The 70426-nt window shown below is 47.1% G+C and overlaps 5 protein-coding genes and 1 long non-coding RNA gene across 10 annotated transcripts; 4 read left to right on the top strand and 2 right to left on the bottom strand.

Annotated features, from left to right (window-relative positions):
• The first annotated feature begins 10748 nt into the window (after nucleotides 1-10748).
• Nucleotides 10749-12269, top strand: LOC136516043 (mitogen-activated protein kinase kinase kinase 18-like). Its single transcript, XM_066509456.1, has one exon. The coding sequence runs from the start codon at nucleotides 10887-10889 to the stop codon at nucleotides 12267-12269; it is 1383 nt and encodes a 460-aa protein (XP_066365553.1). The 5' UTR covers nucleotides 10749-10886.
• A 7430-nt stretch (nucleotides 12270-19699) lies between these two features.
• On the top strand, nucleotides 19700-21274 carry LOC136516042 (mitogen-activated protein kinase kinase kinase 17-like). The gene has a single exon (XM_066509455.1). It carries the CDS (start codon nucleotides 19787-19789, stop codon nucleotides 21272-21274), a length of 1488 nt encoding a protein of 495 aa, XP_066365552.1. The 5' UTR covers nucleotides 19700-19786.
• Nucleotides 21275-25577: 4303 nt separating this feature from the next.
• LOC136517570 (PH, RCC1 and FYVE domains-containing protein 1-like) lies at nucleotides 25578-31288 on the top strand. 5 transcript variants are annotated; one of them, XM_066511172.1, is made up of 11 exons: nucleotides 25580-25818; nucleotides 26038-26065; nucleotides 26261-26334; nucleotides 26432-26518; nucleotides 26595-26684; nucleotides 26847-26933; nucleotides 27056-27172; nucleotides 27618-29660; nucleotides 29746-29892; nucleotides 30237-30619; nucleotides 30800-31288. In XM_066511172.1, the coding sequence occupies exons 3-11, from the start codon at nucleotides 26317-26319 to the stop codon at nucleotides 30888-30890; spliced, it is 3063 nt and encodes a 1020-aa protein (XP_066367269.1). In that variant the 5' UTR covers nucleotides 25580-25818; nucleotides 26038-26065; nucleotides 26261-26316; the 3' UTR covers nucleotides 30891-31288. The 5 variants fall into 5 exon arrangements, with proteins under 5 accessions (XP_066367270.1, XP_066367269.1, XP_066367268.1 ...); XM_066511171.1 differs by having other exon boundaries at nucleotides 26038-26089; XM_066511170.1 differs by having other exon boundaries at nucleotides 26038-26089; nucleotides 26187-26334; nucleotides 30800-31287.
• A 520-nt stretch (nucleotides 31289-31808) lies between these two features.
• LOC136518107 (anaphase-promoting complex subunit 10-like) lies at nucleotides 31809-34331 on the top strand. The gene is made up of 6 exons (XM_066511769.1): nucleotides 31809-32113; nucleotides 32223-32283; nucleotides 32370-32462; nucleotides 32850-32920; nucleotides 33346-33450; nucleotides 33639-34331. Exons 1-6 carry the CDS (start codon nucleotides 31908-31910, stop codon nucleotides 33706-33708), a joined length of 606 nt encoding a protein of 201 aa, XP_066367866.1. The 5' UTR covers nucleotides 31809-31907; the 3' UTR covers nucleotides 33709-34331.
• Nucleotides 34332-44327: 9996 nt separating this feature from the next.
• LOC136514937 (uncharacterized) lies at nucleotides 44328-48931 on the bottom strand. The gene is made up of 3 exons (XR_010773897.1): nucleotides 48574-48931; nucleotides 45069-45233; nucleotides 44328-44951 (listed from the first exon to the last, which is right to left on the bottom strand). It is a non-coding gene; the product is annotated as an uncharacterized lncRNA (long non-coding RNA).
• Nucleotides 48932-55026: 6095 nt separating this feature from the next.
• Nucleotides 55027-60581, bottom strand: LOC136514936 (phosphatidylinositol/phosphatidylcholine transfer protein SFH8-like). The gene is made up of 15 exons (XM_066508639.1): nucleotides 60460-60581; nucleotides 60218-60306; nucleotides 59247-59538; nucleotides 58907-59003; nucleotides 58542-58808; nucleotides 58366-58443; nucleotides 57950-58051; nucleotides 57797-57846; nucleotides 57627-57720; nucleotides 57375-57473; nucleotides 57177-57290; nucleotides 56742-56868; nucleotides 55914-56317; nucleotides 55594-55668; nucleotides 55027-55417 (listed from the first exon to the last, which is right to left on the bottom strand). Exons 2-15 carry the CDS (start codon nucleotides 60249-60251, stop codon nucleotides 55397-55399), a joined length of 1854 nt encoding a protein of 617 aa, XP_066364736.1. The 5' UTR covers nucleotides 60252-60306; nucleotides 60460-60581; the 3' UTR covers nucleotides 55027-55396.
• Nucleotides 60582-70426: the final 9845 nt, after the last annotated feature.

The following is a 70426-nucleotide window of genomic DNA, read 5'->3' as shown; positions in this document are numbered from 1 at the left end:
TCACTCAATCCGAGCTGAACATGAGACAACAGAGGTGACTTGAGTTAATCAAAGATTATAACTTAGAAGTTCATTATCACCCTAGAAAAGCTAATGTGATAGTTGATGCCTTAAGTCAGAAGTTGCATCAAGTTGATGAAGAATCTTTGTCCCTCACCCATTCTGAAGTGTTAGCCCATATTGCTCTAGTCTTGGATTTACTTGAACAAATTATTATAGAGCAAAGGTAAAATGCTTTGGGAATTTTGCATATCAAGAAGTTAATTGCCGAAGGGCTTGGTCCTCATTTCAATATTGATGATTAAGGTGTGGTGAAGTTCAAGAACCGATTGGTAGTTCCCTCAAGTGATGAGCTTAGGAGAAAAATTTTGGATGAAGCCTATGACTCCAAATTATCCATTCATCTGGGAAGTAACAAGATGTATCATGATTTGCGTCACTTGTATTGGTGGCCAAATATGAAACATGATATTACCAAATACATCTCAGAATGTGACATTTGTGGAAGGGTTAAGGCGGACCATATGCATATACCTGGATTTTTATAGCCCTTGCCTATCCCTGTTTGGAAATGGGAGGATATTTCCATGGACTTTGTTGTGGGATTGCCCCACACAGCAAAGGGGTATGACTCTATTTGGGTCATTGTGGATCGCCTCACCAAGTTCGCTCATTTTCTCCCGGTGGATACAAGGTATTCAGCCAAGAAGTATGTCATGTTGTATTTTGATTGGGTTGTGACCCTACATGGAGTTCCTCTTACCATCGTTTCTGATAGAGGGTCAGTCTTTGTCTCTCGTTTCTGGGAGCAACTCCATAAATCTCTTGGTACTCGTCTCCTCAGAAGTTCAGCTTATCATCCGCAAACTAACGGTCAGACAGAAAGGGTCAATCAAGTACTTGAAGACATGTTGAGAGCTTGTGTCATTTCTTATCCAAAAAAATGGGGCGAATGCTTGACTTTAGCTGAGTTTTCCTATAACAATAGCTATCAAGAGAGCATTCGAATGGCACCTTTTGAGGCTTTGTATGGCAAGAAATGTAGGACACATCTTAACTGGGTTGAAGTGGGTGACCGTGGTTACTTTGGACCCGATTTCATAAAGAAAGCAAGAGAGCAGGTCAGTGTTATTCAGAGTCATTTGAAAGTGGCTCAAAATCGGCAGAAAGCTTATGCGGACAAGAAGAGAAGGCCCTTCCAGTTTGAAGTTGGTGACCATGTGTACCTAAAGGTATCCCCGATAAGAGGTGTGCATCGGTTTGGAGTCCGTTGGAAGTTAGCTCCTCGTTATGTTTGACCTTATAAAATTTTGGAGCGGTGTGGTTTTGTTGCTTACCGTCTCCAACTCCCGAATATTTTGTCAGCAGCCCATAATGTATTCCATGTTTCCCAGTTAAAGAAGTATCTAAGGGTTCCCGACAAAGTGGTTGAAATTGAAGGACTCCCTCTCCAACCTGATCTTTCTTATATTGAGCACCATGTCAAAATCTTGGATGAAAAAGAGAGAGTCACTAGGAACAAAGTGGTAAAATTCTATAAAGTCCAATGGCAAAATCATTCGAAGGACGAAGCAACTTAGGAACATGAGAGTTATATTCTAGAGCATTATCCCCATCTCCTTTCTAGTTCACCAAAGTAATTATGTAAATTGAAATTTATCTTTTATCTCTTTCCCACACTAGGCACACACATGAAATCTCAGGATGAGATTTTATTTAAGGGGGTAGAGCTGTAACACCCTTGGTGTTACGCCTGAAACAAACTACTAAATCATGTCATGAACATCATGTTTATGTGATAATGTATGTGATGGAATGTGTATATAATATTTTTGTAACTTTAGATGATCAATAAAAATATTAAATGATAAGCTATTCCATAACTCATATGTATCAAGTAGGGTTTAAAACTAATTTTTATTGAACAAAAATGCTATAGAACATATATGTGGCGCTAAATAAAGTTTGGAATATGAACTTTGTAGATGACAATGAAATACTTGCTGTGAAAAAATAATAGTGCTAGCCAATATTTCTAATAGCCTAGAAATGCAATTTGGAATCAAGGTCAGCTAAAAAATTTAGAATATTTTCAAGTATGTTGACAGCTAGATAATGCAATGTTTGGCGATTTATTTTGTTAAATTAAGTTAGGAGGTGGTGTCGTGTTTTAGCTCGGGTTGGTAGCCTCATTTCCCCTCTGGAGTATGGTGAAGATGGTTTAGGTTCTAAAGCAACCGCTTAGTTTTTATAGGCGCATTAAAATTCCTGCAAGACGTGATTTTGGGCTAGTTCACCGGGTGAGCGCGGTCACCACGTCTCGGGGGCGCGACGTCGCCACGCCTACTCGCTCGGCGCGCGCACGCGCTTTCTCGTCCGACCATGGATGAGGGTAGCCCTCCTACCGTCCCTCCCAAGCTAATTCACCTGCACCACTAGCTTCGCCTTGCCTCCCTCTCCACCTTGCGCGCGCCAGTGGAACCGCTACCGCCTCCCCGTCACCGCTGACGCGACCGTACCATCACGGTACGCTGCCGCACGACTCGGCAGCACGTGGCCACACCTCCTCCACCATCCTCCATCCCAACCATCAACTCGGCTAGCTCCACGGTAGTCTACTAATGCTTCCTTACTAGCCAGTTAGGTTCTTAGGTGCTCTAGTTTGCCGGGGCAGCCGCGCCACCATCGTGGATGGTCACGCATCACTGTAGGTCTCCCTAGTGCGCCTCGCCGCCTCGCGTTGCTGCTTGGTGTAGGCAGTTGGATCGTAGTCGAAGGTCGGCCCGATTGACGGGCCAGTGCGAGCCTCTGGTGGCCAGCACTGTCATGCTGAGTCGTCGTTCGCTGCGCCACCATGAACTGAGGCACCAGGGGTGCGCGCGGGTGAATTAGGGAAAGTAGGGGGGTTAAGTGAGAAGGTCTGAGAGAGGGAGAAAATAGTGTTAGCGCTTAGTTGTGATTTGGGAGAAGTGCGAGGCCTCTTTTGCAAAACCACCAATGCGTGCGGGACTCTCTCGCCGTGGGCCGGCCTCGCGTGGGACGCGGCAGCGGGTCGATACGCATGCTAGGTCACGCGGGCCGCGCGTGTGGGCCACGCGGGAGATTTGCTTTTCGTTTTCCTAAGGAATTAGAAATAATTTTCTAATTTAATTTCTAAGCTGATATTTGATAATTAATATAAAATTATGTAAAAATTATGAAACAAATTTTGTTAGGTTCCTAAAATTATGCTCTATCTGTTGGTGTATTTAGTTCATGTTTATATGTGTTGACATTAAGAGCTATTAAATCATTTGAGAATGCTTAATAATATTAAGTTAATTATTGTAGAATTTTTGTGGTGAATTGATGATAGTTTTGATCTTAAAATTTTTACAACAGTTTCATTATATTATTATGTGCTCACTGTAATTTTTGTAGCTTTAGAATACACTAAACATTAGGGTAGTTAAATGTTTTTTGTTTCAATATACATTAAATCTCTAGTAGAAATAAAGATACATCCTTAAATTGCTAAGCTAAGAGTTTGTTAGTTGAACCCAACACTTTGCTTGATGAAAATGATAGTTAGCTTAGTATCTTAGTCATTAGAGCTATCTTAGTAGCTTAGTATATGTATTCTTATTTTAAGAGTTGTTGTTGCCTAAATGCTAAGTGTTGCATCATCATCGCATGCATGTAGAGAATAAGTTGGTAGAGATTGTGACCACCGGCGATCACAAGTTCGAGGAGATCGTCGAGGAGTACGAGGAAAAGATTCTTGTGCAGGAGGTGGTCCTGAAGCCGCCACTGACTGACTCAGCTGACACCGCATCTACCCAAGGCAAGCCTCGGTGCATAACCTCTATTTTATAATTCACCGTATATATATGTGTTGTGCATTTATGTTATAGAAATTTTATGAAAAGTCCTAAGAGTCTTACTAGTGCAGGTTCGAGTAGATGCTATGCTTAGGTCATCGATAGCGTGAGTAACCTGCCGTTGCTCACAATAGGGGATTATTATTACTCTTATAATAAAATAATGAAAGGAAAAATGGAGATATGGTAGATATTTGGTATGTGTATTGGTGGGTGTAACAGATTGTGTCCCACGGCCAACGGGGCTTAGTTTGGTAACATTATTTTTCTTGTCGTGTCGATTAAGGACCGTTCGTTGCTATGGATGGTAGTTAGGTCACAGACTTATTATCCTGAGCACATATTTGCTTATTGGAGCGAGAAGGCTCGTTATGCTCTTGTCGTGGGTCTCAAGTGTGGGGCTTGGAGTATAAGTTTGGACGGAGACCTAGACCCCATGACAAGAGTGGAATGGGTTTGTCTTGTTTGTGCCTGGAGTACAAACGGGGCATGTGTTTCAGGGTACCCAGCTATGATACATTGGTTCATGAATCATTGTTTCCTTGAGATGGTACGGCTTGGCTATGGTCTAGCACCATAGTAAGAACTGGAAGATGAAAGATGGTGAAATGGTTCTGATTGCTTTACCCTTGCTTGAAAGTAGAATAGGTGCTTACCTAGAATGGTTAGCTAAGGAAGTAATCATGACTGCTAATAAAACTTGATTGTAAGGATGAACTATTAGTAATTCTTTCCGCAAATAAAAATAAAACAACAAACCCATATTGCCTATCATATCCTTGAGAGTCGGAAAATTATTCCCACTAGTCGGGTAAGCCTTGCGAGTACATTGTGTACTTAGGGTTTATTTTACCCCTATTACAGGTGCAGCTTGAGAAGTAGCTCTTGTGTGGAGCATTCTTCTGGTGGGCACAGACGGATCCTTATATCGTTGTCGCTACATATTTATTTTTTATTCCGTTGTTTAATTATCGCACTCTGAACTTTGGTATTGTAATAAATAATTTTCAAGAACTCTTGTTGTATGAAATGTACTAAGTATTGTAAGCTCGTACTCATTATTGAATTTTGGATATAATACGTGGATTGTTTCGAGTTCTTTCTTGGGGCGTGCTCGATGAAACTGTCTGATGTAACTCACTTTCGAGGTGCTTAGTGCCTAGTGAAAAATGAGCGCCTCCGAAAGCGTGTTATTTCGAGCGGTTCTACCACACAGATGTCTGTGTGAATTATTTCTAAAATTTCTACACTTCATTTGACATCTTTCTTTATTTTTTAATATACTTTCCTTTTATGCAATCGATGCATTGTTCTAAATCTGAAAATTCTAATGATAGAAGAATTGATTTCTTAATCAATTGCTCTATTTTCCTCCTTGAAATATGGCCTAAACGATAGTGCCATCATTCTATGATATATCATGAACTCTCTTCCACTTATTTCTTGCATTCATAGACAAGGAGGCATTCTCATTCTCAGTGCTTACAACATTCACATTCTCAGAAAGTAATAACAAATAAAGCTTGTCTTGTCGGAAGACAAGACCAACACACTTATTATTAAACACAATCTAACATTTGCCATTACCAAAATGGCAATCATATCTATCATCGTCTAGACGCGAAACACTTATCAAATTTCTACGTAAAGAGGGTACATAAAGGACATCTGAAAGCTAATTCTAGAGAGAGATCTCCAATTGCTTCAACTTCAGCTTCAGCTGCATTTGCTACTTTAATTCTTTTTCTCCTCTTTGTAGGGTCCTCCTCGTATGGAATCCCTGTAACAAATTTGCAACATAAATAGTTGCAGCTGAGTCAATCTACTAAGTAGATTTTAAATAACTTAAATACAAGGACTCATCTATGAATGTAATAATGTTCTCACCTCTCTTCAAAAGGCTTTTCAGGAAATTTGGACAGTCTTTCTGGTAATGTCCATGCTTCTTGCACCATTTACATTGATCCTTATTAACTTAGACATTGTTGTTCTTCTGATGATGATCATTCTAAGGGGCTTTCCCTTGAGGTTTGGTATTTTTGTTAAAGTTCTTTTTTATAGTCCTTCATATGGTTAGCAGAGTCACCATGTGAGCTTTTAAGTCTCTCATCTTCTTGCACACACATGACAATGATCTTCTCAATGTCTCATTTATCGGGCTGCATGTTGTAATTAACAACAAAAGTTTCATACTCTTTAGGCAAAGAAGCAAAAACCAAATGAATCAGAAACTCATCTTTTAGCCCCAAATCCATTGGCTTGAGCTTGGATGCCGTGTTGTTCATCTTCAATATGTGCTCTCTTATCCCCCACCAGGGTATTTCTTATTGAATAACTACTTGATCAGGGTGCTTGCATAAGCCTTTGAAGAGCCAGTAAATTAACTCTTTACTTTTTTGAGATACTTGGTGGCGGTGTCACAATCTGGGATTGGTACCCTTATTGCATCTGAAATAGTGGACTTAGCCACCATCAAGCACTTACGGTTCAAAATGTCTCACTTCTTACGATCAAGATTGTATTTCATTCTCACGTCTACATGATCTCGCTGTCGAGCAGTAAAATCAACATCAGTTTCATTCTCTGTCCTCATCGGGTCCACTAGCTTAGTAGGACACGGAAAGGTAAGTTCTAGGTCATTCTCGGACAGCGCAAGTGCCAATTCATACTTCTCTCGCCATACGCGATAGTTGCCCCCTCAAGAGGCGGAATGTGCGACATGAACGCCATAGGGTTGAGTCCTGAAAACAGCGTTAGAGATAGTGAGAAAACATGACATAATAATTACATGCCTTAATTTAACGTTGATCAAAATTAAAACATACAATATTCTTCTACATTAATTCTACATCACCATTGGACAGAAATAGAATTAATGCATCAAATCTCATGAACAAAATTATAATTTTGCTATTATCAACGTTAGTCAGAAAAATAGTAATATCATAAATTACCTTAAATAAATATAACTACTCCTCCAATTTAAATTTTCTCGTTGGTTCCAATTAAAATTAGAGGATAAATATAATAATAATTTACTGAACAAAAAAATAATTGTTCTTCAAATTAAATCCTCCCGTTTGTTCGAAATTAATTAGAAGATAATAAGCATTAACTTCGCAGCGAAAACATGAAAGATAATCTTAAAATTAATATTATCAAAAGCATTTCTTTGTGCTTGACTACTCTCCGAATAAATTCTTGTGAGGGTTCAAATTTAAACAGAGATATTAACTCAAAACTTAATAAAATTTATCAAAAGAATGCTTCTGAAAAGGATAAAACTTAAAATCAATGTTTACTGTTCATTTGGCCCGGCCTGGGGAACACAGTCCGTGGCCCATTCCGTAATAGTGGTGCATGGCCCAGCGAAAACACGGTGGCCCAGCGACAAAACTCGGCCCAACAGCCTGCTTCGCGCGGCGCGCGCGTCCGGTTCCCCCGCGCCCAGGCCGCAACCTGGGCCTGGGCTGGGAATCTCTTCGCCCGCCTGGGCCTAAAGCCGGGCCGAGTGCTGTCAGCCGTCGGATCCGATCCGACGGTTCTCCGTGCGCTTCGGCGGAACAAATACCCCTCCCCGGTTGCTCCTCCCTAACCCTAGAGCATTTGCTTTCTCCCTCCCCTTGCTTCCTTCTCAGTGCTGCACCGAGTGAGGAGAGCATCAGGGGCGGCCGTCCATGGCGGCCGGAGGAGAGATAGCGCCGCCGCCGCAGGCCCCCTCGCCAGCACGCGCATTCGCCCGAGGGTGGGTGCGCCGCCGTCGAGCGGCCTTGCGTCGGTGCCCTGAGCCCGAGCTACTGCGGCTTCACTCTTTGCCCGATGGCGCGTGGCTCGCCTCGTTCTCCCGCGCGGCGGCGGGGCTTTCTTCCCTCGCGACGGCGGTGCGACGGCGGTGGAGGAGCCCTGGTGAGTCCCTCACTAGATCGGATTGGGTTTTGTCATTGGGTGTGGCGGTTCACGGTGAACCTCGTACTGAGAGCCACCGGCCCCTCACCTCTCTTTATAGCGTAGTGCGACAGGGCCCACCAACCGTATAGGGTTGGACGTCCCCAATCAGAACACCAGGTCAAGAGTTGGGCCGAGCACACTAACACAAGCAACTCAGCCATCACCTCCGTACGCGCGCTTTTGGCCGGCTTCGTGGGCGTCACTCTCTTATCTGCACGGAGATCTCCTCGGTTCGGCGAGATCAGACCGGACGCACGACCTCCGATCCCGTATCACCTTCACAACCGGCGAGATCAACAACCTTCATGCTCGCACATCCGCGGCGTTTCGGTCAACCGGCAGATCGAAGATTTGCATGTACATCGGCACTTTTCTTTTCCTGGGACATAGACCACTCGAGAGGCGTCCAAACGGTTGACCTGCTGCGTACAGCCTTCACAAATCACAACTGAGCTGGTCCAGCGAAAAGGATGCATCCGTTCGCCTTGTAGTCTGATACCCTGGCTGCCATTGGCGCGGGAAAAGGATCAATCCACGGAAACGGAATGTGTAGTGGAACAACGGCACCGAGCTCAATCATGGAAGATTCGTTTTCGGTGCAATCATTAGACGATTTGGCATTTTTTTTAAAGTGTTAGAAACCCTCAATAAAGAACGTGATCATGGTTGACATTGTATATATGCGTCTCGGCTGTGTGACTTATTAGAGGAGTGGACCTTCGAACTCAAGACTTCGGCGTCGCAAAAAGGTAGGCGCGTCTCCGGATCGCCACAAAGTCGAAGTTCATGTGCACAAGCCGTACGAAACCCGTCGGTTTTTCTCCATCTTCGCGTCGCCAGATCTGACGCGTTTCCAGTGTTTCAGAGGCTGGCACGGCCGGGGGCGCCGCCGTCACGGGCAGCGGACACTGGACAGCCCACGCACGACGCAGCTCGTGGTGAAAGTGAAATCGAAGCATAACCGGTGTGCGCGCGGCCACAATCCGTGTGCCGTGCCACCTTGGTCCTTGGGTCACTGGATTCTAAGTAGAGTATCATTCACCGTGCACGTACGAACGTCCTGATCCCAAGCACCGCCGACACGCCGCCGTCCACTCCGGAACGGTCGTTGGATTCCTGAATCGGACGGCCAGGCCGGTAGAAACGGCGCGGCCGGCCATACGCCCATACCGTCTGCTGCGGGTGGTGATCTGGAAGTAGATGGACGACGGCAAAAGCTGGGATTCTTACTTGGCTCGGGTGGGTGGAAATGGAGGTGAAGTGGCGTAGAATCAAGAGAGCTGGCCGGCGGAGGGGAAGAGCCAGGCGGGCCCGGGGCGGGCCGACGGCGCACTCTGGCAATGGCAGCCGCTGGAGAGGACTAGTGGAGCTGAGCTCACGCTGGCCAAGGAAGCAAAGCAACGCAACGCATCCGACGCGACCACACCGCACGCCACGAGCCGGCCATCCACACATCCCCCCCACCCCCACCGTTCTGTGGCCCGCCCGCGCCGCAAAGCGCACGCCGCACGCATCCACCGCGCCGCTTTCGGTCGGCGCAGGGCATGGGCCCTGACGCCCTGTGGCCCCAGAGCGCGGGAGTCCCCACCACCACCACCTGGCCGCGCCCTCACGCGACGCCGGTCGCTGCGCCCGGCGTGGCCTGCGCCGGCCGCACGTCGCTCGCGTGCCAGTGTCATCTGCGCCGTCCGCCCGCCCGCACGTCGCTCCGCGGCGCTGAGACGCGGCCGCCGGCGCGCGCAGCAGCAGCATATGCAGCCGCGCCTGACGCCGGCTGTGTGTTTGCGCCTGCGTGAACGTGCCGCTGCGCCGCGGGGTGCATATGCACGGGAATATGCCTCCGCGGGACGGTGCGTATGCGTGTCGTTCGTTCCCTCGACGCTGCTGAGCTGAGGTGACAGATACTCGGCGGGATGTTCTGTCAAACCCCGTCGGAACGGATTCCTTTCCCTTTTCTGTCTGGGGGGGGGGGGGGGGGTAGGCGCTGCCGTTTCGGCCGCCCGCGTTGCGGCGTGGTTCAGGCGGAGCAACGACGACCGGCATGATTCACGGCCACGGACGAACACATGCATCAGTCAGTGCATGCACGGGACGAGTTTCGGCTAGTGTTCGTGAACGACACCGTACATCAGTACACGCATTTGAGTATTTGACCGCGACAGCAGCTTGGAATGGGAGCAATCGCGCGCCATCGCCCGCAGTCTGGGGGGGGGGGGGGGGGGGGGGGGGGGGGGGCTGACGCAGCCGCTGCGTCTGAGCTTGCGTTACAAAGAATGTTTTTTTCCTAACAGCCTGTTCGGGAGGCCGTATCGTATCGTGGATTATTTACTGCTGGCTGGTTTGGTGTGAGAGAAAAACACTGTTCCCGGCTAAAAATTTACGATCGTTTACGAGCAAACGAACAGGCTGATTATGTGTAACGGAGGATTTGGTGGCATGCTTTTTTTTCGTAAATGTTTAACGGAGGTTTTCGTGGCTACACACCACAACTTTGCTGTGGACTTGTACAACGATACAGACAAGGGAGTGTGGAACGACCAACCGTGGCCCCCCCGGCGGAGCAAAGCGCGCGTACAGGGTGCCTGCATGAACAGCGCCTTTCAGGTGCGCACGCGCTGACTTGGACCATGGATCGAAAATTCGACACGACGGCTTTCTGTTGTCACTCCAAACAACACAACAGTGCACACCCGAGCGCCCAGACCACACCACGCCTTTTGGTGGCCTCCGACCCTCCGTATCCATCGATTTCCTCCTAATCTCCCCCAGCGCGCCGCGCTTTTGCCACACGCCAAACACCTTCCATGTTCTAAACTTGCAATCCTTACTAATCCCGGCCCCCAAGCACAAGCATCCTCCTCTATCTATCCCCTATATATATACATAAACGCACCTGGCACCAGCCACAAAAAGACTCAGCACGAGAGCAAAAAGGCCAGCTCCAGCTCGAGACAAGTCAAGGCCAACAGAAACAACAACCACCACAAACAACAGCAGGCACCGAACACCGAAGCAATAGCAAAGACGCACGCGAGAAACAAGAACAAGGCGGATCGCAATTCACAACAACTGCTGCGCATGGCGATGGCCGTGAGCGGGGGGAGGTGGACGCGGGTGCGGACGCTGGGCCGCGGCGCGTCGGGGGCGGAGGTGTTCCTGGCCGCCGACCACGATTCCGGGGAGCTGTTCGCGGTCAAGTCCGCGCCGGCGGCGTCGGCGGGCGCGGAGCTGCTGCGGCGGGAGCGGGGGCTCATGGCGGGACTCCGCTCGCCGCACGTCGTCCCCTGCATCGGCGGCCGCGGCGGGCGCGACGGCTCGTACCAGCTCTTCCTCGAGTTCGCGCCGGGGGGCTCGCTGGCCGACGCCGTGGCCAGGAATGGCGGGCGCGGGCTCGACGAGCGCGCCGTCGCGGCGTACGCGGCCGACGTCGCCGCGGGCCTCGCGTACGTCCACGGGGCGGGGCTCGTGCACGGCGACGTCAAGCCGCGGAACGTCGTCATCGGCGGCGATGGCCGCGCCAAGCTCGCCGACTTCGGGTGCGCGAGGATGGCGGCCGACGGCGACGGGCCGATCGGCGGCACGCCTGCGTTCATGGCGCCGGAGGTGGCGCGCGGGGAGGCGCAGGGCCCGCCCGCCGACGTCTGGGCGCTTGGGTGCACCGTCATCGAGATGGCCACGGGACGCGCGCCCTGGGCCGGCGTGGACGACGTGCTCGCCGCGGTGCGCCTCATCGGGTACACGGACGCCGTTCCCGAGGTGCCCCGGTGGCTGTCCGCCGAGGCCAAGGACTTCCTGGGCAGGTGCCTGGCGCGGCGCCCCAGCGACCGGGCCACGGCGGTGCAGCTGCTGGAGCACCCGTTCATCGCCTCCGCCAGCGGCACCTCCGACTGCCGGGCGGCGCTGGACCTGGACGCCGCCAAGGGCAGGTGGGTGTCGCCCAAGAGCACGCTGGACGCGGCATTCTGGGAGTCCGACAGCGACGACGACCACCACGACGTGGTGTCGGCACAGAGCACCGCCGAGAGGATCGGGGCGCTGGCCTGCCCCTCTTCGGCGCTGCCGGACTGGGACTCCGACGAGGGCTGGATCGACGTGCTCTCTGCTCCCGCCGAAACATCGTCGTCCGACGCGACGAACGCGACAGCGGACGAGGACGTCCCTTGCATCGACGATGGCGGTGCCGGAAGCGAGGAAGAAGCGAGGGCAGAGGCCGCCGAGCCCCTCGACATTGACGTTGACGGCGCCCACAATGTAGGAGAAACCGACGCTTCACCTGATCACGAGCGGCATCTCCGTGTGAATTCACCCTGTGATGGTGAAGTTCCATGTAAATTACTGTGTGACACAAACAATGCAATGGATTTCGTTCTTGCCCCAATTTTGCTCTGTTCATCCCCACTCTGGATTTGCAGAAACTTTCTTCTTTTCTTTTTTCAAAATCCTCTCTTTCTGTGGTTTTAAAAAAAAATCCTCACTTTCTGGCATAGAATCATTCCTGTTCGCTGCATCGAATTCACACGTAAAATTCACCGCTGCGCTCCGCGTACAGGTGTATAACCGTGAGGGAAATACCAGTCGCTTTGCGCCGACCGCGTAGCCGTGACTGCGCGTGACTCAGTGACCCGGACGATGACGGGGAAGGGCACAAGAGCCTGCTACTAGAGGTCAATCTGCAATCACCGTGCTCGGCTCCGGTCGAGCTTCCCCAGCACGGCACGCACCGAAGGTTCCAAGGCGAAAGAGCCGCGTCGACACGGAAAAGCGCAGCGTCAGCGCGGACGCAGAAAGGGTCTCTGCCCGCACTGTCAAAAACCTTGAGAGTTCGGGCTCCGTAACCCGGGGGTCCAGGAACGGACCACGTGCGAGCCGCCGGCTGGCGACATTAAAAAATGGGGGCTATCATACTAGCAGTACCAGCAGGGGTGCCCTTTTAGCCTTTGTTTACTTCATCGTCAAAACTTTACATCAATCATATTGAATATTTAATACATACATAAATTATTAAATATAGACTTAAAAATAACTAATTGCACAGACTACCCTGCGAGGCGAATCTTTTAAACCTAATTAGTTCATGATTTGATAATAAAGTGCTACAGTATATACATGTGCTAATGACAGATTAATTAAGCTTAATAAATTCGTCTCGCGATTTACTAACAGATTCTATAATCTATTTTTTTATTAGTATCAAACAAACCATATAACATTCCATGCGACACCTCCCAACTTTACGCACCGGATCTAGACACCACCCTACGAGTAAGCGTCGCGTTCGCGTCCTCCGGACTCCGGTTGCTTCTCCCGGTGGGGATCCGTCAGGCTGGGGCGACGAGGAGTGGAGGCAGGGGATATGCTGCCGTGTGCCGTAGGTGCCGATCCACCCCGCTCGGCGGCCAGCGCTTCCCCTGCTTGCCTGCCAATGCACTGCGGACTCCTCCAGCGCTTCTGGTTCAGGATAGCGTGTCGGTGCGGGATCAGGGAGGTGGCTCCCCTGGCCGCGCTGTAGTTTCTCACCCTTCACCGCTGTCCGCCTGTGCTTTCCAACGTTTCCAGACTGAGAAAGAGAGGGCGTTGGGCGTAGCTCACTAGGGCCCAGTAGTTGCCGAAAATTTTGGCAAAACGACACCGTAGCATTTTCGTTGTTATTTGACAATTAGTGTCCAATCATAGTCTAATTAGGCTTAAAAGATTCGTCTCTTGGATTTCGTCTAAACTGTGTAATTAGTTTTATTTTTTATTTATATTTAATGCTTCGTGTATGCGTCTAAAGATTCGATGTGACGAAGAATCTTGAAAAATTTAATGTTTTGGAGGGGAACTAAACATGCCCTAGCTCAGCTCAGTTGGTCCACACGGCACGTACAGCCGGTTGCCAGCCGTCTGATCACGCACGCAAGCGAAGCCAGCGATATGCTCGATGCGCTGCCTGCCTCAGCAATCCCCTCCCTCGCGGAGTAATCTTACCCAGCACAAGTGTGATGTTCGACGCGGACGCAGCGTTGGTTCGGATTTCTCAGGTCACTCGCCGGACGGATCCAACACCACGTGGCTCAAGATGGTTGGACGTCACGTCACATCACTGAAAAGGCGAAGAAACGCTGGGTCGAGTTCTGGATATCATGGTCGCCGCCGCGCCGCAGCAGGCTCGCCGCACTAGCACCGATTCGGGGACGGCGGTATGGGTAGTATCTTCCCAGGCGGCAACCGCGTCAGACTGAGCAGGCCCGGCATGGACGCACCGCGCGCGAGTACAAGTGGACGGCACCGCACCGAGCACACTGCACACCGCCGCACGTCTCTGAGTCGGACGGCGTCAGGCCGGGTGGGCCACGGTGCGAGGCCACGGTCCACGCACCGCCGTCCACGAGTGCCCGGCGGGCCTTACGCGGATATATACGGGATATATGGGATATGCATGTGCCGCCGCCGCCGCTGCCTCGCCCGTCCGTTGCCATCATCTGATTGTCGTCAGCTCACCCGAGCAGAGCAGTAGAGGTAGAGCGACTGAGCGAGCCCGCGGCTTTTCTTCCGGTCCCCCGCCGGCCCCGGGTGCTCGTGCTGACTCGCCGGCTGCTGAGTGCCTTTTCCCCGGGTGCTTTTCTGTTGCTTTCGCCGCCTTTCCCCTCCCTTCCAAGCAACGGACCGAGTGAAGGAATAATCTTCAAGGGCCGGAGAGAGATCCGGACGGTTAATTACTTGGGAGTCCATCCGATCGCTGTCACGGGCGCGTCCTGATGCAATGCAGCGTCTAAATCGCCGTCTCGGCGATCACGCATCAAGAGTGCTGGATGGATTACGCGGCGGCGGAGTCATGCGTCTCAGGATCCCGTGAAACGACATGATTTTCATTAATTTAGGAGTAGGAGTAGGAGTAGTCACAGATATTTTAGTTCTATATACATGAGTGCGGCTAAACTGAAATGCTTCTTGCGAGCCAAGCAAGGCCAAGTGCACCTGGTAGTACCTGATAGGCAGACAGACTACAGACTATTACAGCAGTGGTGTAATGTAACTTAAGACGTAATCTTAGTAGTAGTACTCGTGTCAACTTCTAATTAGTAGCCAGTCAGGCACTTAATACTAGTAATCTACAGTAATGGACTTTCTGTGTAGAGTCACAGTAAGAAACTTCCATCATCGTGACACCATAATTTGCGACGGATCTTGGTACCCAGTCAAGTAAATGTTACTGCTGTTTGTTCTTGAAGAACAGGGGGGCTGAATTTTGCTACTTACAGCAACAGTTGGCCCTGACAAATATATCCGGAGCCAATATAAAAACAAGCGTCCCACCCAAAACAATCATTAGGCCCTATGGTCCCCCAAAACCGATAGCTAATGATGAGCTCAAATAAACAAAGCCGTAGCTAATCGTTGCGTGCTACTCCTAATACTGTAGAGTACTACTAGTACGTACCGACGGACGGAGGCTTTGGATCCTGTGCGAGATTGACCAGCTCAGCAGCCCCCCATCAGCGGTTGGCGTCAACACAGGGCTGCGGCTGCGGCTGCGGCTGCGGCTGCGGCTGAGGCTGCAAGCCTGCAACGGCGCCCGACGGGGGCGGCCAATCATGAGGCGGCGATGGAGATCGAGCCGGCACGCAGCAGCATGTGTGGTGGTGGCGTGCAGCCCACCGAACTCGCACTTGTGTTTTTTTTTGGGTTTGGCTGGCGACTGGCGTTGTGCCGTGCCGTATCTCCTGGATCGATCGCCTGCCCGATATCCTCCGTCACGCCAGCGCCGCGCCAAACTGCCAACTGGATAGCTCGATCGTTCTGCGTGTCCTCCCGCACCACCACGGCACCACCACCCCTCGCTCTTCTTCTCCTCGCTTCGGCTAGCGGCCCCGTGAGCCACATGGCTGCGCCTCGCGCTGCCCACATGTGCTGTTTTTTTTTGGGCTACTAGTGTTGGCGCTGTCCGGGCTGGACCGGCTCTGCCGTACGGGGATAAACAACGACCGACACAGGCTGAAGCTGGACACATGAACGAAGGGGTCAGATCTGTCCTGCCGCGTAGCTGCCGCCACACGTTAACGTTCAATCACGGATCCTGCGAAGGACAAGTGTGTTCTTTCCAGTCTCTGCACTGAGAAAAGGAGGAGATCAGCGAGCGGCACCAGACACCGGCTCCGCGCCACACTTGTCAAAGCGCCGGGTGTGCGTGCAGCAGACCGCTGTTCGGCTGAACCTACCAACCTGTGCTCCGCCAACTCCCGGGCACCAGGCGTGCCGGAAACAGATGGCAATGTGGCATGGCATGGCACTCTGGCAGCACACCCGGCTGCAGCTGGGGGAAAGAAGCTGAAGGAGCTAATTAAGCGGTAGCGAGGTTGGGTCAACCACGGGGTTGTATGGCTTGCATCAGCTGATAAACGTGGCGAGAGTTGCGATGACAAATGAGCGTGGCCTGATGAGAGCAAATCGTTACGTGGCTACCTAACAACTAACAAGGCATCCAAATTAGCTCATCTAATTCTCAGAGGCTTCTGCGTGTTATTGCAATGGATTACTTCGATCTGTTTTGATGCGTGATTGGTGATGGTGGGAAAACCTAGACGAAATCTTTAATTTCCAATAATAGACAATGTTAATATATATAACGATTTGGATCTTATTATGATCTAAAGTTTCGTTGCTTAAAGTTAAGACATCACTTAGCCAAATGGTCTTTTTACGAGGTTGACTGAACTTTAGATAGCACTTTAGACTATTTGTTTAGCGCCTCAAAAGCTAAAATGGTCTAAACTTTAGACAATGAGATCCAAATAAAACCTTTATATTGTATATATGCTTGGCGGCAACTATCTATGACCCATCTCTACGTATTCACGTTATTGTATTCCCTTAATTGCCTATTTACTTTGGGTGTGGTAAATAATGAGACTTTAGTTTGTGGCGGTTTTGATGTTTGATGGATAACTTTAATACCGTACATTGTATTATGGTTCCATGTTCTTAATATATATGTTCGACGGATATCTTGGCAACTATTTTTGTAAAATGAAAAGACTTTGCGGATGATGATGATTGTTCTTGTGTCTAAGCCATTAGATGATGAGCAGTACTATGTATGAGCGATGGAATTAACAATATGGCATAATCTACTTATTCGTTATTTTGGCATTTCATTCCTCCATGTAATTAAGAAGAATACAAGCATGGCATCAATGTCTTTCGTATGGATATTTTGCTCTTCAAACAACCCTAATACTATCAAATGGACCACACGTCTTCTTCTCCGCCACTACAAATCTTTATGTCCCTCAACACTTACTTTACATGTTCACATTCTTGCAATAAATTTATCTAGATTCATATCTACAACCACCCTTCTCAGTGAATTTTACGGTGTCTAGTTAACTGCTATTTCAACCACCCTTCCCAGTGAAATTTATGATTTCGTGTTAGTTGTAGCTTTAATACCAACGAACTCTATGTAACTTTACCATGCACATTCATTGAACTAGTTAAATATCACAGTGTCCTCTTTGACTGCACCATGCATGTTTTTTCTCAAATGCTTCGTCTTGGGACTCCATGCTAGACAAACAAGATATTTTCCTTAAGAGCTCTTTAGATAGATATAAAAACACCGAAAAAGATTTTGATGCTGATACTATCATGTTTTATTACAAGCTTGGCAGATCTCTTGCTAGCTATTTTGAAGATGGATAAGGATTCTAATGCTTATCATTGCTATCCAAACATGTCCTTAACATAAGCCATTAGATAACGAGCGGCGTTTTCTATAAGCGGTGGGATTGACTATGTAGTGTTACCTACTTATCGGTCCTTTGGCATTTTATGCTCCATATAAGCAAAATACAACGAGGACATTGTTTTTCTTATGGATATTTTGGACGTCACCAAAACCCCTTTCTGTGCAACAAAACAACAATCCTGAATATCTTCTGCTCTTCCACTGCCATAGATCTAAACAACATATATTCTCCCATCTAAAGAAACACATTCAGTGCACTTTTATGGTGTCTTTGTTAGCTGTGACTCCGATGCCAAAAACACTCTAGATAACATTTTTACGCACATTTATTGAAGTAGCAAATGTCATACTATTCTCTATAGCTTCATCTTGCATGATTTTTTTTCTTGAACACCTCATGTTGGGACTCAGTGTTGCTTTACGAGTTCTTCAAATCTTGCCAACAACACCCAAAAAGGATTTTGATGCTGATACTCTCCTCTCTCTCTATTAATAAAAGCTTGGCGGAACCATTTTGAATAAAAGAAAAGGAATTTGATGCCCATAAGGATATCACTGCTACCCAAACACGTCTCTAACATGAGCTATTAGATAATGAACTATATTTTTGTATAAGTAGTGAAATTGACTACATAGCGTTATCTTCTTAGGCATTTCATGCTCCATGTATAAGCAAAATACAGCTAGGACATTTTTTCCTATGGATATTTTGGGCGTCGCCAAAATCCCTTTCCATTAAACAATCCGACAATCCTAAATACTATCAAGTGGACAAAAGGTCTTGTGCTCTTCCTCCTCCACACATGTTATGCGTTGACAACAACACTTATTTTACATATTTCTATTCTTTCTATCGATGCATCCACACTCAGATCTACAGCCAACACCTTTGATGCACTTCTATGGTGTCTTGTTATCTGTGGCTTCGATGCCGACAAACTCTAGATAACTTTTTTCATGCATATTCATTGAACTAGATAAATGTCGTAGTATCCTGTTCGGTTGCACCTTGCATGATTTTTTTTTTGTTCAATGCCTGATGTTGGGTCTCACTCGCGCTGTTGAAAAGACAAGATATTTCTTTAAGACTCTCTTGATAGATTCCCAACAACACCCAAAAGGATTTTAGTACCAATATTCTCCTCTATTCAAACAAGCTTGCTAGATCTCCTGCTAGCCATCATGAAAAAAGAAGAGGTTTTTGTTGTCTATCACCGCTATCCAAACACGCTATCAACTTCAGCTATTAGATGATATGATGAGCAGACATTTGTTTATGAGCAATGGATTGACCTTGTAGCTAGAGCTATCTATTTACTCATCGTTAGTAGCTAGAGCTATCTACTTATTCATCGTTATGGCAAGAATGCTCCTTATAAGCAAAATAAAACTAAGATATTGTTTTTCCTCTATATGGATATTTTGCATGTTATACAACATCTTTTATTTAGTTAAAAAAATCCAATAACTCTATACACTATCAAGTCTTCCGCTCTTCCACCGTCATAAATCTTATGTAGTGGCCATTATATAATCATATCTACAACCAACAACCAGCATGTTCGTTTGTTGGTTTCAATCAGGACTTATCAGTCAGCCAACAATATTTTTCTCTCACAACAAACCAACACCGACCGGGCTTATCAGCCCAGAAACCAACCAGCGAACAGACGGAACGTTGATGTACTTTAGGCGCCATATTATCTCTGGCTTTGATACCTCTAGATAACTTTGCTTCCTGATATCCATGGGAGTATGCAAATGTCGCGGTTCACCGCACCACAAATAAAACCCAAGAAGCTTCCTCTCGGAACCGACACGCGTAGTGTGCCCTGCATCCAGCAGCCTGCAGCCCCAAATAACCATTTCGCCCTCGTTTTCCACTTGTGCTTTGCCCGCAAAAACCCACGTTCGGTGCATCCCACGTGGCCAAATATCTCGACCGATCAGGACCCGCCCTGCGCGGCCCACAAGTCAGTCACCGCACGCGGCGAGCGGAGCGCGCCACCGAACTCGGCTCGGCCTCTCCCGCCCCCGCCCCCGCGTCACCGCATTCCTCACGTGCTCTCGCGACCGCGCCACCGAACTCGGCTCGGCCTCGGCCTCCCCCAACCCACGATTATAAATACGCGGTCGCAGCCAAATCGGCGGCATCGCGGCCACGCAGACTCCAATTGCATTGCCCGAGACCTAGCCCCAAGAAACCGAAAGAACCCCAGTGGGATCACGAATCCACACCCACAGGCCACAGATGATGACGGACGCCGGGATCAGCGGCCGCCGTCTGACGCGGCTCCGAACGCTTGGCCGCGGCGCGTCGGGCGCCGTCGTGTCGCTCTTCGCGGCGGGCGAGGGCGAGCTCGTGGCCGTCAAGTCGGCGCCGGGCGGCGCGACGGCGGCGGCGGCGCAGCTGCGGCGCGAGGGCGGGATCATGGCCTCGCTCCGCTCGCCGCACGTGCTCCCCTGCCTGGGCTTCCGCGCCGCCGCGGGAGGGGAGGAGGAGTTCCAGCTGCTCCTCGAGTTCGCGCCCGGCGGCTCGCTGGCCGACGCGGTGGCCCGGAACGGGGGCTGCCTGGAGGAGCCCGCCGTGCGGGCGTACGCGGCGGACGTGGCCCGCGGGATCGCGTACCTCCACGGGGAGGAGGCGGCCGTGGTGCACGGCGACGTCAAGGCGAGGAACGTGGTGATCGGGGCCGACGGCCGCGCCATGCTCGCGGACTTTGGGTGCGCGAGGAGAGCGGGCTCCAGCAGGGGCCCCATCGGCGGCACCCCGGCGTTCATGGCGCCCGAGGTGGCGCGCGGGGAGGACCAGGCCCCCGCCGCCGACGTCTGGGCGCTGGGATGCACCGTCATCGAGATGGCCACCGGGCGCGCCCCGTGGACGCACGTGGACGACGTGCTCGCCGCGGTGCGCCTCATCGGGTACACGGACGCCGTGCCGGAGGCGCCGGAGTGGCTCTCGGCGGAGGCCAAGGATTTCCTGGACAAGTGCCTGAGGCGAGAGGCCAGTGAGCGGTGGACGGCGGCGCAGCTACTGGAGCACCCGTTCTTGGCGTCCACCGGCAAAGCAGAGGATGCAAAGCCCAAGTGGGTGTCTCCCAAGAGCACGCTGGATGCCGCATTTTGGGAGTCAGACGAGGAGAAAGATGAGGAGGAGGAGGTTGAGGAGATGCCAGAGAGCGCAGCCGACAGGATCAGGGCACTGGCAGGCCCCTGCTCGGCCTTGCCGGACTGGGAATCCGACGACGGTTGGATCGAAGTGTGCAGCGGTTACTCAGAACTTTCTGACGCCGCCGCCGCCTCTGGCCAAGAAGTGAAATTTCCAACCACGCAATGTGAAATTCCCAGCACGGCGGTGGCGACATCATCGGAGCAGGTGCACCGTGAGGCACCCGTGGCTGCGCCGGCAGCGGAGACGACGAGCTATGAATATTTCTGGGGAGACGAATCTGAAGCTGAACTGGAGGCTGAGCTTTTTGACGCTGACTTGGATGTTGGCAATGATCCTGTGCACAATGTAGGAGCTGCGGATGATGCTTATGCGCATCAGCAGCAGCTAGATGTTTATGCGAATTTCACCAGTGACCCGATTGTACTCCATCTTGATATTTCTGCTGAAGAAATAGTAAAAACTACTTTTCATAGACAAATCGACCCCTGTTTTCTTCCTTCCTCCTCTGTCCGTCTTCTAATTTTGTCACCCCCTTTTTCTTTTACTTATGATGACTCCCACAACTGACAGACTTAGGAACCATTGAATACAGGAATTTTTTTTATTGAAAAATCCTGCGACACTCTAACCATTTTCCTGTCCAATACACCCCCACCCCACCCCACCCCACCCCAAACGTAGTTGCATTCTATGATGCGGCATCACTATCCAGCAGAACAAGACGAACATGAACTCTTACAGTAACAGTAGCTGGGTTGTCCGTACATGCAGTAACCGCTTGAGTGAAAACTATGAAACTTTTATCCTCGGAACACATGAAGTGACAGCATCCTTGACACCGATTAACACCTCGTCGACAAGTCACAGATCCAATCATCCAAACCAACCCTTACCCAACCATATCTAATCCACCACCCTCATGTCCCAAACCCAAAGCAACGTCCAATGCCAAAAGCTTGGACATTTTGTCAGCAACTCGGGGAGTTGCCGACAAATGTGGCAAGCAGCACAACACGACGGGCGCCCGGGCCGCGACCCCCATCATCTGGCTCTCGCCGCAGGCGGCAGGCGTGCCCAGCAACCGCAGCTCCATTCCATATTTCCATCTCCAGAAACGCGCTCGATTCGTGTCATGTGGCGTCTCGTCGTCGTCCCTGTCCCTGCCGCTGCCCCCGTCTTCTAGAGATTTTTTTTCCTCAGCAAGAAAATGGACGCGGTGCCGCGACCTGTCCGCGCGCGACGCCGGCCAAGTGGCACGCGGCCGTGTGGTGTGTGTGATCAGTGACCGCCCCGGACAGAGTCCCCTGCAGCGAGAGCGCGAGAGGTAGGAGTATATCCCAGAGACGCTGTCGTACACGTAAACACGTCTGCTTGGTTGTTGGCAGGAAAGCTGGGGGGAGGCTTTGTGTGTGGGATCTGTTGTGATGTGAACCACCATGACACTTGTCCAGGTGCTTTGGATGAGCTCACCGCTGACATGTGTGTGCTTTCTAGATCCTTTTTTGTTTTGTTTTGTCTGAGGCAGTGATCTTTTTTCTCCAAACGGTTTATTACCGCTGACAATGTGTTTACTGTATGTATAGTGAACTCAACATGTTCTGCAGCTGGAGATCAGTTGGCCAGCCTGTAAATGCTAGAAAACGCATTGACTAGAACACGGAGTAGTTCAAGTCTTGCGTTCACACACATACCGATTGCACTCCTCTCCACAGAAAGCCCTCAAGAAAGAAGTGCTTCTTATGGAGCAAGCCAGAGCAGAGCAGCCAAGAATTCTTCTGGGTGCCAGGTGCCAGCTCGAACTGTCAACAAACTTGGCATGCATGTGTCGTCAGTTACCACTTCAGGAATTCCCCTTGCCTTTGCTGCGCTTTGATCGATCTGATCTGAACGAAGTTCCTCCAAGGGTCGTTCCTTAGTCCTCAAGGGAGTCTGGAGGCAGTGAGGAGTGGTGGCCGTGGCCCTTGCTGCATCTAGAGACCTGTCCAGGTGTACAGCGTCCCAAAGGGACCAGACCAGACAAAAGGCACAAAGTGCAGAGCCACCAAACGGGCTGGCAACCGCATTGCACATTTGCACAGGTAGGCACCACGCTGCAGTCGTAAACGACGCTCTGGCTGACGGGAATCATCTCATCGCCTAATCTGACTTGCTCAAATGTTAGGCTAGTTGGTTGAGGTCCCAGAATCTGAACCCACGCAGCAACGATCAGTCGTTACGTAAGCCGGCGTCACGCGTAGCGTCACCCGTCGAGGTCAGCGTTCTTCAGGTCAGCCCCCGACCCCGAGAGAGACTTCTTGGAACCATGGGCCCCGTTCCAGCGAATAGAAGGTGGCAAAACTAGAAAGCTACGACTTTTTCCAAAAAATAGAAAAAAAGAAAAGAAAATCGAAGCTGCGTGGTGCGTCAGCGCTTAACCAGCATGCCCGCTGTTGACGCTGGCCGTGACGCACAAAAAGGGCCGGCGCGGCGGCTGGAGGGAGGACCAGTGGCCGTCCGACTGGCCGTGGCAGTCAGGCACTAGTCCGCTCTCCTTTGGCTGCTTTAATTTCCTCCTCGTTTTAGAACTTTCCAAGTCATTCCCGGCTGGTGTGGTGCGGTGTGCTGTGACTGCGGAACAGCAGTGGATCAGCGGATGAGCCTCCACGCCTCCACAGGTGAAGGTTGAACGAACTTGCCTGTTGACTGTTCCTGAATCCTGAACACAAATGACAGGCAAAAAGAGGGCCGTTCCGGGGCAGCACAGGAGAGAACACGTCGTCTCTGTGTGTGTGTGTTTTCCCTCGACCGCATAACAGGAGCGACGGTTTCAGACCATTTTATTGGAGTCTGCAGCACACAACCAACGAACGCAGTTTAGGAAGGTACTATAAGCTCGTGCTTCGTGGACCGACGAGGATTACTCAAGTCGACGAGTCTTTGGTGAGGTGTTATGTCTGTGTGCGTTGAGACTGGGCTAGGAGAGGTGTGCGTTGAGACTGGGCTAGGAGAGGGGCAGAGCGGTGGCCAGCGGGTCAATTCCAGAGCCATCAGGCGAGCGCGAGGTGCTGCTGGGGTTGGGTTGGGTGTAACGGCCGGGCCGCCGGAGGCACGCGGACTCGCTGACCCGGTTGATCGTCAACCATGACCTCACCATTTGGGTCTCGTCCCGTCGCCTTCTCACTGCCCATGCTCTGCAGGTTTGCAACTGCAGCCTGCGATTGTGTGTCACCCGCGCGTCATGAGCAGGCAATAGACACAGATAAAATTGGCAAGTGGTCCTTAAACAAATTCAAGAATCATAGCGCACATTTATCAGGCGCTGTGGTGTGTCTTCCAGAGAGAAAAATTCAGACAGAAGCTGTGTGTCTGGATGGGCCAAAATCCCAAACCGTTGCAAAATGAACTTGGGCTCTCAACAAGGCCTGCTGCTGGGTCTGGGTCAGTTAAGCAAACGAGACCTGTGGATTCTTTTGCAGCAGGTCTCCTTTAATCTTCTGAGCTACCAAAGCCATGGTAATGGTATATAGCACCTCAAAAGTACATAGTACAAAATTACAGTAGAAATGAATTTATATCAGATATTCATCCATGTTTACGCAAATTTTGAGACTGAACTACAGCAAGGAAGAAAGAAAGAAGGGAACTAGTCGAAGATTGAACAACCCATCTCTCTTTAGACACCTGTCACTGTTCACAGGTTGCTTTCTCTTCTTTTTTTGTCTCTCCTTAATATTTTTGAGCTCAGCTTTTGCATAACACATGGACGAGTAAATTGTCTATTTTTTTACGGATATGCAAGAGAGCCATGTATCATTGTATTAAGAGGAATAAACATAATTGGGTACGTACACAACGCGCGACGCAACATATGCACACAACTTTAAGCTATGGTCATATTAAAATTACATAAGCAACCATACAACATTAAGCATCAATTCATATGTTAGTTGGGGCTTTTCATATAATTCTTGTGGTCATTTCCATGCAGTACCATATGGTGGCATGTAGGAGCACCTGAACTACTTCCTACAATCTGCATCTTTATTTGTGAATCGAGCGTAGGTTTATTCTCGTTGAACTTACCCACTCGAGGTCGAAGTTGACTCAGCACGAGCAACACTCGTTTTCTTTCGACCAACTATTTTTTATGGTATGAATTATGATAGATGACATGTCCATTAACAGTGGCTTCGTTGATTCAAATTTTATCGGTCTAAACTCTTAAAGATGCTTATAAACATAGAGTGAGTGTGCGTTGAGTTATGTAAGTGTTTGCGTGTTGGGCCTATATTTCCAAAATTAGTAGATATTTTTATTACATTCTATCGTATTTTTCGATGGGCACTCTATGCTTGACAAAATACACAATGTGCTATTTGATATTATGGTGGGCGGTTGATGTATGAAATACCATGCCCTGCATGGTGAGTGCGGATGTCAACGGTGACCCCAAGACGAGAGTAGTAGTAAAGCACATCAGCAGTCGAGGACAGGCAACGCGAAACACCCTTGCACTCGTTCATTTCGCGGCTGCCTACTAGTTCTACTAGTGGTTAAAAATACTTCATTTGTTAGTGATGCTTGCTATTATTAGTGGATGACAAGAAGGTGATAGTGAAAATTTTATACAGGTGGGGATCCGGTGACCACAATAGTCTATACGTAGCTCTGTCAATGCGGCGGTGCCAATTAATTTTAGTACGAGACTGTATAATGACGACAAAAAAAAAATTCTAGCTTCGCTAGTGCTAGGACCCTTCTTATTGTGTTTTTCTTTTATTTAGTTTTTAAGAATTCATATGCATTTGCGTTAAAAACTCAAAAACGCTCCAGTTTATATAAGCACCAAGACTTCAATGAGCACTTGAGCCACAATAGCCAATTGACCACCTGTTCAACGACAACCCGACCGTGTTCAACCGATCGCGCAGACCACTCGTTCCTTCCCCAACTATCGTTATGCTCCTCCTCCCCGCCCTCCCCGCCGAACACGCCTCCCTCTCCCTCCATGCAGATCAATGTGTCCTTCCACCCCAACCTCGCTCCCCGCCCTTCTCTCGTCGTCCTCGTCCCCTCTAGACTGGCGCGGAGTGAAGATCCATCCGGACTCCGATTGATTTCTTATTTTTCTGGTAAGCATGCAAGACGGGGGCTTGCGTCGGATGGATTGTGCATTTCGTTCTGCGCCCTCAATTCCAAATCTTTCATCCTGTCTGGAACAGAATTATGCGCTTCGTGGTTAAGTATTAGTCGCGTTGCATTTCGTTTGTTTTTATTATTTTATTTCCCCCATATATACAACACCGTTAATCTATTTGGAAATGTCAATCCATTTTTCTGTAATGTTTCAGAAAAAAAGGAACCAGCCAAGATTGGGAGGTTAAGAGATCTATCTGCGCATGGGTCGGTATCCTATAAGAACGTATTGGTTGTTGTCGATAAATCTGGAAATTTCGTATTGTTATGATCACCGTACAATTTTCTTCAATATCAATGGCAGCGACGTTTCATGTTGATTTGTTCTGAATCCGTTCTTGGTGATGCTGAGGTCCCAACGTTAGCCTGCATGTGCAGTTGCAGGTGATCAAGATCCACTACCTGAAATAGGATGTTGACATGTTACTGTTTAGATGACACCAGATGATAATGTGAGTATCTAAATGCCGTCCCTTTTATTCTATTTTCCTGAGCATGTCATTAAGCCCTAGTCAATTGGAAATGCTAACATTTCCATATGCCCCAAAGGCCCTTATAACTCTCAAAAAAGGCAGTAATCTTATCAAGTACAGTCGGAAGGGAAGACCCAAGATTCGTGAGTTCAGACTTTCTAGTGTAAGTTCTTATGCCAATTTTAACTTCTTAAGTGCCTGTACACAGATAACATTCCTTTGATGATTTCTCATTACAGGATGAAACATCATTAGTATGGCATTCCCATAGCAAAGTGAAGCACCTTGTACTGTCTTCAGTCTCTAGAATCATTCCTGGACAGAGAACTGTAAGTCAAAGCACAACTTTCCACTGAGTTAGATGGTTACTTTGCTGCTATACAAATAATTTAGTGTCAAACTACAATATTTAGTGTCCAATAATTTATTCAGACATGGGGTCTCAGACATTTCAATTTGACATACATGAATTCATCTTCTTTTCTTGGCAGGCTGTATTTAGGAGGTTTTTACGCCCTGAGAAGGACTACCTATCATTTTCTTTGATATACAAGAACGGCCAACGTTCCCTTGACTTGGTAAAGTATATATGATTTAGACAACTTTCACTAAACTAGTGGCAGAAGTTATGTGTTTAGATCTATCTTTTACTACAATTCGTGGAAGACCTTAATTACATGACATTCTAGCTGATCTACAGGTTTGCAAGGATCAAGCAGAAGTTGAGGTCTGGTTTTCAACACTTGAGGCACTTATTACTTCATGCCGTAAAAGTTATTCAGCTGATGGTCCAAGTGATAGGTTATCAGTCTCAGATGTGAGTTGATGTTCCTAATAGTTTGCCACATTGTTTACTTTACAGTTAAATCAATACTTATATTTTCTATGTGTGAGGTTTGCTTTCAGTATTTGAGATTGGTTCAAATTTCATTAATACATTGGTTTCTATGTGTGAGGTTTGCTTTAGGAAATATGGTATTTTGATCGATGCACACATATGTCATTATATGTTTACAAAGTCATAAGGATAAGCATGTATGTGATCTATGGTACCTTTGACAAACAAAACAAGGGGTGGGGGGTGAGGGGCTATTTGGTTCTTATTTATTCCACATAGTAGTTAGCCTCTAATAAAGTAGTACTTAGTAGTTTATCCACTTGACCTTTCTTTTATCAGCTGGACTGCCCCAGACTCTACTGTTCCTTACCTTTGATCAAGTGTTGCAGAATTTTCAAGCTAAGCATTTCTTTATGTTTTTCAGGAAGTATCACATTACCAAGATAACAGTTTTCATGATACAACATTAGATATTGCCTCAAGTATTACACGTACTTTTAACTCAGCTGGCTATAGCACAACCAATTCTCTCAACTCAGCAAAAACAGATGTTGTATCTGATCGTGGAAATATGCTAAGAGCAAGTACAGACAGTAGCCGGCTTAGTATTTCCAGTGCTCCTAGTTCTTCAAGTCAAGGTTCTGGACAAGATGACATTGAATCCCTTGGTGATGTTTATGTGTGGGGTGAGGTATGGACTGATGTGATCCCCACAGAAGGATCCTCAAACTATTTGTGCTCCAAAGCAGACATTTTAATTCCTAAACCACTTGAATCAGATGTTGTCTTGGACGTACAACAGATAGCGTGTGGTTATAGGCACATTGCACTTACTACTAGGCAAGGAGAAGTGTTTGCATGGGGTGAAGAACTTGGCGGACGGCTTGGTCATGGGACCGATGCAGATATTAGTCGTCCTAAACTTGTTGAAGCCTTAGCAGTATCAAATGTAGAATATATTGCATGCGGGGAGTTCCATACTTGTGCTGTAACTGCCTCTGGTGATTTGTACACTTGGGGTGATGGATACTACAATGCTGGATTGCTTGGACATGGTGTTGGAGCTAGCCACTGGCTTCCAAAACGAGTCTCAGGACCTTTAGAAGGGGTTCAGGTATTGTCTGTTTCATGCGGCTCATGGCATTCAGCACTGACCACATCAAGTGGTAAAGTGTTCACTTTTGGTGATGGAACATTTGGTGCTCTTGGACATGGGAATCGTGAAACTATTGCATATCCAAAGGAAGTCGAAACTTTGAGTGGATTTAGAACAATGAAAGTTGCCTGTGGACTCTGGCATTCTGCTGCGATTGTGGAGGGTAGTAATCAGGCAGGTGTGAATGTGATGTCCAGGAAGCTATATACCTGGGGTGCTGGTGACAAGAATCAACTAGGTCTCGGGGATAAAGATGCTAGGCTTGTTCCTGCTTGCGTTCAATCTCTCATTGATTATAATTTCCATCAGGTGGCTTGTGGACATAGTATGACCATTGCCCTCTCTACATCTGGTCATGTTTTCACAATGGGCAGCTCTAGCAATGGCCAGCTTGGGAATCCAAAATCTGACGGTAAACAACCTATCTCCGTACAAGATAGGCTGGCTGGAGAATTGGTTGAAGAGATCTCATGTGGCTCATGCCATGTTGCAGTATTGACTTCACGAAGCGAAGTATATACATGGGGAATGGGGGCCAATGGGAGGCTGGGACATGGTGGTGTTGAAGATAAGAAAAAGCCAACTCTTGTGGAAGCATTAAAAGATCGTCATGTTAAAAGTATAGCATGTGGTTCTAATTTCACGACCTGCATTTGTATACATAAGTGGGTTTCAGGTGCTGATCAGTCTGTCTGCTCAGGTTGTAGACAACCATTTGGCTTCACAAGAAAGAGACATAATTGTTACAATTGTGGGCTTGTTCATTGCCATGCGTGTAGTTCAAGAAAAGTTCTGAAAGCTGCTTTGGCACCAACTCCTGGCAAACCACATCGCGTATGCGATTCATGCTTCATGAAACTTAAGGCTGCAGAGACCAGCAGCAACAGTTCACATAGCAAAAGAAATGCCATTGCTCGTCGCTCTGTTGATAGCAAAGACAGGTCAGAGAGGCCAGAAATAAGGCCTTCCAGGCTTGCAACTGGATCAACACCAGAACCGCTCAAGCAAGCTGAGATAAAAGCAGTTAGAAACGAGATAAAACCAGATCCTATGTCCACAATGAGGGCACCCCAAGTTCCTTCCATGTTACCTTTTAACAATCTCGCTTTTGGTGCAACATTTGGTGGTCCAGCTAGTCTGAAGCCTATGGCAATGGCTCCAATGCCAATGGCCATGCCTATGTCACCATCTCCTCTCACAAAGAAGCCAAGTCCATCAGCAGCGACTCCTCTTTGTGGTAAAAGTGACACTGATAACTTGAAGGTGGCTAAACAGGTGCTGAATGAAGATATCTCAAAGTTGCAGTCTCAGGTATGATTTAGAATACCGTAGGTTTTTTTTTGCCTTTATCGTGTTTATAGTTGATGTTGATAAAATGGTCGATTTTTTTTGTCAGGTTAATAAATTGAAACAAAAATGTGATGCCCAAGAAGAGCAACTGCAGAAAGCGGAAAGGAGAGCTGAAAATTCTGCCTCTATAGCTGCAGAAGAGTCTTCAAGGCGTAATGGTGTCTTGGAGTTCATTAGGTTTCTTGACAATGAGGTAAATTTTTAAACTACTTTTGTAAGACTGAATGCAGCTCTTGAGCCTGCATGTTGAAATTTTAAGTTCATATCATGCTGCACACTTGAGACTCAATAGTATGCTTCTTTTTATTCTGTTCAATTTACAGTACCAAGATTTCTATAATACAATTAAAATACAAATAGAGGTGTGCCTCAACATTGTTGCGAATGAAAAAGCGTAGTATTAAGAGAACTTATTTTTAAATTTGAATAACCTGACTCGATATAAGTTTTGTGGTTCATAAAATAGGGGTTCTTTATTTACATGTTTACTGGATCTGTCTTGGAGTGCTCACTGTATCACGTCCATTCATTCTTCAGCTCAAGAGTATTGCAGATAGGGTGCCCAGTGATGCTGCTGACAACTTAAAAACCTTGCAAAATCATTCAGCGAGATTTCTTACGGAACAAGGTATTCGTCCACTGGAAGTCACAGGTATGCATCGTAAGTCTGCAAGCATAAGCAACCTCGTAATGTCTCAGGACGGCAGCACAGGAAATGCAAGTAGCTCAGCTGTTTCCTTGGCGAGCGAATCTCCATGCCATCGTATCATGGAAAACAGCTCGAGAGCTAATGGTGACTTAGGACCAAAGCTTGGTACTCATGGAGAAGTGCAACTGATTGAGCAGTTTGAACCAGGGGTATATGTGACACTCATCCAGCTTAGAGATGGTACTAAAGTGTTCAAGCGTGTCAGATTCAGGTACCCTACTGTAGGTCATTTTCCTTTCATTGCATAGAGAAGAAACCACCACCAATCACTTAGCACATTAATTACATAGCTCTAAAGCACTTGGTAGTTTTCATTTTGTGCCAAGAAAATTTTGCTTCTAGGAACAATTTGAGCTGACCATTTGTTTTTTCTTGGCTTTTTCCCGATCAGCAAGAGGAGATTTGCGGAGCAGCAGGCCGAGGAATGGTGGAGGGAGAACCAGGAGAGAGTATTCAGGAAGTACAACCACCCGGCCAACTAACCAGCCTCATCATACTCGGCTGGACACGTCATCCATTCCATTCCCATCTTCTCATGAAGAGTAGCTGGAGGCGAGCCTGTTATTGGGTGATCGTCGGCCTGTACTTGAAGAAAGCAAAGTTTTCTTCGTGTTGCTTGGAGCATTGCTCTTGTGGCTGTGTGCTGTGGCGATGTAGAATTAGGTTGTGAATGGGGAAGATGCTGACGTAGATTCTCATTGTTGTTGTGCTTGCTACCTACGGAAATGGCAGTGCGTGGTTCATCACGTGGAGGATAGTACCCTCTCCAGTTCACCTCCGACAGTTTACTATTTCACAGTTTTGATATTTCATTTTATATTCATTTATTATTCATTCAGCCGGTCATGCTTTCCACCGCCGTGACCGTGATGAGGTTCCATTACTGGCTTGTGTTGTGCGAGAAATGAGAATGCATGTAATGGTGACATATTGTACTACTACTGCCGTGTCGCGGCAACGGCCAACTTAGTGTAGTTGCATATTTACTTAATACATAAGTGCCTACTTGCATATAACGTAAGGTGTGAATATATAAAAAATGTTTCAAAACATACGCATCATGGTCTAGTTTTATAGATTTCATTATAAACAATGCTTTGGTGCATACAGATTTCAAAATAGATACTCTGTTATAAATATATCAAATTCTTAAAAGGTGATGAAAATCGAACTAACAACAGTATTAACATGCAGAGGCAAATCAAAACTTTGTTTTAATTGACGTGTTAATGATGCGTGGTGGAAGCCCACGTGCATGCCAGGACGAACCACCAGCCCATTTTGATTACGGAAAGCCACATACGTCGTAGCAGGCCACGGCCCACCTAGGTTGCGCGCTCTGCCCTCTGCGCGACCAGCCTGTTACATTTTGCGATTCCTGTTGAAGGCCTGCTGCAAGTTTGCACTCCTCTTCTGCTTCTGGGCCGCTTTCCTTGCCCGCGCAACTGCTCATCAAGGCGTCCAAAATTTCCCCCAACTCTTCCCCTCGCACTAGTCCGATGGAATCCGACACCGAGGAGGAGGCGGCGGCGACCCCGGCGGCAGCGGGGGCACCAGGCGCTGGGAGGCTGAAGGGGAGCCCGGAGCTGACTGTGGACGCGGACATGCGGGAGATGGCGAAGACGGCCGCGTGGAGCGTCAGTTCCTGCAAGGCCGGCAACGGCGTCGCGGCCCTGCGCGACGACAACCTCGACACCTACTGGCAGTCAGTGGCGACCGCTCATCACCGATTTTTTTTTTGTTCCTTTGTTGAATTATTAGTTGAAGCTAGAAGGTCAGAGTTGGTGATTCGGGTTTTGCGATTTTGGTCTCAGGTCTGATGGGGCGCAGCCGCACCTGGTGAGCATCCAGTTCCAGAAGAAGGTGCAGCTGCAGGTGCCTGCTTCAGTAGCGATGCTATATTCGCTTTGTCTTGTGATTCCGATGGTTTTGAGATTAATTGGTTCTGTGTTGCGCGGCAGCTTGTTGTGCTCTACGTGGATTTCAAGCTCGACGAGAGCTACACGCCGAGCAAGATCTCCATCCGGGCCGGGGATGGCTTCCACAACCTCAAGGTACGCTTGTTCTCCATGAGATGTCGTTTGAAGGATGTTCAGAAGCTTGTCGGCTGTAGTAGATTTAAGCAAGATTTTACATGTTGATTCGTCCGAGTTGAGTAGGACAGGGAGTCTGAGTTTCAACCTGTGAAATAAGTAATCATTCTGAGGCTAAGCTTGAACTGATTTTATACACTGTAATAACTAGATTGTTTTCCTGGTATTTCGTGCCTTCCTAGAAGTTAGATACAGTTAATATGATCTGGCATTTCCTGAGAGAATTGCTTCCGCATTGCAAGTACTGCTGCACTGAACTAATCGTTTGAAAATTGAAATGTTGAGCATACTAACTGACAATTTTTGCCATGATTTGAATATTTACAATAACGTATCTCATGATTCCAGGAGATTAAAACCGTGGAGCTTGCAAAGCCAGTTGGATGGGTCCATATATCATTATCCGGGGCTGATCCACTGTATGCATTGTAACTTGAAGATGAATGCTACTTCCCAAAATTATGAGTATACTCCCTTTATACATACAAATGTGCAGACTTAAGCTGACAGCCTTGGTTTGTTGTTTTGGTGATAATGCTAATGTTGTTCCTATTGTTTGAATCTTTGTGTTAAATTTGAAAAGACTTGGATATCCTGTCAGGTTTGTTGTCAGATACTGACACATTTGAGGCAGATAATACTGCATCTATAATCTCACCAGGAAAGAGTTAAAATATTTTATCTAGTGAATGCTTGAAGAATTTTGCCATCATAATAATTTAGGAAGTGAAACTATTTTAAAAAGTTAGTGGAAGGGACACTATGTTTAAACCTTGTACTACTTGATTTTACTTCTGTAATGTGGACAGATATATTACTATGGTTTTTGGGTATGTGTATGCAGAGAAACATTCATCCACACATTTATGCTCCAAATTGTGATTTTATCCAATCATCTGAACGGGAGGGATACTCATATCCGACAGATCAAGATCTATGGGCCAAGCCCGTAAGTTGGATGCCTTGCATGTCTATTAATTTTTTGTAATACATGAGTATGTTTGACTAGACCAAGATCTACGGAGCTACAGTAGAGTTAACATAGAATTTGATGCTTGTACCCATCTCATGCCACATGGCCTACATAGGATTTTATGTACAATCAAAATCTTGATTTTATGCTTTTTCTTGTTTCAGGAATCCTGTTCCCGCCCAGCCGTTTCATTTCACTTCCAGGGAGTTCATGACATACTCTACTATTAGATGACAGTGCGTGAGCGATCAAGAGAAGGAAACACGGAGGATCGGCAGCCCATGGCTCTGGATGATCACGCCATGTAGTTAGTCTCTTTGCCTGCCTGCGTGCAGTATGTCAATCGTTACTATAACATACTTTTGAACTTGTTTGGCAGCCTCTGTTGGCTTGCAGTCTTTGTTTGGTTGGTCCCAGTCATTCTGAGCCCTTGGTGTTCAGTGCCTTAGGATAGTGTATGTGGTTTGTGGGCGGTAGTACTGTTGAACCTTTGAATTTTGTAATTTCGTTACGTTGGTAATGAAATTTGGTTCTACCGACAATGGGTACCTAATCAATTAATCATGTGTAGGTGCAGTCCTTGCTGGAGTTATCTGCAGTAGAATGAAGAAAGAAAAGTTTCCAAGTGCAAGCCTTGATCAAAATGCACGCAGGACTAAACACTTGAAGCATCTTTCAATGCAATGCCTCAGTTGTTCAATCGACTGGAGAGCATCTCTGGGAGAATATGTTCACATTGTCTGTTCGAGTTAACAATTTGTATCCATGTAATGTAACGCAATGCTCCTCCATGTGCGAGTGAGCTTCTCTGCGGGAACATGTTAACATTTGGTACCTACCTGATTCATTTGATACACATGATTTAAGATGGCTATTTTGTTTAGCAAAATTTATATGATGATCGTTTAGGTCTTGGGATGGTTCTCATTGGCGTGGGCCTTATTCACACGGCTGGACTGTTCCGACACTGTCACACTGTATGAAACCCAACGAATTATCCTTTGGGCTGGGCCGTGCAATGTATATGCAAAAGAAAGGTCATTTCGTTTTCATTCACTGAATATTGCAGCCGCCAAGCATTCTACCGCGAGAAGTACGCCAGCCAAATAACCAACCGAGCCGCCTGTCCATCCACCCAGAATAATTGCATATAAGGGTTTCCCTTAACAAGGTGTAAGGGGAGCGCCGGCGCCTGGACGTCTGATGGATACGGATTAATCGGACGGTTCCGTGGATGCACTCTCCCAGCGCGCGCTCCTCCTTTCCAATTCCGCACCGCACGCTACCAGCACGCCCTCCCACGACGCGCGCAAGGAGCGGACCCGCTGGCGATGGTACGAGGCCGGGGGCAACAGCATGGACCGCCACCGCCGCCCTGAGATCGCGCGCCCGCGCGAACTGCCGCTGTTGCGTCTTCGTCGAACCAAGAGCCCCGCTAACACCGACGAACACGCGACCCGCGATGCCTACGAAGAGCTCCGCTAGCCTCTGTGCCGCGCTAGTCCGCACCCCCCCAGATCGTCGCGCAGCCCGTTGCGTCCGCCCCATGCCCGCGACAAGCATGCTGCATGCCCAGCGCCCCCAACGGCCACAGCACCCCGCGTCCGCCGGCCTCAGCACCTCCGCCCGCTAGGCCCCAGCGAACCACGCGCCCCCGTCCGTCCCAACTCGCCTCTCCTTGGCCGAACAACATAGAAAGCTCGAATAAAACATGTGCAACACACGCGGAAACAACTACTGCAACATTAGGCTGAAGCAGCAGAAACACCATGAACATATATATTGCAACAACAAAGGAACAACAACTGCAACATTAAGATGAAGCAATTGAAACACCATGAACATTTTATTGCAACAACAAAGGAACAACAACTAAAACATTAGGCTGAAGCAGCTGAAACATCATGAACATATTATTGCAACAACACGGAACAAACTGCTGCAACAATAGGTTGAAGGAGCTGAAAACATTGGGAACATATTATTGCAACAACACCGAACAAACTACTGCAACAAATAGGATGAAGGAGCTGAAACATTTGGAACATATTATTGCAACACTAGTGTGAAGCATATGAAACAACGCTTGAAATAAAAACACTTGCAACAACTACTGCAACATGAGATTGAAGCAACTGAAACATACTGCAACATCTCAAGCAGTACTACTGCAACATTGCAAAAACATATGTTGCAACAACAACAAAAAAGCAATTGCAACATTCGAAATCATCTGTTGCAACATCCAAAAAAACATTACAACACGGCGAGATCTGACGCCCCCCCCCCCCCCGAGAGCTCATCGGAACCCTAGCCACCGCCGCATCCCTTAGATCTAGAGGAGAAGGAGGAGGAGGAGGAGGGGGGCTCAGATCCAGAGGAGGAGGGAGGAGGGCTCCGATCCAGATCCAGAGGTGGAGGAGCAAGGCCTTAGATCCAGATCCCTCCGCGACCTACCTTATCGAAGCCGCCGCCGCCGTCCTCGTCTCCGGTGAGGTGCGGGAGCCGGGCCACAGGGAGAGTGGGGGTGCATGGAGGGTGAGGGACGGAGGGCGGAAGGGAGCACGTGTGGGCGGGCGCGCAGCGAGCTCGCGTGCGGAGGGAGGGAGGGAGGTCGCAGAGGGGCGAGGGACGGAGGGACGAAGGGAGGGAGGTTGCTCGCGCGGCGACGGCGCGAAGAGCGGGCAGGAAAGCGGCGCGGAGAGCGAGTGTGGGAGAGAGCGAGGGCAGGGGAACGGGCGGAGTGCGACTACGGGAGAGAGCGACTGCGGGGCAGCGGGTAAAGTGCGAGGCGGGGGGAGCGAGTGAAGTGAAGCGGCATCAGGCGGGCAGATAAGATGAGGCGCGGTCGGTGGAGTCGCGAAGGGTAGTCGGACGCGCGTTCGGCGCGTCGGACGTACGCATCATAGCATTTCCGAAGGTGTAAAGGTTGACACATCAAAAAGTATTTTGTTAGCAAAAAAAGTTCCCAACATGTAATTTTGAGTAAAATGTACGGTGGGTCCTCAAACTTTCAGGATATTTCCATCTGGGTCCTCGAACTAAAAAAGCGACCATCTAGGTCCCTAATCTATTGTCGTCGCACACCAATGCTCCAAAACCTGCCACGCCAACGTCAGCATCAGGCCACGTGGCAACTATCAGCTCCTTCCGCTGCTTCGACATCTCCGAGCTCAAGCGTCGCGTCCTTGCCAGCCGCCGCCTCGCTTCGGCGGCGTTCCGCTGCAAGAGCGTGTGCTTGTTGGACGAGAGCTTCTCGTTGTCCGCCGCCGCCACGGCTACTCCCTCTGTCCCATCTGGCAAAACATCCAAATCGAGCCTGCCATGGTCGCACGTGAAGCTCCTGCTCCGGCGCCATCTATCTTGGAGCAAAGAGAAGGAATGGACGGGGGGCTCCGCCCTAGGACAGCTCCACACGGTGCCGGTCGCCAGACAATTGATCTGCGCTGAGGGAGCACAGGGGATGCAAGATGCATCAACTCGAGCCCTGCAACAGGATTGCACGCACGTCTGGCCGCACGGAAGAGATGATCGACGACGCATTCGTTCGTGAGCACCTACGCGCAGTCTGTGTCCACTGCATGCTCCACCGAGTTCCATTGTCAACACCGACAGGAGTATAGTTGGCCATTTGGCCTGGGCACTATGGGCCGGCTCAAGAACGGCACTAATTAGCACGACCCATGAACGGCCCGGCCTGACGGCCTTAGTGCTAGTGCCTGGCACGGCCCGTGTAACACCCTTGGTGTTACGCCTTAATCAAAACACTAAACCATGTCATGAGCATCATGTTTATGTATTATTGCATATGGTAAAATGAGAAATTAAATTTTATTCCACTAATTCTCAAATTGAGCTCTAATTTATTCTTTGTCCAAATATTATTCCGTAGCTCAAATCACTTTCATTCATCCTGATCCAACTCCAGCTCTTATTATTCTTCCCATCCTTAATTTCTCATGCACGCACTCGTTATTCTTCCCATCCTTAATTTCCCATGCACGCACTCGGCACTCGCAAGCCGCGAAGCACGCTTTAGTACATTCTTTGACAAAGACGCAGTGTTTTTACTTTGTCGTGTCAAGCAAGTCAAGTTAGCAGCACATGACCGACCGACAGCAGCATCGCACACGCTACACATTAATCTCACGCACAAGCCCGACCCGCTGAGTACTCCGTTTGCTCGCTGCTCAGTTGCTTTGCAAATGAAGGTCATACACATTTTCCACACGTCAGCACTGTAGCGGCGACGAAAACTGTAGCACAAAGTCAACACTGTCTTGCATGTCGTTCACGGCTTGCACAGATCACCGTGGAAATACTGTTAGCATTAACCACTGGCCCGCTCATCCTTGACCGCTCGTTTGCCTCTGCATGCCCCAACGAACGCAGCCCTTAACTAAGCTAGCTATGCGAATTGACTGTGACTGTGGAAAGCTGAAATATAATGTTAGCTTGCAATAGTTGGGCAGCAACTTCTAGCGTGACTCACGCAGGGACTGCATGCGACGGTAATTAATTACTACACCCCGGCCGGCACGCTCGCTGCAAGTCCGGTAATTTAGGGTCGTCGTCGTGGTGCTGTAGCTACTTAATTGGTGTTGGTCTTGGAAATGATTGCCAAGAAAGGCCGATGTCTAAAGATGCTGCCAAGCTGAACGAAGTCTGCTAGCGACCACGGTCCACGGTACGACAAAAACATAGTGACACGACAGACTTTAGTGTCATCTTCTCCTAACGTAATACTTCTTAAGCTACTCCTAGCAGATTAGTACCAGGTTCAACTAGCTTGCACAACCAGGCTAAGCAATACAGTATGCAACAAAATAATCTTTATAGTTTGATAAATGTATTTTAGTTGAATTGTAGTACGTAATTCTAAGCGGACCCTGCAATTTATTTACCGTTCTCACGAACAAGAATAAAAACTCACAGGAATGGCCCATTCCTTGGTCTTGACCCAAAGACTTGGACTATAAGGTACCGGCTCTACTTTGATTTGGTAGGTGACGAAACAGTGCTAACCCTTTCTACATGGAACACTGTAGCAGAAGCGAAACACTGTTCATCCGAGCACCAGCAACTGCTCTTGACCTGTGGTCTCCTGCTCCATTGATTCTGCAGTAATGCACATCAGCACTTGCACAGGACCAGCTGCGCCGTGCCGCATGCGACGAGTAAGTCAAACCCACTCTGCCAGGCACACCACCGCACACGGCATGGAGCCAGACGACAACCCTGCCAACTCGTTCCGTGCTTCCAGACTACCTAGCTCGTCGTGACCACTCACCAGTTCTATATATGGTTCTGCTTCGCTCCTCGCAGGGCAAGCAATTGCTAAGCTCTCTGGTGTCTCTTCTCTTGCATTGCCTCCGCACATCGATCACCGTAGGCGGCACTTCGTTCAATTCCAAGATAGCTAGCCAGCAAGAATTCCTTCATTCTCCTTCTCCATTATTTCTTTGACCCGCGGTCTCATCCATTATTTCTAGACCCACAGCCATGTGCAAGTCAACAAGTTCAATTGCGTGATTAGCCTCCTCTAATAATATCATTTTTCTTTATCTCTAGAGCTCATTTGAATTTATTTATTTATTGTGAAATAAATTTTGTTAGATGTCTAAATTCCTGATCTATCTGTTGGTATATTTTGTTCGTATGGTTCTGCGATGTTTTAGGGTTACTTATTAATTCTATGTTGCTTGTTATTATTATGGTTATTTAGAGAATGAATTTTTATGATGCATGGTAGCTAGTGCACCCTGTTTTATTATATATATAGTAAATTGATATTAACAATAAGGATGCCTTTAGTTGCTAAGATAATACATGAAATGTTTCATACCTGTTTAGTGGGAATAATAGGTAACTTTGCGTATTAGTCATTAGAGTTAGCTTAGTAGCTTGGTAGATGTATTATTATTTTAAGAGTCGCCGTTGTCGTATTACTAAGCGTTGCATCATCATCACTGCATGCATATAGAGAACGAGCCACTGGAGATCGTGACCTTCGGCGAGCAGGAGTACGACGAAGTCGTCGAAGAGTACGAGGAGGAGATCCTTGTGCAGGAGGACGTTCCGGAGCCACCTGTCACTGACTTTGCTGACACCGCGCCTGCCCAAGGCAAGCCCCGGTGCATAACCCTTATTTTAAATAATAACTAAATATATATCTATGATGTGCATTTACGTTACATGCATTTTATGGAAACTACATGCATAAATATATCTACCTATGAGTCCTACTAGTACAGATCGAGTAGCTGCTATGCTCAGGATATCGGTAGCGTGAGTAACCTGCCGTTACTCGCAAATAGGTGATAAATATGATCACTCATGATAAAATGGTGGAAAGGAAAATGGTGATCGGGCAGGGATATGGTTGGGTTTTGGTGGGTGTAAAGGGTTGTGTCACACGGCCAACAGGGCATAGCTCGGTTACATTTTTCCCTGTGTGTGTCGATTAAGGACCGGTCGTTGCATAAGGCATCGTGGGCAAGTCACAGATTTATTGTCCCGAGCGCATACTTAGGTATGGGCGTAGGGAAGACTTGTTGCTCTCTTGTCGTGGATCCGGCTCTTTTCGGACCGACTGATGGGAAGAGGAGGTGGTGGAGGTCCTTGCACCACACTGAGTCCAGGACTCAGGAGTGGGGGCTTGGAGTCCAAGTTTGAATGGGGACCTGGACACCCGGGACAGGAGAGTGATGGGTTAGTCCTGCTTGTGCCTGGGGTACAAGCAGAACGTGTGTTTTTAGGGCACCTAGCTGGGCACATTGATTCATGAATCGTCGGGCGATCCGGTACGGCTTGTCTCGTGTTTAGCACCGTAGTAAGAACTGAAAGTGAAAGGAGAAGAAATGGAACTGATTGCTCAACTCTTGCTTGAAAGTCGAACAGGTGCTTATATAGACTGGCTAGATGATAACTTAATACGGCTGATAATAATAATACATAACTAAGGACTCACTATTAGTATTGCTTTTTGCTAAAATAAACCAGCAAGCCATATAACTTATCATATTCCTTGGAGTCGGAAAATTATTCCCACTAGTCGGATAAGTCTTGCGAGTACATTGTGTACTCAGGGTTTATTTACCCCTGTTGCAGGTGATGCATGAGAAGTACCTTGTGTGGAGGATTCTTCTGGTGGGCTCAGACGGATCCTCGTCCCTATCGCTAGATGTTTATTTTAAAATTCCGTTGTTTATCATTCCGCACTCTGATATTTAGTATTGTAATAATGTACTTTTAAGAAACTCTGATGTATGAAATAGATAAGTATTGTAACTCGTTCTCATTATTGGATCCTTGGGAAAAATGTGGATCTTTCGGGTTCTCTCTTGGGGTGTGCCCGACGGATACCGCCTGCTATAGCTTGCTTTTGGGGTGCTTAGTGTCTGGTGGAAGACGAGCGCCTCCGTAAGTGTGCTATTTTGGGCGGTTCTGCCACAGCCCGGCCTTAGTGCCGTGCCTGGGCCGCCATTCTGGCCCGTAGTGCCGGCCCGGGCAATGCACGTTATATGGGCCGGCCCGGCAGCGGCACGGCTCGACCGCAGGTGGCCGTTGGATCCCCGGCCTTGCTCCCATCTAACCGTTGGATCTGGCCGTTGGAATCGGGGGTATAAAACCGCCCGTCCCGGTCGGCTGGCCGCATCTCCATTGCCCTAATTCATTTGCTCTCACTCTCTGTCTCTCTCGCCTCGCTCTCGGCTCTCCCTCACAGCACCGTCTCGCCCGTTCCTCTCTCGCCTCGCTCTCCTCTCTCGGTGAGTCGGCGTCGCCGCATCGGCGACTCACTCTCCTCTCTCACCTCTGACTTCCTCTCTTCTTCTCACTCTCCGGTGGCCTCTGGAGCCACCGCTGGCTGGCACTGGCACAATCCCTAACCCTAACCCTTGCTCAATCCCTAACCCTAACCCTTGATCTCGCTTTGTCCTCGCCGGATCCATCGTCGACCACACCGGATCCGTCGGTTTCCTGGCCGAGTCCGTCGGTTTCCACGCCGGATCCGTCGGTTTCCTCGCCGGATTCATCGTCGACCTCACCGGATCCATCGGTTTCCTCGTCGGATCCATCGGTTTCCTCGCCGGATCCGTCGGTTTCCTCGGCGGATCCATCCCTCGTCGTCTGTGCTCACCGGATCCGTGCCTCGTCGACCTCGCCGGCAACTCTGGTGCTCCGGCTTTGAAGGTAAGTCGCCGTCGACCTAACCCTTGCTCAATCCCTAACCTTAACCCTCAATCTCTACTAACCCTTGCTCTGTTTTGTCTGAAGCCGTTGAGGGACCGGGGCGCCGACGAGTGGCGATGGCTGGATCCCTAACTCTAACCCTTGTTCTCTGCCTGTGTTTGTGTGATTATGTGACTGAGTCTTTGATAAGTTCTCTGAACTTGTAACTTAAGATTGAGATGATGAAGTGTTTGAGGTGTTTGATATTCTGATCAGTTTGAGGTGTTTGAGATGATGAACTTGTCCCTGATATTTTGTCAGTTTGAGGTGTTTGATCACTTATAGTGCCAGTGCCGGCACGGGCACTGCTGGGCCGCCGTGCCCAGTGACACGGCACGGCACGGCTAAGACATGATAGTGTCGTGCCTAGGCTAGCACCTCGGCACGGCGGCACTAACAGGCACGGCACGGCTAGTCTACCGTGCCGCATAGTGCCATGCCTGGCCGTGCCCATGCTAGTGCCATGCCGGGCGGCCCGTTTGGCCAACTATAGACGAAAGGAACGCACGGAAGAGTAGGCACAGGAGGGTGAGATCCGGTGGCTCAACCCGCACGCCAATCAGGCCTTGTTTAGTTGCCCAAAGTTGAGAGTTTTGGAAGTTAGGAGTTTTCTGTAGCATTTCGTTTGTATTTGTGAATTATTGTCCAAACATTGACTAATTAGGCACAAAAGATTCGTCTCGCAAAGTTAAAGCAAACTGTGTAATTAGTTATTTTTTTACCTACATTTAATACTCCATACATATATCAAAGATTTGATGTGATGTGATGTGATAGGGACTTGGTGCAACTAAACAAGGCCTCAGCGGCTGATCGACGAACGCCCATGCGATCTACCCGTCACCGCGATGCCGGAGTGCGCCACGCTACATGCATGCAGGTGCATGTGGGCTTGCACATACGTGCTCACGTGCAAGCTAACAAGCCAGGAGACGGCGATGGGCCAGGAGGCAACCGCATCTCTGCACACGGCGCCAACGACGAGGAGATCGACGGCACAACGGCACGGAGGAAGGGGCGGCAAGAGGCTCCAGACGTGTGTTTCCCCGCTCATTTGTTCTTCAGACGGCTCTCTTCCTCTGACCGAACGGGAGCAGGCGCCGCCATCTCCGTTCTTCGCGCGAGCACCGCAAAACCCCACGCCTCGGCTTCGCCCTGCCGCGTGCGCCTCGCGCCATACGCACGCTGCCGCTCGGGGCCGGCACCCGTCGTCCCTACTCCCGTCCCCGCCAGGCGAGGGAGAGCACACTGATGCCGCGCGCCGCCCTAAAAAGCCAGATTGAAAAATATCATTAGCTGATTTATTATTAGAGAAAAACAGCATACCATGACTGATAAGTTCAAGGCCCGAGTGACCGGCCACACGCTCGCAACCGTTGACTCCGCGCTGCTCCGTACCGCCCCGCGTGCCTGCGCTCCATGCCGAGCACGGCTCTGCAGCAGCGCCCAGCCCCTCCTTTTTCTCCCTTCGCGCATGCAGAGCGCCGCAGCGTGCCCAGGCCGGCCAACATGATGGCCTGACCTGTGAGCTGCTTAGGTGGCATGGTCACGTCAGATGCTGGCGGGTTTTGAACCTTTAGTGTGCGACGGCAATAGATTAGGAACCTGCATAGTCACTTTTTTTTTAGCTTGAGGACCTAGATAGGAAGGACCCACCGTGTATTTTACTCGTGTAATTTTCTTGCGCATATTTTGGTGAGAGAATGAAAGGCGAGAGGATGAGACAGAAATTTTTTTTTGTTTTCTATTATTTACACCGGGTGTAAAAATAAACAGGTGCAAAGTGGAGCGCATCCTCTTGACCTCTTCAATCTAATGTATTGCAGCTTCTTCGCTTCCTTCTTTCTCTTTGCACCAGCCTAGAACGCACAATGGAGCTGCCTAAATGGGCAGTAGCCGGTGCTTGTTGCTTCCACTCTTCAATAAATTCCATTTCGGTTGTTACTGCAGGATAGAGCAGGTTTTCACTTCCCCATGTTGCCTTCTCCTTGGACATTACTCGCACGATATATCAGATCATATATTGCAACCATATATGATGTAAGGGCGTGTTTGGTTCAAACCCTGGAGCAAACTTGCCTGATAAAAACTTTGCCTGCACCTTGCCTGTGACATGTTTGGTTGGTGTCCTGAGTACGTGACTAGGCCAGGCATCCGCTCGTCACCCAGGCGGACAAAATCGGTCGCCTGGCTCTGGCTTGGAGGTTGCCTGGCGTAATTAATGCAAAAGCTGATATGCTAGCCACACAGATCATGGCACACTGCCTTCTCTTTAATTTTATTATTTTGTCCAGCCAGCATTTCTCTTTTTAACAAAAAAAAAATCAAATGGCCATATCCTTTTGATGTGAAATTATTTATATGGACATATCAATAAAAAAGTACTTATTGCACATATATGAGTTCGAACAAAATTAAACACATATAGAGAGTTATCATTAGAAATATTTAATCTTAATAATTTTACTAATAAACAAAAAACATTTATTTAGTAAACACATTGTTAATAGCGTTCCATAATAATTAAATACTACTACTACTACAACAACAACAACAACATAGCATTTCAGTCAAGCAAGTTGAGGTAAGCTCGAGTTTAAACCCACCAAAGAGCCCTAAGTCACGGTTCATGCACTTCAATAGCTGCTTTCCAAGTACTCCTATTCAAACATAGATCTCTAGGTATACCCCAAGCTTTCAAATCTCTTTTTATTGCCTCCCCCCATGTCAATTTCAGTCTTCCTCTACCTCTCCTCATATTATTAGCTTGGCTTAGGACTCCACAATGCACTGGTGCCTCTGGAGGTTTCCTTTGGACATGGACAAACCACCTCAACCGATGTTGGACATAAATAATTAAATACTACTGCCTCTTTTATAAGATATATATAAGTTAAACCACAGAAGGTCTAGCATAAAATGGAGAAATGAATGTGGGAACCTCAAAAACTATATATAAATTAAGAGAACCTCTTACGTCATCTGCGTAGAAGGTTCTCCTATTGACTGAGCAGCAACCACATCAACAGCCTCACCAGGATCTACAAGACTAGAGAGGTACTTGACTTCCAGTAACTCCTTTAATTCCTTTGCCCCAATGTTGTAACGACAGCGTTGAAATTCCTTTGAACGCTCAAGAAACTCTTCCGCTTGACGATTCAATTTTTTAGGCAGTTCAGTAATGTATTCATTATACGTGGGCTTCATACTGTGGCCACCGAGTTTGGCAAGACAGCTTTTCTGTTCTGCAATTTTGATCAAATATAGCACACCATTAGGAAGCCTACCAAACAAGCAATAGGGAGACATACTTCAAATTCAAGGTGGTTTTTTAAACTATAGTTGAGTATTGAATTTCTTACATCAGCAAGTTCTTTGAACTCGTTGAGAAAGCTAGTTTTCAGCACATCAATTCCATCTTCTCCATATTGGAACTGTACAATTGATCCATCGACATCCCGAACTGTGTGATCATAGGAGACTTTCAACGATTCCAAACATTTCATAAGACAACGCTGTCAACCAACCTGCAAAGAACTCACAAAATTTTAATATCGTAAATATAAAGAATATATATTGCAGAAACATTCAGAATTTCACATATATTGTTCTAATAAGTATCAAACGTATCAATTTTAGAATATATGACAGTCATTTTTTCTTCAGAAAGATGTAGCCAACCAATTCATATCCATACAGTTTAGGCTGTGAAGATGCATGAATATTGGATACCCATGTAATTCAAAACTTGAAATGCCTGTTTTCAAACAGTGACCTACTATGCAGCACGGAGTCACTTTTCTAAAAACTCTGATACGCCGATACTCCGCACGGAGTCACTTTTCTAAAAACTCTGATACGCCGATACTCCCTCCGTCCAAAAATAGATGACGCTTTTGACTTTTAGATATCATGTTTGATCATTTGTCTTATTCAATTCTTTGTGCAAATAATAAAACAAATAAGTCATTATTAAAGTATCTCTAATGATAAAATAAGTCATAACAAAATAAATAATATTTACAAATTTTTTTTTGGATGAGACGAACAGTCAAACAAGATGTCCAAAAGTAAAAAAACATCATGTATTTTGGGACGGAGAGAGTACGTTTTATGTTTTTTAAAAAATAATAATAAGACATGTTAAAATTAGTAGAAGCTGATCAGGAATTCAAGATGCATGGACGCTCGGTGGAGCCACACTAGCGGCCAGTACCCGGGCGCACGAGCGCTGCGGGCATCCCGGCCCACGATCGAGACTCGGCCGGTTTCGATCCATGGTTTTTCTTCGAAGAAACGTACTTAGCCCTCGGGACCGGTCGAACGGACCCGAGATCTATATGGATTGACCGCTGAGAATCTAGGGTCAGTCACCAAGCTGACCCAAGCCAGATCCCCGCAAACGGGATGCCGGGGCCCCACTTAGACTAGCCCATTAAACAGCTCACCGGATTCCATGATTTGTCCTCAGAGGAAAATCATAGCACGGCTCGACCCTCCGTTTTTATCGGAAAAAACGCTTGAAGAAAGACAATCGCAAAGACGAACCGATCCTCGACCAGGCCCCTGCTACGGGAGGGGGCTCGAGGAAAGGGAATCACCGTCCCCAGGTCACACTGTGGGCAACAAAAGAAGACCAAGGCCTTCAGAGTCCTCCCGTTCAGAAACCTCCGAAGGAGTATTCTACTCCTCCGTAGGCTCGGGGCTACTGTCGGGGACCAATACTGGGGTACCCGAAGAGGAGCTAATAACCATCAACATTGATTCGTCCGAGCAGTCAAGAGCGCGATTACAGCTCCAACCGACCCCCAGGTGCGCAAACTCCGCCTCGCCCAACCCCTGAGGGTTGGCTCCGCCTCGCCCGACACCAAGGGCTGGCTCCGCCTCGCCCGACCCCTGAGGGTTGGCTCCTCCTCGCACGACACCGAGGCCGCGGGCTCCGCCTCGCCCGACACCGAGGCCGCGGGCTCCGCCTCGCCCGACCCCTGAGGGTTGGCTCCGCCTTGCCCGACACCGAGGCCGTGGGCTCCGCCTCGCCCGACCCCTGAGGGTGGCTCCGCCTCGCCCGTCCTCTGGGGAGGAACTCCGCCTCGCCCGACCTCTGAGGGTGGCTCCGCCTCGCCCGAGCCTTGGGTTCGGGCTCCGCCTCGCCCGACCTCTAGGGAGGAACTCCGCCTCACCCGACCCCGAGACCGAGGGTCCGTCTCGCCCGACGGTGACTCATACCGCCGCCAACCACTCCAGGTCCAAGCGTATGGGCCTGGGTCAAAGCTCTGACGCCAGGGAAGAGACTGGCACGCCTCGATGTAGCCTACGACCCACGACGGGACATACCTGGGGGTTCACGTCAGGAACAGCATCGGGCGTACCGGAACTGTTCTACCTAACCCCTGTATGAACACTGACGGGAGCGTCAGTTCGCCACGACGTCCGCCAGGACGGAGTGGAGCGCCATGACCGGCAGACAACGCCTGCACATGGCGCCAATGACGGACAGGGCCGCGACGGGAAGCTGTCCCTGTTGACGTCTACAGGGTCGGCGGGACCCGCATATAGGAGAAGGACCCGGCGATCCTGAAGGACTTCTTCCTCTCGTTCTCTTCTCTTCCTCCACTGTAATCTGTGCTTTCCCTTGGCCTATAAAAGGGATAGCACGGCGTCCCACAAGGGACATCGACTCGACTCGAATCGAATCGATCGCATCGCAACACATCACACCGATTCGGACTCGAACCCCGAACCGATTAGAACACACAAGCACACAGCAGAGAAGCGACCGAGCCCTCGGCGCTCGTTCGCTCCTCTCACCAGAGACTTGGGACCGTCCCTCTCTCGACCGTTTGTAACCCCTACTACGAACTTTCAGTGCTAGTAACACAAGCAGCAGCAACGAACTGGACGTAGGGACATTTTGCCCGAACCAGTATAAACCTCGTGTCCTCTTAGCACACCATCCGAGCCAGACGCGCAATATTAGAAATTTACTTGTTGGTGGCAACTCGAAACACCGACACACAGGGTAACACAAGGTCACTACAAGTCTACACATCATATCTAGTGAAGAACATATGGGTCTATCTACATAACGGTTGACTGAAATTTGGTTTGTTTATCAGTCACTTTTTTTAATCGCCCAATCCAAATATAATGGTCCAGATCATGTGCCTTCTTTTCCTCTTCTTAACTGCTCACCATTCGACACAATACTGTAGCCTCACATGCACACACTCCCCGCCTACTGCAAGTCGCTCCACCACCTCCCGCCAGGCGCCAGGCGCCGGGCGCCAGCACCTTCCTCCTCCGTGCATGCTTCCTCTCCTCCCTAAATGCCCAGAGACATTCTTCGAGTCCGGTGGCCCAAACCTCCCCACCGTCGACCTGCCACCTTCACGCCCACCAGTGAGCCTCTACAACTTTGGCAGGCGGCGCCTCAAATCTCCCTACCCACCACTCCTGCCTGAATGTCTTCCCAAATCTCCCTCTACAGCCGCCAGAACAGGTAAACCGCCCAAACCTTAACCCCAGATTCCCAACCCAGTCTCAATTTCTAGTACAAATTTTGGTGAAGTAAGATTTCAGTCACCTGTTGTGGAGTAAAACTTCAGTACAATGCATCACGTTAAGTTTATTTGTCAACTGTCACGTTAGTATGAATTAACTACCTCGCAGCTAATAGGTGTTTGTATTGCCGAGCCCGTTCATTTGGCAAAGGTTTCTAACTACTACTGCTCACTAAATTATGGAGCTAGTGGATCATGAAAGGAGATTTCCTCAGCTGATCAGAACAATTGAGAACACCATACTAGGAGAACAGTCAGGAGGTTATCAAAAACACAAGGTTCACAGCTGGGAGAACCAGACACCAACCTGAATAGGCTGCCCGTCAGCCATTATAGACTCCGCGCGTGCGGCCTCCCTGCTCGCCGGATTCTCGTGGGCACGAGTAGGGCAAACCTCGTAGAGACGGACGCCGGAGCGAATGGCCGAGACGGCAGCGCGGCAAGCCCAGAGCAAGCACGAAGACGATTCAGGCGGCTGCCTGCGACCGGGGAGTCCGAACGCGGGGAAGGGGAGGGGGCGGTGTTGTTCGTGCCGCGGAGCGCCGAGAGAGGCGGCGGTCGGGTAGGGAAGATAGTGGGCCGAGGGTTTAGGGTTCTGCCTTTCGTACCGTCAAATGCGTGTGGCTCCGCTGGAGCCTGGAGGACGCCGCCGGATGGGACATGGGAGACAGGGAGAGGAGGATGCGACGGTGCGTGAATGGGCTCCTGGTGGCCGTGAGCCCGTGACTCCCGTGAGTCGATGGGCTGCTGCTGTTGGGCCTTGTTGGGACGAGGTGGCCAACGACTCGAGGAACACGATTTTTTTATTGTTTTTATTAATTCATTTTTACGAAAAATAAATGCAAGTGAAAATTTTACAAATCTATCTAAAATCTATACTCCCTCCCTCCCTAAATAACAGTCGTTTTTTGTTTTTGTGCCGTGAGTATGACTGCATTTGTAAAAAATACGTGCAACATTTATATCTTCAAATAAATTTATTATAAAAATAGATTCAACGATCTATCTAATGATATTAATTTTGTACCATAAAAATTATTTTTTTATATATATCTATATACCTAGTAATAAAGATGCAAAATTTCTAGCCACTAATAAATTTTGGTCCAACCTAATAATCCTAAAGTGTCTCGGTCTCGACCATCGTGGAACCTTCTATTTGTTTTTGCTTGGAATACGTTTTTGTCCGAGTATCCTTTTATGGTTCTTTTTTGTTCTTTTTTCCTTCATTAGATGGAACCCCACGTTCCGTTGTGTACGTGATTTTTTTTCTCCAACTTTTATAAACAAAAAATAATTATTATGTGGCTGCTAGGATTGAGAGGAGAGAGTCGAGGAGAGCGACGGCGGCTATCGTGCTACAGTACCCACGACGCTATAGTACCGTGGGTACTGTTCATGGCTAGGGCTGCGAGAGTGAGAGAGAGCCGGCCGCGGGGCGTTTGTTCACGGCCGGCAAGAGAGAAGGGTTTTCCTTCTTAATTCTTACTTGATTAGATTGATACATCTCCTCTCCTTATATAGAGAGGTTTACTTGACTCCTAAGCAAGCGACCCTTATCTCTAATTAACCCTAACACTAATGAGCTATACATCCAGTCCAGGCCCAATAGGCCCCTGCCATACTCTAACACTAACACTACACCCCACCTGGACATGCAGCTCGTCCTCGAGCTGCAACCTAACCAACTTATAACGATGTCTCGACACAAACCTATCACTTAAAAACAAGCCTTTTACATCTCGGCTTATTTTATTATTATCAACCGAAAATAGATGTGAACTCTTTATTTTTGCAGCCTCTTCAATTGATGGCGGACACCAGCTCGACGCATAAGCTGCACGTAGACAACCACCTAGATCCCATGGACACCATCTTGACGAAAGGGGTGCATGTATATGGCTACCTAGAAGTAGTCACAACAACGGCCAGCGAAGGTGCCCTCGCGGTGGTCGGTGGCGGAAAGTGGCGGTGCTAGGTAGTGCGCTCCCGCCGATGACACCATGCCTTCTCCCCGCCGGACGGATGCTGGTCTGCACCGCACAAAGAAGAGCGGATGGCTTTCGACGGAGAACGACGAGGGGAGCGCCTCCCCAACCGCCGCCACCGTAGAGTTTGAGTTCGCCGCCCGCGAGAAAAACAGCATGCCCGTTACCCGTGGGGGAAACTACCGACACCTGGTGTGTAAGCATCTTCTCCACCGGCTCCATCGCGATGTCCGTCGGCTGCTCGATATGCCGCGACTTCTCGCCCGCGTCTTGGATCTGCTGGACGTCGGCGCCCCTATAGAAGATGCCATCGGTGAATGGGTGCTGGCCCCAGAAGAATTGCTCACAGTGTGTAAGCCAGTTCAGCGGATCCATGGAGCCGTCGTACGTGGTGAAGTCCAGCTTGTAGCCCTTCGGCTAGAACTCAGCCGCGTCGAACGCCGCGGGGGGCGGCCACCGATGGAGCCGCGTCGGACGCCGGGGGCGGCCAGAGGCTGGAGCCGTGGAAGAGGGCCCCATCGACGCCACCGTAACCCACGATGATTGCGGGGCGCCTGTGAGATCGACGTACGCACCGGCGTGGTGGAGTAGACCGGCGGCGAGGCGCCCGTGAGCCACGCCGCTATCGGGGACGGCGAGTGAGGGAACTTGATGTCCTGGATCGGCACACTAGCGGGGAGAACCGACGGCGCTGGTGAGGTGGTGGTCGCCGTGTCGTCGTGTGGCATCCCGTAGGAGTACAGGGCGGTCGAAGACGCTGGGGGCGACGGCGGCGACAGCAGCTGCTGCTGGGACGTCGGCGGCGGGTTCGGCTGCGGCCCTAGCAGGAACCCATGAATCCTGGCCACCATCTTGCCGAGGTCAAGGACAGTCGCCGTCAACTGCTCGTTCGTCATGACACCCACGGCGGAGGACGACGCACCCGCGGTCATCTGTAGCGAGGATTGCGGCACCCTGGCCGACGTGGAGACCACGGATAGTGGTGCGGTGGTACCTGACGAAGACGTTGGTGGCAGCGGGTGGACATGATCGAACCACATGATCGAACCAGAAATCTCTGATACCAGATTGTTATGTGGCTGCTAGGATTGAGAGGAGAGAGTCGAGGGGAGCGACGGCGGCTGCCGTGATACAGTACCCGTGGCGCTACAGTACCACGGTACTGTTCACGGCTAGGGCTGCGAGGGTGAGAGAGAGCCGGCCATGGGGCGTTTGCCCACATGAAAGGTCCTTGTTTGGTTTTGGTAATTGAGTGACAACTTAGGTGGACTAATTGTGTTTATGTGAGATACACAGGTGATTAGTCCATAGGTACATGTGTGTGAGCAACATATGCCATGAAGGTGAAAATGGCTTGGAGATGTTGTAAAGCTCACACATGTGATGATGAAGGAGCTTATTGAACATGAGACATCACATTGAGTCATGTGATCAAGGTGGAGAAGATCAAGACAAGACTTGGCTTGATGGACCGGTTGCAAGCGTGAAGGGCAAGTCGAAGGCTTTGGAGTGATGGACCATGTGGCGGTGACGCTTGAGCAAGACTTGGCGCCGATGGACGATGGCAACGGTGAAGAGCAAGTAAAGTCAAGATCGATGAACCAATATGATCACGTGATGATATGAAGTGGATCATATCATTGTTGATCGTGTTGGTGCATATGTTGCATCGACGTTGAAGGAGATGGAATGGAAATGCGCAAGGCAAAGATATAACCTAGGGCATTTCATTTCATCGGTCATAGATGCGTAGAGAAGTTTATGACCAGGTTTAGGATAGATGGTCGTACTATTAAGAGGAGCAAACTTGTTTGCATATCGATCATCTAGTGCCACTCGAGTGATCTAACTTTGCATCGTCGCTAGGATCGAGTGGCGTGGCAAGTTGAGTGGCTAACATCCTTTGGAAAATGATTGTGAAAAGCTAACATACATACACATGGTGGTGTACACTTGGTGGTGTTGGCACATCTACAAAGGAGGTGGTGTTTGTAGGATAAGGCGCTTTTGGGAAAATGGAATGCCTATTTTCTATTGCGCCGGATGCAAATTCTTGTGGTTGGCACATTGGAGCAAGGGTGAAGAAGTTAGAAATGAAAACGAGTTGATCGCGAAGACGCTAGCGTCGGTCAACTGACCGGACGCTGGGTCTGAAAGCACCGGATCCTGGCAGCGTGCGTCCGGTCAAACTGACTGGTCTGCACAGTACCGAGGGTATTGCACCGGACGCTGGTCTGTGTCCGGTCAAGGTGGACCGGACACGTCCGGTCGAAGAAATACGCCTCGAGGAGCTTATTGGAAACGACCGGACGCTGAGGATTCTGCGTCCGGTAAGTTTAGCCGGAGCGTCCAGTCAACTACGTAGCCGTTGAAATCTGACGAATAGCATTTGAAGCTAGTGACACGTGGCATGAATCAGTGGACCGGACGCTGAGTCCAGCGTCCGGTCAGTTGAAGCTGCTGCGTCCGGTTAGGTCAAGTGACCGTTGGAATCGGGACACGTGGCCGTCTGCGGGCGACCAGACGTTGAGGTCTGGCGTCCGATCAACACGACCGGAGCGTCCGGTCGACCCGACAGTTGCCCAGTGAAGGAGTAACGGCTAGTTTAGCCCTTGGGGCTATAAATAGAAGTAGCCTTCGGCCATGGCTGGTGCTGAGCACCTAAGGGGACTTAGTGTCCATGCTTGTGAGTGCTTGGGAGCCCTCCATCACACATATACTTGATAGTGATTATTCGATTGTGTAAGTGAGCGATTCTAGTGTGATTGCATCGTGAGGTTGCATCGAGTGGCACTAGGTGATCGAGTTGCAAGCCGGTGGTGCTTGTTACTCTTGGAGGTTGCCACCTCCTAGACGGCTTGGTGGTGGTCTCTGTCGAAGCGCGCAAGAAGCTTGTGCGGCGCTCCGGAGAAGTGCTTGTGAGGGGCATTGTGCTCGCCCCGCGGGAGTCGCGAAGAGCAACTCTAGTAAAGCGTGTCATTGAGCTACCCTCACTCAAGGGGTAGGTTCTTGCGGCGCCCGACGTGCGGGCTTAGCGGGTAATGCTAATTAGCCGCCGAACCACCAAGTGAGCGGTCGACACAACGGAGACTAGCGTGTTGGCAAACACGTGAACCTCGGGAGAAAAATCATCGTGTCAACCTTGTTCTTCCCGTTGGTTTGCATCCCCATTACAAAAGCTTGCAATTACTTTTATACATATTAAGCTTGTGTAGTTGCTCTTGTAATTAGATAGCTTGTGTAGCTTGCTAATTACCTTCTTGCTTGTGTAGCATAGAAGTAGCTCCCTTGCGTGGCTAATTTGGTTTTAGTAACCTTGTTAGTCACATTGCTTAGTTTGTGTAGCTAAGTATTTGCGCTCTCTAATTAGGCATCGGTTGCCTTGTTATTGAGCATTGCTAGTGAGCTTTGTTAGCTTTGTGCTTTTGCTTACTAGCATGTGTAGGAGCTCTCTTGTTGCTTAAAATACTAGTGGCATAGGTTTGTGTAACCTTGCTCCTAGAATTATTTAGGAGAGCTCTAACTAGCCTAGCACCTTTGTTGCATAATTGTTATCTTTGCAAAGTGCTAGTGAACATATATAGTGGGGTATAGTCTTGGCTAGACCGATAGTTTTAATTCCGCATTTGTATCGATTAGCCGACACGATTAAGTTTTAGAAAAGACTATTCAACCCCCCCCCCTCTAGTCGCCATCTCGACCTTACATCACGGCCGACAAGAGGGAAGGGTTTTCCTTCTTAATTCTTGCTTGATTAGATTAATACATTCCTCTCCTTATATAGAGAGGTTTACTTGACTCCTAAGCAAGCGATATTTATCTCTAATTAACCCTAACACTAATGGGATATACATCCAGCCCAGGCCCATACTCTAACACTAACAATAATGAATAACAAATATAGTGTCATGGATCTTTAAAATTTTTATCCTTCTCTGTAATAAATATCCGTGACTGAAATCTTAAATAATCTATCATCCAATCTAATCTATCATTCTCTATAAAATAAAGATTTCCACACCACCAAGTTGTTGATGCAATTTTGATTAAGAACAAAACTTATCATATTTATTAAAATCTGGATCAATTGATTGTTCAGTTAATCCAGTCGAGTCTAAATTGATGTGTCTCTGCATTGTACGCATGCACCAGCGCTACCCTAACGAGTGCCACAACATGTAAAATAGAGAGATGTCTCTTTCATAATCATCAGTGTACAAACCAGTACTTCACATATGGCAACTAAATCCTTATCGACTTGAATCAAATGTTAGAATTACATATTATTTGTGGGTCCTCATCAAAGAAAGCACATAATTTGATGTTACTGTAACAATACATGCATCGTATGAAAACTAAAGCTATGATATATCTACGAGTAAATATTTTTGTGGTTTGCACAGGACAAAAAACTTTCAAAATTGTATTTTTGTATAAAGTCGTGCTTTAATTTGATTACTTATTTTCTCCCGTTGCAACGCACAGACATATTTGCTAGTTTAGTCAAATTTGTTTTTAGAAAAGAGAAAACGACAGATATTTAGGGATGGAGGTAGTCGTCTACAGCCGTTTGATACGGCTATATGATACACTTTAAAAAATATATAACCCTTAAAACTTGATCGCATGAAAATATTATGGTACATGATATAATTCTAACCGAATAACCGATGAATAGACGCATGAAAAATAGATTACGCCACATCTTTGCTGGGGAGGGCCCTTTTTTGTTGCTGCTATTTTATTTTTTACATAAACACGAGCACATGCGATTTCATTCACAACTACGTACGTATTAGCACGCAATCAGCTATGCACCAACTTGCAAGATTACAATTGAGGCTAGCACACAAGTGCTAGACCGCACAGACACCACATTGTTTTTTGACGAATCCAGACAACACATTGTTGACCTGAACAACTCGTCGTTCCAGTTCCAGTAGGCCTGGAGAACTCGGAACATGATATATGTAGGGGAGGGGGAGCGAAGGCGCACAACGCACCTATTTTGTTTTCCTACTATACTTACACTGTTACACACTCCTACAGATGGACACATTACATCCAACATATTAGCCGCAATCCAATATACACCAACGGCTCCGGACAATCGGACATGAACAGCTGCTCCACAGTCAAATCTTAGAAGCAGAACTTCTTTTTCTGCATAAGGCATACATAGAGGACAACAATCAATTACAGTAGATGGGAGTGAGTAGCTTTACCTTAACAAGGTCAATAAGTTAATGATCAGACTTACGAGAGTGGAAACGTAATAATACACGTTTTATATCTCGAAAGATGAAAAAAGAAAGAAGGGTGTGAGAACAGTAACATACACGAAATTTGATCAGCTCCTGTCTGTCAATGTACGCGAGTAGCTCATCCTGTCGCATCAAAGCATCATAAAGGGCCTGCTCATGGAAGTTGGAGTAGATAGTTAAGTTCATGACCTTATTAGTATTTCCTTTTCTCTATATGATGGAATAAACATTATCCCAGCATCTACAGCCTTATTTCATTTATCAGAAAAAAGGGCTAGAACAATATTTTTCATGTATTAATTATTGTCATTGAGAAACAGTCTAACAGACAGTTCTAGTCTGTACCAGTTGAGATCAAAGATGGAAACCAGCAGGTTTGAACAGAACAAGCTTACCTTCTTTGTGGAAATCAACTCGGCTTCCAATGCATCCACGCGGCGGACGGCTGCATTGAGCAATTCTTCCTTTTCAAATGGCATCTCGGACGGCTTTGTTTCAAGCACCTGCACCTTGTCCTCCAGCTCACCGAGCCGTCTCAGCATTGATGAAAGTACATCCTTTTCTGTATAGGATGGGGCAGGAGATGGAGGTCGAAACTCCTCCTTGTACTCCTGTTCTTGAGGGTACTCAACACGATAGTCGTCATGCTTACTAGATTGGTTAGAGATCCTTCTAGCCATCTTGCTTGGGACAGAACAAAGCATGGCAAAAAGGGTCATGATCAAGAATGTCAGCCATGTGATAATTTGAGCTCGGAGTCCTTCAAATGTGCCATGTAAATTTCTTGAGGACAATGAACCTGGTGTGAAGAATTATAAAAGGTTCAGGGTTCAGAACAAAGTAATACAGAACAATATTCTTGCATATGTATCACATGTTTCTGTAATTTTGAGAACTACATCCTAAAACTATAGGGCACTTTCCAGCTTAAGTTGTAAGCTGAGTCCCTCAAAGTTCCTTAAAGTAAAGAAAAGAAGTACTCCACCAAAAGCTCAAAACATTGGTATAAATGTAAGCACATTGGCATAGGAGTTAACTTTTTTAAGGATTGATGACGTACATCAGTAGATACTTTTGCTAGCTTAGTTATCTATAAATAGTAGAAAAATTTCGGTGGGAACACACATGGACTAACTTAAATTGAACAGGTGTAAAATGAAGAACAAAAACTATAGGCAAGAGATTCACAATAAAAAAAACAATTATATAACAACGTAGAATACCTGAAGAAGCTTGTAGACTACCTCTGGGACTACCCCATCCATCATCAACAACCTTGTCCACAACAGGAATGCTTTCTTCAATAGAAGCATGAGCAATAAATGCAGATCCATGTGCTGACAATTTTGACTGGAGGTAGCAACAGAGGTTACACATTAATACTGGTAGTCTGGTACGGTAGACAATAACAAAAATGGCAATAGCATTTTAAAATGAGTAGCCCAAAGTTATATTTCAACTTGTTAGGAAAGCGAACTGGTGAAAATCCCATATTACCAAAAGGAACAGGAAAACAAGGGGGTGTAGTACCATCTCCCGTTCAATGAATGTTTACAGAATGATTATAATTTAGTGTCCTTTCATCAATAATTCCCAGATTATGCCAGTAGTGTCAGGTTTTTATTCATACACTAAACAGTACAGGGTTAGCCACTTGCCTCCTCGTGAACAGGGGTCAAAATAGGATGTGTAATCAGGTTCCTTGATGCAGTAGGAGATGCTACGTCTTCCACTTCAGACCCAGACTCGGCAGATGCATCACTGCCTTTTCTCTGCTTCAGTAAAATTATGAAGTACTGACTGAGGATTGAGAATGATGTTTCTCGAAATTTCTACACTCAAGCATTCAGACTTACAGTTGGGTGCCCTGGCCTAGCATAACTGATTATCTTTCCATCAGTGCTGGATATGGTCACAATTTGCCTGCCGTAGTTTGCCTCACCATTGAGGACTCTCTGGACAAATTGGAGATGCGTCAAGTTAGCAACAGAAGACATTGTCCAGCTGAAAGTCTCATATGGAAACATATCCTTTTTCTTCTTTGATATTTATTCATGTTTTCTTTTTCATAATACTTGGGGACTGGGGTCAAGTGACGGGATATTTACCTTTATTATGTTGGGATCCTTCCAAGGACCTTTGTCAGATCTTTGGCAACCTTCAATACAGTTGCATTTGCCACCAAAAAATTCTGGCAATTCACTGCATGCATGCATTAAGCAGAAATTAGAATGGAAGTAAGCAACATAAATGTACGGCCAAGAAACAAAATACTAACCACTCGTCAATTATTTCGAGCAACTTATGTTGGTACTTATTCCCAAGAACCTTCAAAAGAAAATGAGAAAGGGTCACTAACTGACTATTATATGTATATCAAATTACTCAAGAAAGACGCAATCAAATCAATGCTTAACAAAGCATTACATACATGAATCTTGGAAACAGTTTTTGGATCAAGGAATGATTTTATTGTGCTCCATAGCATCTTGAAGCCTTGGCCAGCATTAATTATATACATCCGGCAGAGTGTCTGTAACAGCATCCAAAATGCATTAGGGCCCGTTCGTTTCAAGGGGAACTGTGGCCTGGAATCATTCCTACCCGGTTTGCTTGCATAATTTGTATAAGTTTTGATCACCTAGATTGATTCTAGGAGGAAAACTGAGTAACCGAACAAGGCCTTAGGGGTTGTAAAGTTGGGCCAAGATAAACATAGTGCCAAGAAGGAAGTATATTTTTTTATTTTGAATTTTAGTAAAATTATTAATGGAAATATTCTTTGATTTTGTTTTCAAAATGCTGGAACAAAACTTGTCATTCAGGATCCTTGACAGCATTACCAACCTCTGGGTAGTTATCACTGTCGATCTTCTGTAATCGTGTGATTAATTCCCTGGCAGATTTTGAGAAGTTCTTGAAACCCTTAATTTACAAAGAAGTAAAGAACAAAGTATTAACTCTTAGCAATGTGGCATTACATTGTAAAGAACAATATTTGGCTATAATATAATGCAGCATACCACGCCTTGCACGTCCAAAATAGTAGTGGACGAATCTATATGCTTTTTTGCAGCAATGGAGCAAGCTGGAAATCTCATCTGGAAACACCTCTCAAACTCCTTGACATGGTATTTCACATACCGATCTAAAGTTGTCACTTGTAATAGCTTGTTTGCATCAACTTTTCCTATTAACTCTATGTAGACAGGTCTTCCCTCTTTATCTACCCCATGATAAAATTGTGGGTAATACTTCGTAACTTCATCCAACTCAGTGTAGTCAAATTCCTGAGGTGTAGGACCAAGAAGGGTCAAAATAGAGATTAATCTGAGCAAGATTGATAACTATGACATATTATGATATGCTATTTTAACTTCAACTTTACCTCTATTTTTTTGACCCCGAATTCCTTCCTCCATTTAAGCATGTCTGACCACATATTCTTAGCTTTCTCAACTTCAAATTTCCGTGCTTTTAGGAACCTGCAATGCAAATGAGATCAAATGAGAATCCCAGCCCAGTCAACTAGGATGGCGGCCACTTTCTTCTAATCATGGCCTCTTGAGCACATGTGCAAGGTTTAGTGTGTGGCTATTAGTAAGGTATGAAAGGGGAAGAATATATGCAGCATAAAGAGAAATCAAAACCTTGCGAACAAGGAACTTCCTGTCTTTTGAAGGTTATTCAAAAGAGAAGAAAAAAACTGTGAACAAGAAGTGTTGTACCTTAACATCATGTGATAATCATCATGCTGTTGTGGCAGCAAATCCTCATCAATTAAGCATTGTCGAAATGTCTCAACATCTTGAAGCTCTTTAACGTCCCTTATGTCCTTGATGGAATCCCCCCTTTCAGTCTTCTTTTTGCTTCTCCTTCTCAGGGAATGCCTGAATTTGTTCCCCGCATTAATTGCTTTTTTCTTGAAAGATCCGATTTTAGTCTTCTTATCTCCTTCTGAGTTGTCTGCATCAGATCTGCTCTCTTTCCTTTCATCGTTATGCACAAACCCTTCAAAACCTGCACAGGCTGTCTCAATTTTCCATCTCCAAATCCAAGCAAAGAAAGCTATTTTGTTCCGTAGCAGCAGTTACTATTAGGTGGGTTAGACTATAGACAGAAAATTGTGCTTTACAGGGAGCTAGAACTGCAACCTGACTATTAGATTGATGCTAAACTAGAGAGAGGAAGAGAGAAGTTAATATAGGTATTAACAGATCTTCAGACACAAACAGTACATGGTAATAATAGTTGGGACATGGACTGGTTGAATGATTTATGAACTTATTAATTTGCACATGTTACAACATTGCTATATGTCGATTTTCTGCATTAACTGAGATTCCATTTTGTGGTTATCCTTGAAGGTGTGGCCAGCTTCAAGCATAAGCTTCAAGTCCTCTGATGAGAACAGGTAAAGCTTAGGCAGTTGGTAAACATCTACTTCTGTATTGGGATTTCTTTCAATAACAAAAGGGCGTTGGTTTTTTTCCTAGCCCCTAATAAACCTATTAAACTATAACCATGCAAGAACAATTTAATCTTACGCCCTCATAAGAGCGTTATTACCCAAACAGAAATTTACTCAACTCCATAAATTTGAAAGAAACAAGGACGAACAAGATGAACCAATAGCATGCACTAATTCGTCGGGAATCGATTGATCGTGTCCCAACGGAAACAAGCACTTCATACTCACATGGCCTAGCAAATCGATCGAGGGGGCCTGACATCCCCTCCGCCACCACCAAAATCGGTCCGCGGGACAGGCGCCAAGCTCAGAATCCCCTGCAACCGGCCATTCAGGAGAAAAGCACTGTAATTGATGAACTGTGCACCAAAACACGAAACTTCAACTATATTCCAATAAAGATGTTTCATAAATCCATGCAAACCCATGGGAGGAAACGGTTCGGGGGATTTCGTGGGGTTCTTTCTCACCTGTTTCAATTTGGATTTCGGGAGCTGATGATTGTGTCCAGGAGGAGAGGGAGAGCCAGCCTCTGCCGCTCTGCTTTTCAATGGGTGGGAGGGGCCGAGGGGGGAGACTCCGGAGGGAGATGCGAGGAGAAGGGGAGGTTCCGGTCACTTCCCAGGTGGACCCGGTTCATACGCTCGGACCAGCCGAACGGTCGAGCTGCGCAACGCGCGCGTGCCCGGCCCATGGACCCGGTGCACCCAGGTGCCTCGAGGCGTCTGGTAGGCTCGGTTACATAGGATTTGGAGTACGTATCTGTGGAAGCGTGTGTCGCGGCACGATTTCGGGGGGCCCACAGAACTGTGGCCGTGAACCGTAGACCGCGTTCAAGGAACGTGTGCCGGTGATGTGACGCGTGGAGGAGGAATTGGCCAGGTCAGACTATAGATTGGTTTCGTTTGGTTGGAGGAGTTGGACAAACTCCTCTCCTCTCGTCTCGTCACTCTGGTCTACAGCTCTGCTGGTGGTTCCGTGATTGTTTTTTTAGGATTAGGAATGGAGCTTCTTCAGAAATCAAATTGGAATTAAATAAATATGTGATGTTGAAATATTCTTTGTAAATAAAGTAGTAATATATACCACATGTACACTTCTATCCATGTAGGCAAAAAAAAAAAGTCTCTTTCTTGTGTTTTCCAGTAAACATGAATTGATTTCGATATAATTTATATATAATTCGTGCGGAATTCGTGCGTCCCAAAGTGACCCTTATTTGCGTGCGTTACTTTGCTCTGACCGGTGTGTTGTTATCACCTTGATAATCTTTTGCTGCCTCTCTTGATCAGTTGCGGCTGCTGCATGCCATGTTGTTTTTACCAAAAGGATGTGACTAAACTTAGTAGTACAATTTGGTTTACATTTCGTGGCTACAACAACAAGGATCTTTTTTGGCCATACTCTATTGTCTTGTCTTATATAACGGTAGCCTGTTTCTGAACAGACCAAGAAAATAAAATGCTAATACCAGCCGCCTTGAATAGATACGTAGTCATGTTTACCGAACGCTCATAGATGGTTTCACCGCGGTAATATCCATGTCTCAATCCGGCACCACAGATTTGAATTCATTTGGCTGATAAGTCACGGCTGAAAGTACTATTGGTTGACTTGTTGTGAGAGAAAAATACTGGGCCTGTTCGGCTGGTATTAAAGCCGGCTGAAATTGTTTTGTGGTAAGAGAAAAACACTATAGATTCTATTTGATAAGCCGGTCGATAAATTCAAACGAACAGGTCTATTGTTCATTGACTTAAAAAATACGGCTTATAAGCTAAGGGAACATACGCTAAATGAAACTACTGTTAAAATAGCAGTAATTTTCCTGCTGAGATGCACGTAGTACTAGTAGTACGCAGACAGTAACTGCCAGTAGCCCAGTACAGTAGCCTGCCAAGTGCCAATGTGCTCTCTTCAGCTAAAGAACACGCAGATAAGCTAGAGGAGCTGATTGAAGTGCTCCCTGTCCTGTGTTTTTCTGCTGGCACCAATCAGCACAGTGACCAAACAAATGGGCACATCAATGTCTGTCTGTGTGTGCATCCGCTCCATTGAACGTACGCTACGTACCTGAATATCTTTAGTTGTTACACTGATTGCAAAACACCCGTGAACCATGTTAAAGCAGTTTTCGGCTGTCATCACATCATACGGGAAAGGGGTTGTTGGCAAATCAAACAAGTTTGTAGTGTGATCTGATGAAAGCCTGAAGGACAAAAAGATTAAAGAGACAATATGCTTTGTTATATTATAAAAGATGTGGTAATAGGACAAAAAGATTAAAGAGAGCATGTTCTTTGTTATAAAGGATATATATAATAGGACCAAGCAATGAAACATATGCCTTGTGGTGTATGACCAAACTCTGAGTTTTTCACGCCTCATTTGGTTTTATTTATAGAATTTGCTCCTTTCCATTCTTTGTGGACAGAATAGTCCAAAGTATTGTGAAAGGAATAGATAAAGCACGAAAACTTTACGGCCAATTTATAACATATCTCATATCTCCTATCTCCTACAACTAAAAAGACTAAAGAGTGGACACTTTTTTGTGCAACATTCCAACGTGGGCCCATAGTTCTGCCTGCTGCGATCCCACACCCCTCTGCTCCTACGCCGTCTCTTTCGATCCCCTACACATCCTATCCCTTTTCCTCTCCCTCTGATTTTCTTTCCATAACAAACCACCCCACACCGACGCCATGATCATAGCGAGACGCCGACGCCTTCTCCCCACCCCACTAGGACGCCATGATCGCTCAAGCCTCACGGCGGGCTGTGTGAGGCCAAGGGCGGCACGACGGGAGGGGGTTGCTGCGATGGATCGGGCGGCGGCGACGATCCAGCGCCGAACGAGTGGCGGGTGAGGTGCCGGGTGGCACCTGAGGTGATCCAGCCCCGAATGGCCGCGATCCCCCATGGCGGCGGTGCCGGCAGTCGTGGCTGCGACGACGGCGGAGGACGAGGCTCGCTTGCCGCGCCTGGAGGAGCAGGCGGAGCACGGTGGCGGGGGCATGGAGTACCTCTACCTCGCCCGGGCAATCAGCTCCTAGACGATCTCGTCCCGAGTCGCGCGCGCCTCCCCTAGTCCCTCACGACTCCCAGCCCTCCGGTTGCGCCGCCGCCACCTCTCCCTCCTTCCCTCTCGTCCGCACACCCGGTGGTTGGTGCTCAGATCGGTGCCAAGACGAAGCAACCCGATCGCGCCGCCATCGGCGCCAGGACGATCCAACCCGGCCGTGCCGCCGCCTCATCAACCCGGACGGGCAGCCACCGTTGAACGCCCCCGGCGATGGGCTGCCATCGGACGCGCGCTGGATGGACCGCCACCTAGACAGCGCCGAACGTGCAGCCGTCTCCACGCCGCCTGTCAACCCAGACGGGCCGTCGCCGGACGATGCCGCCACCAGCGACGAATGCCCAACATGTGTCAACTTATGCCTACTAAATTCGATCCCTTTGAAAGATTATCAGTAGTACATGTGCACACCAAATGTCCTTTATTGGATCCGTGCCTGCAGTTCTGTGTGCTTTCATCTGATCCAATTTCAAGTGTATTATGCGTACTAACTTTGTTCCCTTTAATGCCTTCAGTTCTGTGTGCCTGAATCTGTGAATGAAGTGCTTCGATGATCTTCAACCTTTTCTGAATTGCCTCCCTCTCCCCTCCTGAAGCTAATGGTCCCGTTAAAATCCAAGTTATGTTTCGTACATCGTTTAGTAAGAATGGGCCTGATCCTTAGTTGTTGGAGAAGAAAAGACAATGATGAACAGCTGTCGATTTACCTAAACATACTGCTTGGTTTATTAGCGAATCTTACTTTTCCATGGCCCTTAGTACACATGGTGACCTTAAAAAAATTAACAAGCAAGTGCAACCACTATTAGATCTTTGGTTTTATCTCTATGATTAGTCTTGTGTAATTTCACTACACTTCCTTACAGCGCTTAACTGCTAAATTTAGTTGAATATTTTGGGAGATTTTGAATTTTGAATTTGTGTTGTCTTTGAACAGTGATGAATTAGTATGCAGTGTAGATCAAGTCGGTTTTCAGAGGCTATAAAGGCAGAAGATGGATATATGGTGTACTAGATCGCTTTAGATTGTTCCAATAATTTTTCATGGAATATTCAAACACTAAATTTGGTTGAATAAATCATTACAAATTTGAGGGTAGTTGGAAACCAAATGGTTACCTTATGCCTAAGATTAAAAATAGTTAAATTCTATGATAAGTACCAAAGTTGTAAAGAATTTTATGAAGATGTCTCCAGTGTGCTCATCTGTTGCTTTTGTTGTCTGAAGATTACAAGTCGACTGTACTCTTGTAGTTAGGATAATGTAGCGGGCAGATCGAGTCCTCCAATTTATATACAAATTATTTTGTTACATGAAAACTGAAAGGTGGAGAAAATCGACCAAATATTGATCTAACAGCTGACATCATGAGTCATTTTTTTTCTTCAGTCTTCTCAAAATCATGATATGCTCTGTGCCAGATTGTTGTTTTGCTCTAAAAAATGATTTTCTGTTCTCAATGATATGTTGAAAACATAATCAAATTTTGAGCACCTCATGTCTGCAAATAGTGAATGAAGTTCAGCCTAGGATGGAAACTATTAGATTCATATGTACATGCTATGCTATGTCATTTTATTTTATTACGGTGCATGAAGGCCTTGCCATTTTTGTACAAATATTAGATTCAGTGTAAGTCCATGTTGCTTTATAATTGTAATAACCATAACTCCATAAGAGGGTTTTGACCAACTTCATCAACGTCCCATCCATAGAATGGAATTAATTCCCAATTTGACTGCAAACGGTATGTGGACAGCAGAAATGGCATCGTGTTCTACTCGATGTACGGGCACATGATGTACAGGAGAAATGGCATCCGAGGAGTGCAGATTCATGCCTGTTCATTTACCCCTTAATCTGGACCTCTCAATTCATATGTCAGTTGTTGTTGTTGTCAAATAAGAAAAAGAATAATTTTGACAGCTTATCTGGAGCCATGATACAGTGTTTTTTCTCTCACAACAAAACACGGCTTTTAAGTCAGAAAAACCATCAGCCGAACAGGGCTGAGGAGTCACATGGCAAGTACGTATGCGCCTACACGATTCACGCGTTTCACTTTTGGCTTTTGGTATTCTAATCTGGATCCGTTCATTTCATCGGGGCTGAGGAGTCATGAACTCATGAGGCCGCCACCCTGACAGTTGACGCCGACTCTAACACGGTGAGGCGTGACGGACGCCGAACGGTGACGCACTGACACCCTGGTCCTGGTGGCCGGTGCCCTCTGGCCTTTGCCTTGCTGCCCTCGCATCTACAGATTGCATTTTGCTCCTTGATGGGATTGCTCCTTGATGGGATTGCTCCTTTTCCTTGAGGTATCATTTTTTTTGCTATCTGATTATATTATACTGCAATCCTATCTCATAATGTTTTCACATGGCTTGAAGCATCCTATCTCAGCCAAGTAAGCAGACTAAACATATTACACTTTACCACTCATACTTATTTTCAGATGTCTTACAGATGAGATGGACATGCTCCCTTTCTCTTGATGCAACAAGATTTAATGGTACAATATGATAACTTACATGATTCATACTTCAAAATATGCGGTTCCACTTTCGTAAAATAATTCTGGGTGTAGATTGTATGTTTCGGTCTCTATACCCTGCTTATTTGCTCCTATTTACTGATGATTCAAGATGAAGGTGTTTGTTGATTAGCCATATAAATTTATTATTTTATAAATATTATACAGATTATTGTGGGCACATTGGGAGTTGTCGAATCTCTCTAGATCATAGGTTTCTTGCATATATAGTTGATACATCTGGGATTGAACTATTTTCCATCGATCTGAGCATGCCATCTTTAGTTCAGACAAGGGAATAGTTAGTTTAGCATGAACTATGATTATTTGAGTAGATAAATGACTGAAGAAGCGGGCTCTTCCCTAGGAAGGGTTCGGCAAGGCAAGCTACTTCAAGAACATTCAGATCCAAGTGTCATCGCCGTCATCAGCTCCTCACTGCCTTGCCTGCTCCGGAGATGGACCCAATGCCATGATACACCGGGTTCATGCGCCTCTGTTGCAAAGCCACCACACCAGACGCCTCCTCGCTGCCTTACCTGCTCCAGAGACAGACCCATCCTAGCACCTGCGCACCTCCAAGGTCAGCTTGCTCTACCTTGCTCATATTAATTGTCTCTTATCCAATAATGCACTGCCTGCAGGGAATGGGTGTTCAGGAAGAAGGTTTCTTGGCAAATTCTCTGTATTATTCTGCATTGATTAATTGCGTGTGTAGTGCTGATTTGACTTCTCTACTCTTTTTGTTCATACCACAGCCAGTTCGAGAAGAGGAGGGAAAAATTTGCCAAAGAGATTGATATTGCTATAGTTGATGTGGTACGCCTGTCTATCTGTGCCTATCTCATATCCTCCAGCTTGCTTCATTATGCAGGTTTTGTTAGTACTTCTCAATCGATGGCTTTAGCTTATTAGTTGGGAAAAACAATCTGTAGTTCTGCACTGTCATTTTAGCAGAAACTATATAAAGTTTGGAACTGTCATCAATGGCTTTGTCTTTTGAATTGAGAAGAAGCTGCTGATCAAATTAACTGTGAGTCAAGGTTTTTAGAGAAGGTACTATCACCTCATTACTTATCTTAAATTAGCCACTTTATCTAACTGGTTCCATTTTTATCGTTCTTAATTTTTGAAATGGAGAGAGGGGGGGGGGGAGCCGGATCAGAGGGGAGGGAAGGACATTGTTTTAGAGGGAGTTTTTTTAATAATTACTTATGGCTATATTATTCCTTGAAGCATCTAGAATAGTTGTCCCAGTTAGATGCTTTGTGCAATTTAGCTTACTTAAGGAGCCTGCTCCAATCAAAATGTACCCCTGCTATTGTTTAAAATATATATGATCACTTTTGTGCTGTCATGATTTTAGAACATGTCACTTAGGTATAGTTCAAATAAAAGGAGACTACAGAAAAACCTCCAAGGTGTCACAGCTTGAAACCAAGCCACCACTGTCATTTTTTATGATGATCAGTTGACCACCGAATCGTATCTTTAATTTTCAGAATTTGCTTTTTTCATATCAGTTACACTACATTGTCTTCAATACTGTTGGCTTTATAATTTCTGGTTTGTGCAGATTAGCTATCAAGCCAGACCATATCCATCTCAGTGATGCTTTTGAATGATGGTAAGATAGTAATGATCTATGATGTTGGACAGCTTGCTCCTCCATTGTGTGAAGAAAAGGCTTTGCTCAAATAGGGCTTTGCTTTACAAGGCAAGAAGTGGGTGTGGTCGGTTGCCGCTGGATCGCCCAAAGTACATTCCATTAGAAGTAAAGGTTATAGTAATGAAACGAAACTATAATTGGAGGTTGTTCGTCTGCCCAGTGACTCAGTAGCAGATATATGATTTTACTTCAGCTTTGTGCGAGAAGGATTCAGGTATCATCAGGCAAAAGAGTCGTATATATGATGTTAACGTATTGGGTCCCTGAAAAGCCTATTTGCCTGTTGCAAGCGTTTATCGCCTTGAAGTTGGACACTGTGATCAACGGTCATATGGATGTATATCACTCATGTGTTTGTGCATTTTCATTTATGTGTGTTCCTTGTGCTGATTCTGATGGCATTTTTTTTTAAATCTGACATACTTTTCACTTGTACATTTTGATTAATTGGTCTTGTCTTTCCACGATTTTATTGATGAATATTGAAACAACATGCTCATAGATTAGCCAAACAAGTTTGACAATTTGCTTCTCAATCTTGTACTTCTACCTGTCAAAAAAAGTTATTCTGGTATTTCTACTATGCTTCGAGCGCTCCAAAACACACATTGAAAAAAAATTATAATCCCGTTGCAAAAAAAATTCTAATCCCGTAGCAACGCAAGGGCATGAACTTATTCGTGGATTTATTGGCGTACAAAAGAAATAGATATCGGAGATTTCTTTCTGCCGATATAAAACATTATCTTAGTCGCATCACAGAAAAGTCTATACAGTAGAGTTTGTGAGCTTGCGACGCCGCGTTCCGTGACTATGTTAATTTCACAAACTTTGTCTTTTGGATTAAATATCACTTTAATGTTGTTATTTAATTTTATAGGATTGTTATCTTATCGTGCGATCTATGTATTTTTAGTATAAAAGTTTAGCTGTCCCGTAACAACGCACGGACACACTACCTAGTAAAGTACTAATCGAGTGATCTCGTGGTTTTCCCGGTGATTGTGACACAAACGATATAAGAGTAACTGGTTGAACGTTCCAATCTCACTTCATTGTGATGTTGATGCACCGAGTTTTGATCTATAAAAATGGTTGAATCGGCTGCATACCTAGCAGTGGCAGCAACTAAGCTTATCAAAGCAGCCACGTAACCCAACAATAATTCATGAATTCTGCCATATTTCGACGTTATGATAGATGACATTTCCTATATCTACTAGTAGCCAATAGACACTAGCAAAATCTCTGTTCGTTTGAACCAAGAATGACTGGTTCCAAATAAGTATTTATTAAGATTTTCACATGGGGATAAACAATCTGGCTTGTGATCCATGCATGGATTCACAAAGGCCCAAGAACTTTCCAAGGAATGGTAGGAGTAGGTGCTCAGGAAATAACACGCCTGCTGGACCTGTTCGACATAATGGGAGCACATACAGAATCCACTACTAAATAGATTTATAGGATAATCACCTCAAACGAAACAGCTGACGATTTTATAACGACCAATTTGTCTGCCGTAGCTCGAGGAGGTTAGGGGGTCCCTGTTGGGGCAGTTGCTCCTTTAATCGTTTTCTGAAAACTCGTTCTTTGGACTTTGGCCCTGCATTTTGAATAATGAAGCATAAAAGAAGCATTGGTGTTGACAGTTGAGGACAGGCAGCTTCAAGGGACGTTCTCCCTGATGCACTGGAATCAGCTGCAGGACAGACAGTTCAGTTCAGTTGTCAATTAGACAGTCTGTTCGTTTGTTGGTTTCAGACAGGGCTTATCAGTCATGGTATAGTATTTTCTTCTCACAACAAACCAGCACCGGCCGGACTTATCAGCCCAAAAACCAACCAGCGAACAGACAGATTTGCTTCTTTACAGATCGACGTTTGGCAAGCCTCAGTTGCATTTGTGTTGTGTACAGATCGACGAAAGGTTGGGACCCCGCCATTATATTGCATTGAGCAGCAAACAGAAACGCTCAACTAAAAAGTTAACAAAAGTTTTTTTTAATCTCAACAAAAGGGTTACCAAAAGGAGTTTAGGCACAGCTGCCATGCAACCGGAAGATGCGGACATCCAGATTAGGTTAGCAGTTGGCGAGAGCTGATGCGCTTCTAGTTCAAAGAGCAGCGGTCCGTCGATAGCCTGAGACTCTGATCACAGCACTGTCAGTGTCACAGAGTATATAGACTTTTTTTTTGAAACTCAGAGTATATAGACTTGGAGAAAGCTGCAGACTTGAAGTTTACTTGCTTACTGCTGTGGTGAATTAGCTTTTCAATAAGGGAGAATGGGAGATGCAGACTTGTCAATATACTGTACTCAATTGTCATGATGAAGCAAGGACATGATGAAAGAGAGTCTGGTCGGGAGATCTGAATCAACGCAACGCCAGAGAGGCAGAGACGAAGGAAGAAATTAAACGCCAGAAACAAGCAGAACGGGCGGGGGCGATACGAGGACGGCATCTCGAGGAAACGACCGGAAATGCACGTAAGGACGCACCGTATGGTCTTTGCTGCTCTCGCATGATTGCATCACATTCACAGCATCAGTCACTGCTCACCATCACCGGTTCACCACCACTGCAGCAAAGGGAGGAGGGGCCAGCAATCCTGCCACACAGAAAGGCCTGGCCCAGCCCAATGCGCCTGTTTTCTCCATCACGCGGGTCGGCCTTGGGCTCGCGGCACCCTAGCACTGTGGTGTTGCCGCGGCCCGCGGTGGAACCGCCCAGCCGCCCAGGAGCTGCTTGTCGGCCTACTCGTAGAAAACGGGTTCACCGACTCCGCCTGTTTTTTTAAGCAATAAGGCAAACTTTATTCATTCAAGATCGTTGATCAAGAGTATAAAATAAAGTCAGGGGCTCATCGACCCAAATCGTTGTCTCTGTTTCCACCGATAAATCTATCATCGCGGGGTACCCCTCAGTGGATTGTCGAGCATCTTTTGTCGACAGTTGATGCGTCAGGTGAGGCTGTGCGCTTGATCCATGGCGAACCAGATGGCGTACCTTAAAATCTACATCGTTTGTGGTCACTCAGCTGATCGAGGCAACATCATGATGCCACTCGCGCGCGGGGTGTCATGGCAAGACGAGTCTGGCGGCGGCCCTGTGCTTTCTCCGCAGCCTGGGATAGCCCGATAGATCG

This window comes from Miscanthus floridulus, chromosome 17, assembly GCF_019320115.1.
Source record: "Miscanthus floridulus cultivar M001 chromosome 17, ASM1932011v1, whole genome shotgun sequence".
NCBI lineage: Eukaryota > Viridiplantae > Streptophyta > Magnoliopsida > Poales > Poaceae > Miscanthus > Miscanthus floridulus.
This window is presented reverse-complemented; position numbering and strand designations above follow the sequence as displayed.

What these genes read in the sequence shown, in the direction of transcription:
- LOC136516043 (XM_066509456.1), top strand. Translation starts at nt 10,887, where the DNA reads ATGGCGATGGCCGTGAGCGGGGGGAGGTGGACGCGGGTGCGGACGCTG.
- LOC136516042 (XM_066509455.1), top strand. Translation starts at nt 19,787, where the DNA reads ATGATGACGGACGCCGGGATCAGCGGCCGCCGTCTGACGCGGCTCCGA.
- LOC136517570 (XM_066511172.1), top strand. An exon ending in GCCAACGTTCCCTTGACTTG is followed by an intron (nt 26,934 to 27,055) that starts GTAAAGTATATA and finishes GCTGATCTACAG; the next exon opens with GTTTGCAAGGATCAAGCAGA. An exon ending in TTAGGTTTCTTGACAATGAG is followed by an intron (nt 29,893 to 30,236) that starts GTAAATTTTTAA and finishes TTCATTCTTCAG; the next exon opens with CTCAAGAGTATTGCAGATAG.
- LOC136518107 (XM_066511769.1), top strand. Translation starts at nt 31,908, where the DNA reads ATGGAATCCGACACCGAGGAGGAGGCGGCGGCGACCCCGGCGGCAGCG. An exon ending in AGAAGAAGGTGCAGCTGCAG is followed by an intron (nt 32,284 to 32,369) that starts GTGCCTGCTTCA and finishes GTTGCGCGGCAG; the next exon opens with CTTGTTGTGCTCTACGTGGA. An exon ending in ATGGCTTCCACAACCTCAAG is followed by an intron (nt 32,463 to 32,849) that starts GTACGCTTGTTC and finishes TCATGATTCCAG; the next exon opens with GAGATTAAAACCGTGGAGCT.
- LOC136514936 (XM_066508639.1), bottom strand. Translation starts at nt 60,251, where the DNA reads ATGTCAGGCCCCCTCGATCGATTTGCTAGGCCAT. An exon ending in TCGGGGTCAAAAAAATAGAG is followed by an intron (nt 58,809 to 58,906) that starts GTAAAGTTGAAG and finishes CCTACACCTCAG; the next exon opens with GAATTTGACTACACTGAGTT. An exon ending in ACAGTGATAACTACCCAGAG is followed by an intron (nt 58,052 to 58,365) that starts GTTGGTAATGCT and finishes ATGCTGTTACAG; the next exon opens with ACACTCTGCCGGATGTATAT.